The sequence below is a fragment of the Anopheles coustani genome, chromosome 3 (assembly GCF_943734705.1).
Source record: "Anopheles coustani chromosome 3, idAnoCousDA_361_x.2, whole genome shotgun sequence".
In the NCBI taxonomy this organism is placed as follows: domain Eukaryota; kingdom Metazoa; phylum Arthropoda; class Insecta; order Diptera; family Culicidae; genus Anopheles; species Anopheles coustani.
In genome coordinates this window covers 74,322,160-74,393,134 of record NC_071288.1, presented here as the reverse complement: position 1 = coordinate 74,393,134, position 70,975 = coordinate 74,322,160, and the positions used below count along the sequence as shown (strand labels likewise).

General features: G+C 43.1%; 5 protein-coding genes across 5 annotated transcripts; 1 reads left to right on the top strand and 4 right to left on the bottom strand.

Annotated features, from left to right (window-relative positions):
- Positions 1-28,597: 28,597 nt before the first annotated feature.
- On the bottom strand, positions 28,598-31,767 carry LOC131261455 (activator of 90 kDa heat shock protein ATPase homolog 1). The gene is made up of 3 exons (XM_058263494.1): positions 30,603-31,767; positions 30,401-30,536; positions 28,598-29,494 (listed from the first exon to the last, which is right to left on the bottom strand). The coding sequence occupies exons 1-3, from the start codon at positions 31,376-31,378 to the stop codon at positions 29,360-29,362; spliced, it is 1,047 nt and encodes a 348-aa protein (XP_058119477.1). The 5' UTR covers positions 31,379-31,767; the 3' UTR covers positions 28,598-29,359.
- Positions 31,768-32,008: 241 nt separating this feature from the next.
- On the bottom strand, positions 32,009-32,830 carry LOC131272836 (pre-mRNA-splicing factor Syf2). The gene has a single exon (XM_058274702.1). It carries the CDS (start codon positions 32,792-32,794, stop codon positions 32,099-32,101), a length of 696 nt encoding a protein of 231 aa, XP_058130685.1. The 5' UTR covers positions 32,795-32,830; the 3' UTR covers positions 32,009-32,098.
- Positions 32,831-38,861: 6,031 nt separating this feature from the next.
- On the top strand, positions 38,862-50,974 carry LOC131261420 (uncharacterized). The gene is made up of 2 exons (XM_058263449.1): positions 38,862-39,608; positions 48,360-50,974. The coding sequence occupies exons 1-2, from the start codon at positions 39,110-39,112 to the stop codon at positions 49,772-49,774; spliced, it is 1,914 nt and encodes a 637-aa protein (XP_058119432.1). The 5' UTR covers positions 38,862-39,109; the 3' UTR covers positions 49,775-50,974.
- Positions 50,975-51,042: 68 nt separating this feature from the next.
- On the bottom strand, positions 51,043-52,337 carry LOC131261421 (superoxide dismutase [Mn], mitochondrial). The gene is made up of 4 exons (XM_058263450.1): positions 52,196-52,337; positions 51,883-51,985; positions 51,408-51,783; positions 51,043-51,345 (listed from the first exon to the last, which is right to left on the bottom strand). The coding sequence occupies exons 1-4, from the start codon at positions 52,231-52,233 to the stop codon at positions 51,203-51,205; spliced, it is 660 nt and encodes a 219-aa protein (XP_058119433.1). The 5' UTR covers positions 52,234-52,337; the 3' UTR covers positions 51,043-51,202.
- A 195-nt stretch (positions 52,338-52,532) lies between these two features.
- Positions 52,533-56,130, bottom strand: LOC131272598 (protein Son). The gene is made up of 2 exons (XM_058274409.1): positions 56,076-56,130; positions 52,533-56,004 (listed from the first exon to the last, which is right to left on the bottom strand). The coding sequence occupies exon 2, from the start codon at positions 55,975-55,977 to the stop codon at positions 52,930-52,932; it is 3,048 nt and encodes a 1,015-aa protein (XP_058130392.1). The 5' UTR covers positions 55,978-56,004; positions 56,076-56,130; the 3' UTR covers positions 52,533-52,929.
- Between the last annotated feature and the right edge of the window lie 14,845 nt (positions 56,131-70,975).

Genomic DNA, 70,975 nt, shown 5'->3' with positions numbered 1-70,975 from the left:
TCACAGTCAACGTTCGGTCCAATATTCTTGCGGTTTGTGGGGTGGGGGGAGGCTGTGGTTTCCCATTTAAACGGATCATATTAGATTCCACCCTATTGACCCAAAGTTAAACCTATCGGCCCGCCCGACCACAGAGTCCAGGTCCCGAAACCTAATGCAGCGAGCAAAATAAACCCAAAGCGTCCCGACGCCGGATGACATGCGGCGATACGAGCGGCGGTCTCGGAAGGTAAGATTTAATAAATCCTTTTGGCAGGACGAATTCCAACCTGAAGAAAAATCCGCATCCTCAAACGGGCCGGTTGGCGCTTGAGGGACGAAGGGATGGGTTTTCGGAGAAGGCAAGGGGCATTGCGGCCGATTCCCGTACCCAAACAACGACCCGACCGTCGATGATGATTGACAGGGCTATCTAATTTTAACAACGTTAGCAATGGCATCGGCCTCCCTTTTTCGGAAATCCTTTCAACGGGTGACAGATCAAACAGGAGGTGGAGCGGGGGCGGGTGAAGCGGGCCGAACGACATTTTGTCAACGTTATTCCGAAATCAGACCAACAATAACGGTCCGTGATTCCGCAGCAGATCGGACGCCAGGTTGGGGCGTGTGTTAATTTGTGTGTGTGTATTTTTTCCCCAAACCCCGAAAACATCACCGAAAAACCTTCATCTTAAGCCCATCAAAGGCATGTTGGAATGATTCGCATTTCGTGGAAAATCGCCGAAAGAAATCCTTGGGCGGCAGCCATTTTGCACAACTCGTTGTTGAATGTTTGTCCACTCTTTCTGGCAATGCAAAAAAGAAAATGCGAAACAAAACATTGCGACGAAGAAATCCTATAAGCGACGGCCTCGGAAGAAGTAAAATAAATTTGACAAATGAAAGTCAAACAGGTGCGGTGGGAAAACACATTGGCAAAAACGGAAAAGAACATCAATACAAACAAAAGAATGGCAGCAGAAAAGCAATAACGGTGCCGTTCTTCCTCATCGAGCGATTTCCCAGCACTCAGAGAGAGAGCTCACAAGTGTGTAAGACGGGATGGGAAAAGTTTACGAAAGGTCGTTAAAATTCGCAACAAACCGAATGCCAGTTTCCCTAGCCACTTCTGGCCAGATCCTGCCAGCCAGCCGGGGCAACGAAAGCTTTTAGACACGGCTGAACAAGATGAACTTCGAGGGCCCTTCTTCTAGGGGACCTTGGAACTACTAGTAAAACATTGGGCACCTCGAACCCAACACGGGCCGGGGGTGTAGCGCGCCGTCGGAGTGCTGATGGGAGAAGCGGGAACCCAACACCCGGTCGGAGATAAAAACAACCCGACATCGTCAGGTCGCTCCAGTTTGTCTAGCATCTCGTTAAGGAGTCGGCTCAAGTACGGCAATAACGACGTTTGCCGTCGCCTCGGTGTGTGGCTGCTGTGTGCGTGTTTGCGTGCTCCCGTGCGGCCCTCTGTATGCAGATCCCGGGACCCGTTGTCGTTGCCACATGCAATGAAAATATTACATAATCCCCTTGGGCGTTTTTCCGTCCAGTGCGCTCGGACCAACAGAGCTCGTGCTGGCATCTTTGCAACTCGGCTGCATCAAAACTGCCCGCTGCGGAGCTTTTCATGATTCAAGTCATGCTTTGGTTGCGGAAGCTTCGGCTTCGGTAATGAGATTACTGATTTAATTCCAGCATCCTTTCGAAACGATAAATCATAAAACATATTTGGATGCAGAATGGGATCATTAGGATTTTTGGCTTAGCTTAACAATCCAGGCCAGTGACCAGTCAAAGTAATGTGCTTCCTTTGGCGAAGATTTAATAGCAATATTTACAATATTTATAAGAAAACGCTTCATTTCCCTTAATGAAAAGAATTAATAAATATTAAAAAATTTCGCAATCGTGCTTTAAAAGACGAAAACTTTTAGAGTGTGTCAGAAACAACAACAGCACTTCCCAGAAAGTCAAGCCAAAAAAATCTACATTCTTAATTTAGTAAAACCCGTAATTTTTGTGTGTTTTTATAAATTAATTTAAAATAAAAACAATTGCAACATAGACAACAAAATTACACTTATTTGACGTTTGCAATATTAACACCATTCCTGCATTATTTTACACTCGAAACTTTTTGGGGAAAGTGGGGCTAGATGACCCAGTGGGGTAAGATGCACGGACATAGTTGTTGCTGAGTTGTGTCATGTAAAAAAATAAAAGTAATAATTAACATCCCAAAAAGAAAACGAGAAAAAACTAATTGCCTCTGAATAATATAATATTTTATTTCTATTATTTAAGATGTTGCAATTGTTAAAATTGTATATTCCAACCAACTAGAAACGAATATTTATCAGATCATGAAACTTCAGGTATATGAAACTTTGGTAATTTTTCGGTGATGTCCAACTTTGAAAATTTTGAATCTGAAAATCATAGATCTACAGGATAACAAAACGTCAAACTTTGACTCGAACTGAAGTGCTACCTGCAAGATTGATGTAAATTTAAAGATTATGCTAATGCAATCTACAGATCAGTTAAAACATTCGGGATGTGTGTGTATTCTGCCCCACCGTTTAGGCCATCTTACTCCACAATTGTCAACGGATTAAAAACTAAAAGGTCCTTATTTAACCAAAATGGATAAACTTGAGGGTTTTTTTCATATTTTTCGTACATAAAAAAGTGTTTAGGAATCCAATATGAAAATTTGGAATGCTTTTAACGAATCTAGGGTAAGAGAAATATGTTTTTCGCTAAAGCGGGCATCTTGCCCCATATTACCTTACTTGATGTTCAGCCAAAAGCTGTCTTTGCGTGAAATAATGAACGTTGGCGTAAAGACGTTGCATTTCGACGATGGGAGAAATATTTTTTGTCGGCTGTGTATGCGAGTGTGAAAGTAAATTTGCTCCAAAATTGTTCGGTAAATATGTCGTAAATGGTCGCTAACAGGTTAAACCATTGAATAAAAGAGTTTGAAAAAATGAAAACATACACATAATCACATGCCACCAGCCATGATCGACTTGGCAGGTTTCTCAAGGGGACCGGTTCCACTCAACCAATGTTCATCTGTCCAACAGCGTGCCTGCTATATGCCGGAGATTATGCACCACGTATGAACGTACGACCCAGCAAAACATTGCCCACGGCAGACGTGACGAGTTCGAACGGTTCTGAGGCCGTTAAGCCGTGCTGCGACACAATTGGCCTATTTAGCTCAACAACAATGCATGCAAGCGACCCAAGCTTAGCTTTGTGAAGCCAAACAGATTGCCTTTCACCAGAAGCAGTGGTTTAAGCGGTCGAGCATGCACAGTTTCTTAACTCGGCTTTTGTCGCAGTCACCATTTTAAAATCCACCACAAAAAGTATCACCTTAGAACACTTCCTGCATGATAATACGTCAAACAAAATTTTAAATACACCCTACATAATTATAAGAACTTTTCCCGGTTTGTTACAATAGGGTGTATCAGTGTACGAAAGCTTTAACTAAAATGATTTTCTCAAACTCGTTTTCTCAGTAACGTTTTACGTTACAGTAGGTATTAAAACAATATTGATATTTTTTAAGTAAGGACGTTACTCTCTTGTGGAGAATACTTGTTTACTCATACTATTATAAGCTTTTGGCTCGTACATCCAGGTCGAAGCACAAACATAAAGAACAAACGCTTTCATCCTGTGAGTCTGTAGGACTAAGGATCAAACAACCCATACAGGCAAAAATACAGCGCACAGGATAACGTAACAAAATTCCTCCCCACGTACAACGTAAACCGTTCGTATAGCAATCCCCAGTGGGAGTTTACGCCATTCACCCGCACTCACTAACTCCTGTGTACCACCGTTACTGACACAAAAACACGAACCGGGAACCAGCAAGGGCAGTGTGCAGGATAAAAGCACACACACAACGTATCCAGGAAGGCATCGCAACAATTTGCAACGATTACATTCTTTTAATAAAAGAAAAATAACAGCTACGAAAACTGTGCCAGAAAAGCGACGCCGACACCGAAGGAAGGATGAAACGAGGGAAGTGAATAGAAAAAGTTCAGTTATGAAGCGTAGTAACAACCGGGAGAGAGAAAAAAAAAGCCGGGACTGAAAACCGTCAACATTCACCTTCAGAAAAGAAACACTGCCCGGTAAAGGAGCTACTTGTGCGAAATGTGCCACGCGATCGGGAAGGCGAACCATCCGCAACGACGTGCCGGCAGACGGAGCAATTCAGTGTTTCACATTTTTCGAAATCCTTACACACCACCACAGTTGTCAACGACTCCCGCGCGAAGGGAGGCGAAATCAAAAGGAAAAGCCTTGCGCCAAACGTGTAGCACCAGCAGCAACTTTGTTAACGCAGCGGTAATATCATAACATAAAACAAACCTCGTCCCATACGCCCGACGCACACGGTGGGATGCTGCAACAAGCTCGCACGTTTTAAATGTGGGACTTTTTCTGTTCCGCACCAACACGAACATGCCTGGCAAATGGGGTCGTGATGGGTTGATGGGGAGGGGCTATTTTTTCTTTATTTCTTTCCCCATTCGCTAAGCTCCGGAGCTCAACACCAGTGCAGGGCACGAGCTCTGTTCCGAGCGAAGGTGCGAACGAACATAACTCGATTAGAAGCTTTGAACCAAATGAAACCTTGCAACAGAATCGTCACAGAAATTTGTTACATTTCCATTTCGGCAGCAAACTAGGAAACACTAAAACCAACTCGTACAACATGAGCTTAAAATTAGTTTCAAAGGAAAGGAAGTGCGTTGGGGAAAATTAAAAAAAGTAAAAGAGTCTAAAAAGCCAAAGCAAACTCCCATTTGGGAAAGGAATATTACGAAGAAAATTCTGAATACGCATAGATAAAAGTAAATAAGAGCGCAGATGCAAGAGATAAAATTATAGAAAAAAGTGGATTATAATTTGCTATAAACTTTATCAAATACAATATCTATTAAGTAACACAACAATCAAACAATTTTACACAATATGGGAGGTAAATAAGTAAGAAAACTTTAAAAAAATAAGTAATAACAAAAGTAAGTATCAGTAAATTCGTGACTCAGAAGATAAAGTCGGACAAAATGAGCTTACTGGTCGCAAGCGAACAAAGTCCATTAACCATAGCACTCAGTGCGAAAGAAAGCAACAGCCCATCGTTTCTAATAGCACCAATTACGGAAAATTTTCAGCATTACTGAAGGCATGCCATCCCAGAATTACCGAGCACATTAGGCAGCATAGCACCACCGATAAAACGATGCTGCGGCGAGTGCAGCATCACCGTCGATTGATCATCACCATCATCATCATCATCATCGTCATCTTTGGTGCCGTTCGCCGAAAGCGGCGCACACTTCTTCGGATTATTGCATCAACCGCACACACCACCATTCTCCGGCGGGCCCTTTGCACCAATTAATCTTTCATGAGTTCGATTATTTTTCCCGCTCTTTTGCTTATTATTCTCCACCCACCCATCCGGTTCCGGCCAACCCTTGGCGCGTCCACCAGCGGCACTATTTCTGTCGTGGTCAGCGTCTGACGAAAAGAGCGCCCAAGGAAAACTGCCATGTGGGAGGGCAATAATTTTCCATTAATTTCCATTTCTTTTCGTTATTTAATTTCGATGATAATGAGCCTGTCCATCATGGTGCCCGCGGCCAGGAAGCTTACGCAGGCAGACGAGGCAGGAATAGCTCTTGCTAGCGGTGTGCAAGGACGTCCATTCGTGGTCCATTGTCAACGCTAGTCCACGTACGCATCGCATACACCTCGCACCGAGTATGCTAACGAACAGACGAGCGTCACAGGATCAAGGACGAAAACCGGTCGAGCAGCACGACCACGAAGGGTAACGGGAGGAAAGAATGTAACCAAGGCCAGCAGCCGGGTTTTACTTCAATGTGAATATGCATTAACACGATTGGCTTCCCTCTGTTCCATTGCTGCACTTTGGAAACACTTTCCAAAGAACGTTCAGGGCGCATTCCCGGAAGTGATCGTCCTTTGTGTAATGTTTCCCAGAAACTCATCCGAGTGTACCGTGTCAATAGCTCATGGAACTGAAGCCACATGATGCCACTGCTTGGATGTTGAAAGGTATTCTCTATTTTAAGAATTTGTTGATTATTTTTATATTTTGATTCATTAGTCCCATTTTCGAGAATAATTTTCAGAACTTATTTTTTATCCGAGTAAACAATTTTCTCGAGAAAACAATTTGTATGGTTTATGTTTGAAGGAACTGTACACTGGAAAAACCAACCTTTTTTTAATATGTGTCCTGATTCAGACACGGCACAGTAGTAAAAGAAATTTAAAATTTCATGTAACAGCTAAGTTTGATTGTTACATTCATATTTCAAAATATTTGCGGTCCGCGACATCCAAGCGGTAACACCTAATAAATAAATGATAAAAAAGTTATAAATTACATCATTGGCAATTATACCGGGAATAGTCATTTTGGCTGGTACTTCTAATCCTCCGAATGATATACAGAATCACATTCTACGTAATACCTTTATTAAAAAGGAGCTTGTTTATCACAAATAGACCAATGAAGAGGTAAATATTGTTGAAATTTTATTGAGTAAAAACTCTACCACATTTATTTATTGTAAACCGCAACCAATAGGATTTGAAACGTATCGAAGGTGCTGCTAATTCTTGAAATATTTCGTGTATTAGTGTGGAATATTCTATAAAATCTGACGCTAGGCAATGGCCACTCCTAGTGTTTCTTTTTAAACATTCTAGAATCTAGATGTTGCTGGTATAAATGCGTGGATATTATTCAACGAAACAACAGTAATTAATATTCCACGTTAGGGGGTCCGCGACAACCGAGCGGTAATGCCGGTTATAAAATCGGCCCATGAGCGCCGGGGCTCACCACCTCGACGGCGTGGGTTCGAATCCCAACCGAGACCGGACCCTCCCCTGTACGAGAGGACTGACTATCCACGTACACACAGGGTAAAAAGTCTCGTAAGCCCTTAACGGGTAGACATGACCAACAAGGTCGTTACGCCAAAAAGAAGAAGAATATTCCACGTAAAAGATTCTTGGTTCCTCTCGCAAAATAACTTACACAGGGACAAACATTGAAGATGGAGGAAAAGTGTGCAGTCTTAACATTTTTGAAAATAATTTTTGACCCAAACGATCAATTTCAAACAAGAAAACGGTGTCAGGTTAAATATTGCAACAATAATGCAACAACCCAAATTTGTTATGTGTGTAAAAACTGTGTATGTGAAAAATGCGGCATAAAGAAGAACAACATTTGTAAAAAAAATAGTGCGAATGAATGTATGTGAGTTTTTGTTAAGATTACTTGATACAAACTAAAAATGATATGAAATCATATAATTGAAATAGTTCAACGAAAGCATGAAGCATCAAATAAACACAAAGTTACAATGTGAAACTCAACACACTTCTTGTTTCTGTTGTTATTTCCTCAAAGAACTAAAAATAAAAATTTAAAACAAATTATTTTTTCACTGTGATCTAACGAACAATTTATGAAATGATCATCATTCAAAGCCTAAAGCATAAAACAAATATGAAAATTAAAATTATATTTTTTTAAATGTTGACTTAGTAACAACCATTCCATTTCGTAGATCTGGTGTCATCAGTGTTTTCCGGTAATAAAAGCTCCATTTTTCTTATCAAAATGAATCATCAGAGTGATAACATAACAGACAACTTACCTTATCATATAATTAGCGTCTTCAGAAGCTCTCCAGTAGGATTCCATCGCGAAAGCATTCTATCCATCGTGTTGCTGCTGCTGCTTCTTGAGCGGGGTGCAGTTGCACCGAACAACCGGTTTCACACCTTAAATAGGCCGATCCTAACACTCTCACACACACACGGGATGGAACGCACTAACAAAGAACCCTAAACTTAACCATCGTAACCCGTTCGGCACAATCTTTGATGACACTTTGTTCACCGTCAGCATTTTTGCCCGAGGCCACCATCGTTCCACTAAATACATACACACACACGCGAGCGAGAACACGCACCCACACTTACATGATGGTACGTGGAAAAATCTTTTTGGATACTTTGGATTTTTCCTAGTAGAGCATCACACACGATAGGAGAAAAACCACCAACCCGTCTGAAAGTTTCACAGCAAACACAACAGGTTGTTACTTCTTAGGCTAATTTTCTAACGCTCCCACGAACGTCTTGCCACTCTGCTTTTCAATGATTTGTTGAAGCAACTGATATCTTTGTCTCTGGTTGCTGAGATGAAACTTCTATCTCGCTGATTTTGACATACAATATTGCAAATTGTTCGCCGCCATGCTGCTGTTTGATTTAATCTTTCTACAAACTTCGTTTAATATTTTCACTGGATATTCCACTTTTTTTTCTGTGTCCGCCTTCGTGGTAATGGAATTTTGTTATTTGCAACCTTTCTACCGAAGTCTCCAGTCCAACTGTGAGCGATTTTCACGCTGTTGCTGTTTGAGAAAAAAAAAACGAGAACGAAAAACAGAACGTTAGATACACACCGGCAAACATTGGAAAAAAGGAAAAGTGAACGAAGTAACATTCGTCGTCGAGCAGATCACACGATACCGGGAAAACGCAAACGGCTTTTTCGGTAAATCGTGTTGTTTTTTTTTGTTTTGCGTTGGACCGGAAAAATTAATATATATTCTATTTGCTGATGAAGTATTTGCTCGCCCGGGATACGTGCCGCGAGTGCACGGGTTTTCATTTGGGGTTTTCCCCCGGGGGATGTTTAACATCCTCCTCCCCCCTCCACCTTCTCCCGGGTTCAACGGGAAGCTGGGAATGTTGGGAAGCAAAAGAAGAAGAAAAAAAACCACCGACCGAACCGATACATCCGGGGCATCCTTTTTTCCTATCAATACTCTTAAGAGCCGGGTTAATGCGCACCCTCTATCGATACCGTAGGTCAAAGCGAAGGTCAACGACACTCTGGGTGGATTTTGAAGGCCAACGGGAGAAAGCGACCAGATAACGCTTTCGCCCAGGCGAAGCGGCCGATCGGGAAAAGCAATCCAACGACGGAAAAAGAAATACTCAGCAAATAAAACACGGGAAAAACTTTGCGCTCCATGCGTGCGCTTGACGGTGGTGGGTCCGGGCGAGAGGGAAGGGGCCGGAGAAGAAAGTGATTTTCGTCGATATCCGAAAACGAACCGCTCAATTTATTTGTCCCTTCCCGGTGCGGTTCGGCATCGACACTCCAAGGGCCGACGGACGAGAGCCGCTTCGAGCTGCAGCACTGCGGACAGTTTGTTATTATTTATTTAGGATCCAAGTTTGTGAAGCTTCCTGCGGTTGGGAAGAATTTTAATTTTTGCAAAGCTACATGCTAGAATAACTTTGTAGCATGTTTCGGAGGAGTTAACAATTTTGCTCTTGTTTACACTTCGATGCTGGCTTTGTTTGAGGGCAAACATTGAAGAGAAGAAAACGTAAAACTCTCGAATCGCAAAGTGGAGCTGTTTTATATTAGATTAAGGTTGTCAAAATTTTTTTAACAATAATGTTTTTCCGATCCGTATGGATCGGTCATAAGCATAACAATTATTTAAATAAATGTAAAACATTCCAATAATACGATTATCATATAAAAGGACAAAATAACATATTGTTACTGCTACACGTTGTGAAGTTGCTATAAGAACACTAAAAGCAATCAGGTTTAAAAGGCATAAACCCAAACTAATGTGTGTACAATAGTTTTTACAGATCGATAAATGTAAATATCCTTTTCAATTGATTTAATGATCTGAATGGTATCGATGCGATTTGGAATACATTGATTGGAGATACCTACCTACCTTTTTTCCTTCATCTTTTGAATGGTTTGTTTGTTACCATGGTATAAACGAGTAGTTGGAACATAAGTTTTCTTTTAAAACTTCTTAAATTATGATAACAATGCGTTTTCCGTAGGTTTAACACATCAATATAATCTGTTATCTCAGATGATAAAATGGTCAGCTCGAGAATAAAAACTAAATAACAACAGCATACGTCATGCATGAATGCCACGCAATGCTTCAATAGGAAAATTAATTTTCTTTCCCAGGCCTCGACAATATCCAGTCAAACTAATAGGAATATCCCAGATAAGGGTTTTAAGCTGCAAAACAGAGATGTGAAGTGTTACATGTGAAAGTAGCATAGTTATTGCTAGCACAACTTACTGGTTGGCTTTACAATTTGGGTATAACAATTTGTTATACGTTTTTGTATCACTAGTATTATTTTTCACATCTTTATGTAATGACATTTGATTAACATTTGAGCGATCATTAGGTGAAAAAAATTCAAGCCTTGTTTTGCACATTTTTTTCAAAGTTTTTTAGAAAACCTATACTATTTAAATGAACTGAGAGTTGTTTCAAATATAAAACATTATTTTATAAAATACTTTTATAATTTTGACCAGTCCTTAAAGGGATCTTACAAAACAATTAAAGACGACTTGAAACACAATGCAACATAATTTATTTAAAACAATCAAAGACGAGATTATCTCTAACATTCCGAAATTTTCTTATAGTCTTATACTAACTGGACAATCAATGAATGGACTTTCAACGATTTATATTATTTTTAGCAAGCTATGATGCATTATCAATATTTGTATTTGTTAAGGCAAATTTAGCGGGGTTTTACAAAAAAAAATTGAGCCAACTTTCCAACATTTTCATTGGAAAACACAAAAAAACAAGATGGTCTTATAGCAACTGGAGTGTATATGAAACTACAAATTTGTCTGGCGATGTTCACTATAAGGAACATCTAAAACCCAGCCCAGTCGTCGGACAACGGACGGAGAATATTCCAACCAACCACTAATGCCACATTTCATTAGGTCGAACCAAATAGACGCACCAGAGCTCATTGACTCCGCATCAGGCGGATGGACGATCGTTAGGCTCGCCGGACCCATCGTGGGCGTCATCGTCGCCGTCATCTTCATCAGCAGCATCATCGCCATCATCATTATCATCCTTCGGGTGCGGGCACGATACGGCGCACGCACTTACCACCGGCTCCGGTTCCCGCAGAGCCCACGCCATCCGGACCGTACGCCGTCATTAGGCCAACAAGTAGACGATGAATATTTAAACTATGCACTGCGCTCATGAAAAATGTAGGCGCAACCGAAATGAGAAGCTGCCCGGGCCCGAGCCGCCCGGAACCCGGCGCACGGTTCCAACCAACCGCATCCACCGGAACCGGAACCGAAAGCGGTCCAGGTCGGGTCGGGAGGCTGATGATTTATCGAATTATTGAAATGAGCCGTCCGCTGCGTGCCTCCGTGCCGCCTCCGTGCCAAGCCGTGGCCGCTTCATCTCACGGAAAGCCTTCCGGACTTGTTCATTCCGCAGATCCCCCCCCCCCCCTCCCAATCCTCCCCAAGTGGACCGGGAGGTTGTTGTTGTTGTTGTGTTACCACCGAACGGCCGTCGGTACACGAATCCGTCGGTCGGTCTATTAGTCGAACTATCCCCGGCAAGCCCAACCCGGAGCGAAACGGTGGTGGATCCGAGATTTTGCAAGGAGCATCATGTCTGGAATAATTTACATGATGCTCTCACCGCAAACGGGGCCCGGTTCCCGACGGGGTTGGGGCTGGTTGGCTGGGGGTGAAAAATGGTCCCAGTCGGACAAGTGTGATGTAGGAGTTTCACTAGCCACGGGAACATCGGGTGCTCTACCTTTGTGCTCCGAGCAATCAGTCAAATGATGTGTGTGGAAACCAGACATAATTTCACTCTTTCTCTGCAAGTATGCGACTTAATAGGATTTTGGAAATAGCAAACGTACATAGATAGATGTAACAACGATAAATTTGTTCCAATTACTTCATAGTTAACTGCTATGAGGATGTATCACGTAAGTATTTCGTAGGATGTGCTTTTAATTTTGGGAATTATTTCTGAATTTATGTTTCGAAAAACATGTTTTCCAGTTTGTTACACCAAACATAACATGAAGAACTGTTTTGATAGAATCATCAAATAAACTTTACTGCCATAGTGGTAAACTATGACTTCTGAACAATTTATTATCGATTATAGCACAATAAATCTATTTTTGTGTAGACTAATGACTTAGGAGAGATCTAAGTATAGACAACTGAAATACGCATTTCTTATCTTATTATTTAACTTTTTTAATGTTTTCATTATAATATCCTCAATTTCTTGTTACATATCTGCTACTTTAGGAGTTTTGATAGCGATTTAAGTCCGTCTTGTGTGCTTAATTTTTGGCCACATCAGGAAAAGTATTTTTGATATTTTAGTCCATTCCCAAATTCCTCAAAATCTATTTAAGCCTTACTTCTTTTTTAAATGTTTGCTTCTTCGATCATGAAAAATATCTTTAGTGTCGTCAACGATACCAACAATTGTTGTGACCACCATAGGTATAGCATCATCATACGATCTGCTCGAAGTTTGGCTTTACACTTATAACTTCCATAGTCACAACATTTTATAGGCGCTTTTTTATAACTTTTCAATTCACTCACGCTTTAACACTAGATTACATTCCTTTGGAATCACGCGATAATGCTTTTTAGAGGACACTTGGGCAACTCTTTGTAAGACGCTATGATTTATCTTTTTTGAAAATTTATCTAATCCTTAAACAACTGCTTTTTAGTATATTTTGGTGTTTTTTAAAATTTTTTGGTGCACCTCTTCATACGTCTGCTTGATGACAAACAAATACACTAAAAGCAGCCATTAACAAATTTGAAAAATATTCAAAAATTAGAAAAAATGGTAGTGCTCCTCAAAACAGCGGTCAAAAAGCAATATAAAGGCGGACAACTTGGTTCTCGGAGCTATCGAAAAGAAAAATCTAAAATTTTTGTTTTAGATGTACCTTTGGATTTTAAGAAAGGCTTTTGTTTTGAAAAACTATTCCACCGTTTTTTAGTTATTATATTTGTTTATTGTGCTGCGGTCAAAATCACCGCTATTGGGATTTGAGTGGTAAGAATAGCACAGTTTTAGATTAACTGTAAACTTAAAGTCAACACTGTTCAAAAATGTTACAGTTTATTAAATTCCATATCATTAGCTAAACATTGTTAAATCGATCGTTCAATACATCATATTAAATACATGGTATTTTTTCCGTTTTTTTGGCTATTTAACATGCTCAGAAATATTGGAAATAAAATAAAACAAAAACAAACCCAAATAACTTGGTAGCTCGTTTCAAACTAAAACTTACAAATGATTATTTCAAACCACACGCAAACAACCGTATAATAGACCTTAAACATAAGTCAACACTATGCTGAGTCATGTGAAGTTGTTCAGCATTCAGCAGCGTGCTGTCGGTCGCGTACAATATCCCCCCGGCTCCGAACGGCCATGGCCGAGGCCCACTCCTTACGGTCACCAAACAGCGGGCAAAGGATGTAATGCTGAAAAGAAAGCGACCGACGAGAAGACGGTCTCCGGAATCTTCGCCTGGAATGCAGCTGCTGTCCGAATGCCGCCGGCGACTGACGCTAATGGAAAAATGCTCCCACACAATGCGCGGGACGACACTGGTCCGCTTTGGGGTGTTCCGTTGGAAAAGGAATTTCCCCACGGTGCCCGCGTGCCCCGATCGGCCGTTCCCGATAAGCCTTTCCCTCGCGTGGCTATATCCACCCGTTGTCTTCCGGAAAGGCCTTCGGAAAAGAACGTATGAAGACATTGAGAAAGGCTAACCAGGGGGGGTGGGGAGTGGGGGAAAAGGAAGGAAGCTGTCGATCTCTGCACAATGCTCTGGCCCAGCTAGCGAGCCACGGGAAAAGGATGTGTGGTCCTTTATTGCTACAATATTTCCATTTTGCAAGTCCTTTCCCGTTCCCAGCGCGAACCCTTCGTAAAAGGATGTGTCGAAAGGAGTGTGAGCCATGAATGCGTGCTGTTTGATAAGCCTTTACAGGCGAGACCCTCTCCAACATTGGCCCACACACACACACACAAACACACGAGCACGTAGGAAAACAGCCAGCGGAAAAATATTTCCCACTGGCCGCTTTGTTATGCAAAAGTCCTTCCTCGAAACTCGAATCATGCTCCTTATTCTTATGCTTTACGTTGCCCCGGCCACGACCGCCGACGGTAGCCAGCGCGCACCCGCGTTAATGCTGCCATTGTTGGTGGCCACCGCTCCCTGTTCCCTCCCCTCCGCGCTTACCCCACCCCGAAACCACCGGTTTCCGTTGTGTCAAACCTTAAAACTTCACTTAAAATCTTCTGCTTACTGTCCGAGGCGCTGGCGTTGGTATTGCCATTTTTTTCTCGTTTTTCTTCCTCCCCCCTCCCCCCAACCACACTCTCATGATGGAGGTCTCCCGCTGCGCGCCAAAATCCGACGATGGCGACGAGGGTAAACGGAGCAAAAAAATCGAAAAGCTACACCAATGAAATATGGGTACGAAATAAATTCATTTCAAGTTCGGTTCAACATTCGCTTTCCATTTTCGGCCAGTTTCTACCCCTCCCACCCTCCCCTTCCGCCCGTGAAAAGAAATGAGGCATTCCTTTTCGGTTTCCTCCCATTTCATTTTGCCATTTCGACATTCTTTTACCTTCTAGGTTTTTTCTTCCCTCAGGGAAAGTTTCTTTAAAATGTCCGTAACAAAAAGAAAATCACAAAATTCTGCACCCCCGACCCTCTCTCAAAAAAAAATCAGCCACGGCTGGTCATGGTCAGAGTTTTTCCTCCCCGGCGGCAACGTTTCGGGGGGGGGGTGTTTAACATGTTTCATTATTCTTCGCTCGTCCATCGCTTCATTATTGTAAGTCCATTTCTAAGTCACTTAGACAAACACAATCGAACGGGAGGAAAATGAAAAAGGTCTACGGCAAGGTGATTTTCAAACCATCGACCTTTTTCCGATATCCCGTCCCGGGACCGATACAATTCATTTACGTTTTTCCCCCAACGGATGTTTTGACGACGGCATGAAATGCAAATTTCGGGAGTGAATCAAAATTAAGCAAAAATGCCTTTCTTTGCACACGTTTGTGAGAAGTGGTGTGGGAGGGGTGTGGTCATTCTTGTAAATTAAGAGCATTTTGGACACAAACGCAAAAAAATTATAATACTTTTGTTCCATTTTGTTTTTATTTGGTGTCTTTTAAATAGAATGGTTTTGGGGTGGATTTTTAAAAATATTCATCACTCAACACTCTACCGGTTCATTTTTCACGAGACCGTTTCCGCACGCAACCGAAAATTCCGTGGAACATAAATCCTCACTTACTATCTTTTCCCCGGCATCGAACTAGCAAAAAAGGGCCCCGGTATTCGGGCCGTAAAGATTCGAGCCGTCATTAAGAGATGCAGGAAGTGGACCGTTGTCGAATGCAAAGGACGAACGATGGCCGTAAAGATGGCAATCAGTTAAGAGCTTCAAATTGGGATCGGCAAAGGTAAAGGACCTCGGTGGGGAAGTTGGTCGAGCAAGCGGAAAAACAAGCCCTACAAGCCTACTATGGGCGGGCCGGGGGGAAAGAAAATCAAATTGCGTATCGAGTGGGGTTTTGCGCCCCCCAAAAAGGGGTTCTGATAAATTAAGCTCAAACACCGTGAAAACCCTCGGCGTTGTAAAGCTAACGAGACCACCTTGGAAAGCTGGTCCTTGGAAAGCTGCCAGGGAGTTTTCGCTCGCTCGTGTGGGTGGGTTGTGCAGATTCCCTTTTTTTACCCCCCGGGCGTCGGTTTGTTTTGTTTTTCTCGTATCGGGCGTTACTTTACCGTAATCGGTGAACAGTTTTAGTCGAAGTGGTACCCCCAGGTGCCCACATGAAGGCGCACACAAATTACAACGCCTACAAACTCGGGTGCGGGAAACTTTTCGAAGCCCCAGCCCGAAGGACTTTTCCTTCGGTTTGCAGTTGCGCCGCGCACTCGGGAGCAATCAGGCGCGTGCAGAATCGGAAGCTTTCAGTTAAATTAAAATTCCTTCAACATTAGAAGTGGGATGCCTGGGGGATTCCCTGGGGAGGGGGAGGGTGCCACCGAAGCGATCGGGCCGGGCCGGGAAAGCGGACCGTTTTACGATAACATCACTTCAATCAGATTGTCCTTTGTTGTTGACGTGCCGGGTGACATGCCCCCCCGCATCCCGGGCATAGGAAAACACCCTCCGGACGGCTGGAGAAGCGAATGGAGGACACTCCAAAGGTCTCTCCAGCAGGACGCCGCCGGGGACGGCCGGAAGGATGAATAATCTCTTACCCGCACAGACGCACACATGTCGTACGAGGCCGAGAAATAAAGAAGGAAAAAGAAAGAAGTCTCACGCGCACAAGGAGGGGTTAGGAGAACGGGAGGGAAGAGAGATCCCCCGTACTGGAAAGGACACTGTCGGCGCCGAACAAAGGGACTGCCGACGGAAGCCCGGCGGCATGGGGAAGATTAAAAATCCCCTTGTCGTCACCATCCGGTTTCCGCGCGTCGTGAAAAGTTACCCCGGAAAATGGGGCTCTCCTTGGGTGGAGAGCAAAAAGCAGCAAAGGCACGGGAAAAAACACAACCAGGACAAGGACGTACGATGCTGAGCGACAAGGGACACACACGCACAGAGAAAGAAAAACACGAAAGTAGTAAAAGTGGAAACAATTCCTACCGAACCGGACCGAATAGAAAAGCGTTTCCAGCGCCGCTACCATCGAGTGGCCGTTGTATTTTTCCCTTACCCGACACAACATAACAATTTCCGTATGTCCTCTTCCCCCGTCCGCACCACCCCTTTCCTCATCATGCAACCGAAAAACGACCAAACGAGGTAAAATCGGCGCTCGGTTCCTTGGCATTATCTTCCGAAGTGGCAGCATCATCTGCGTGCGCGCCCGCCGAGGACTATAAAAAAGTAGTCATATTTTTCCACCGGCGGAAGCGAAGAAAATATGAACTGAAATGAAAGAAAAAAGAGAGCTCTCTAGGGAAAATGAAGAAAGAAAAAAAAACAATATCACCAACAAAATAGGGCTGAACTTAAAAAGAAACAAAACTGAACAACCAACAAACCATGCCCCACAAATGACCCCAAACAGTCCCTTTTAATAATGGTGCAGGGGAAGGGTGGGGGAGTGGAGGGTTCCAGAGTCCCAGTTTCGGTCTAATAAATAAGCGAGCCGACCTTAGCGAGCGGGAAAGGCAGAAAAAAAATGGATCGCCACAAACTTGGCGGAAGTGTTGAAAGGCGCATCGTGATCGAGGGAAAAAAGGGGAACGGGAAGGAAGAGATAAAAAATAGGAAAGCATCCAAATAACGAAACTTTCCTTCTTCGTTAAGTTTGCCCTCTCCCCCCCCCCCCCCCTCGTCCCCCGTCCTTCGTTCTGTTTCTTGCCAACACTTTTCCGACTCCTTTTGAGAGCCCTCTTCAGGAGCGTGGGAGCGGAAGGGTGGGCAAGTTTAAGGACTTCAGCCAGATTTTTTTCTTCTTACTTTTCTTCCATCGTTTTTTTAACTTTTCAAATCCATCAGCCACAATTCGAATCCTTTCCGCGCCAGCAGTGAAACAAAAAAGGGAAACTTCTGTCCACCGGTTTTCCAGAGCAAGAAAAACCATTTGGTCATCGTCGGAGGGTCGGCGGGGGATGCGGTTGAGGAGGCTGATGTTACCGAACGGGGCGGGGACCAGGACCAGGCAACAACAGCAACAACCGAAACTTCACCCACAGAGTTCATCCCACAAAGCTCCGCCATCCGGGAGAAAAGCCCATTCGTTCGATCCGTTCGATACGATCTCCGGCCGAGTGCGATAGCCTCCGAAATCCATTAGCAACTTCACCAACCAATTGGTGGATCTCTTCCTTCCTCCCCCACTGCCGGCCCAACCTTTTTTCGCCCGATCGCCCTTGCCCGGGATGTTAGAATTAAATCGAATCTCGTCGATTCGGTCGGCACGATAAATGACGGGCGAATGGAAAACCCTTTCGCTGTCTATTTGTTTCGATGACCTGAGGCAATGTTTCCTTTTTTTTTTTCAGCATCAATCTTTCCCCCAAATCAAGCCTATTGAATTGTGGGTAGGATGTTTTGCTACAGTTTAGTATGATTGTAGCTTAAATGTCCTTCGAAATAACATGTTCTTATCTATTTTAAACAATTGAAGCTAGAAAGTTTACCGAATACCAACGATGAAATAGTCATGTATAGATAAAATAAAAGTAGTTTTAATTTTTGTTCTCAATGCAGTTTATCTCATTCTACTCAAAAAAATATAATCCTTAAAGCTGATCGTCCTGATAAGTTTGAGCAGCGAACAATTTTAACTAAAACTGTTTCAGTTTATCCTCTCCTCTATGTGCCTCTCCTGTTACCATAAATGTATAATCTGAAGTACAATTTTAGTAATAAACTTTCCAATTGAACGCTTGATACCTATTCGTAAAATTTAATTTTATAACGAACATTTAGTAGAACTTTCTTCTTTACATAGATCCTTCACAGCTTTCCTATAGAGAAGGCCACAATACTGGGTACGAATAATAATAGAAAAAATGAAAATTACCAGGACTTCACCATGAGTACGTATTATAGAAATGTTATTGTGTTTTTTTGCATCTTTTCTTGTTTCTACTATTTTATAACAACTTGGGCGCAGTCATGTAACTAACAGTCATGTAACTAACAATATAATTGATAAATGTAAAAAACACAATATTTTACATATTCATACCAATTATGATCGGAACACTATTATTCTGCTGAAAAGCATCTTTTTTCACCAAACACCAAAAAATAATACATAAAAAAACAAGCATTTATTTCTCCTAGTCATTTGATCCTATAATGATTCCTAAAGTTGTAGTATCGTTTACCTTTATTTATTTTTGAAGCGTATTCATCATCATCATCATCATCATTTCAAGCAAAACGGACAAATTACTCATAGACCAGTGCATTGTCTTGGTCATAGACCAAAACGTTTTGCAGTGATTTATAGCCTTAAGGAAATTTTGACATGCTTGATAAATTCTTAAGGAATTCACCATATTTTGGATTTCAGCATTCCGTAGTAGATCAAAGAACAACAAAACAAAATTTTGTTGCTTTAAAAGGTGTGTAACCAAAACCTTTCGGTTGCAATTTGCAAACAGAAAACCTATAGCAACCAAAGCGGAAAACTCCCCGGATTAAAATTCAGTACAAATTTAACTAAAAAATGAATGAACGTCGCACGGAGGAAAACCGGAACAAAAGACATACGGCGCATCCCGGAAACAATGGCGATCGTGCCCCGAACTGTTGACATATCGGACAGCTTGTGGAGAGTCGCTTTGCGCGAGTGTGTGTGTGTGTTGTGTAGTAAATCAATCGCGACGCTGAAAAATAAAAGAAAACCCCAATGTGAGATTCGTTCCAGCTCAGCTGGCAGAAATTGGGTGTATCCGAAATGAAAACCCTGATCCGATCCACTCGTGTCACCATCCACCGGTGAGGGTGGAGGGGTGGCGGGCTGATTTATTGACTGTTGGAAAATGGCTCCGTCGAAGTGCGGTGTGGTGGCTCGAAGCCCGATACCGAGGAGTGCTTCCTGACAATTACGTCAAATGTCGAAGAAAAATGTTTTATCAAAACGGCTTTTTAAGTGACTTTCCTTTGGTGGAAAATGGGAGGGGGTGGGGGGAAAAGAAACTGGCTCATCCATTCCCATCCATCAGAGCCACTTACTCGGAACGCGTTCAGCTGGGCCTTAGCGGAGTGTGTGTGTGTGTGTGGTCGGTGGCCACATTAAACCGTCCATTTTCTGGTTCCGGAACGGGTCTACGCCACACGCACAAACACACGGCCACGCGGCTACTTATGGAACTACGGCTCCGGCACCAGCGCCGGGCAAACGAGCGAACGATGGAGATACAAATTGTTATGAGTTCATAGTAATCATTTCGTAACTTACGTCGGCAAACCGCCACCTCCGGGCCCCCCGAAAAGCACCCTACGCACACTTACGCACCAAAAAGGCAGGTGGAGGAGCTGCAGCGGAGTGTAGCCTAGGCAACCAGCCAGCCAGCCAGCGAGACCGGGACCAGCGATGGGAAAGCTCGGTGTTTTTGTAGTGAAACCGCCCGGAGAGAAGGAACGTGCGAGAGCGTCGTTCGATGTGGTTGTAGGTCGGTTGTAAATTTCGGGATTTGTAGAGCGAGCTCCTAACAGCTGAGAGCTGCCGAGCGGGAGAAAGCCGCGCGTGACAGTAGCGGAGTGTTGGCCCAGCAGCCCAACGCACATCCTTGGTGCGAGAGTAACCCACAAATTACTTTCCAATTGGGCACATCCAAAAATTGAACGCTCGGACGTTCCCTTTCTAGCCTCAGGCCAAAGCGACACACGATCCAGTCCACGCAAGGATCTTGGGAACTTTTAAGGGAGCTACTAGCTGCACAACACTGGCCTACTGCCACGAATTAGACATTCCACGATCATCGAAGCATTCGTAAGGATGCAAACAACAGCCAGGGTGAACAGCAGGGTTGGGGACACGCCTCTCGAAGGGAAAGTTATTGAACCACGAAATGAGAACACCAAGAGAAAGGTCAGGGAACATCTTCGGTATGGTGGTAACCCGGTTCACCAAAGGGCACGAACCTCGCACGGGCTGTCATCGCCGTTGGCCGAAACTCCGTTTGGGGTTAACCGAATCGAGGTCAAGGTAGCACAAGAAACCAGAAGCCTGACCACGAACCAACCCGTTCGGAAGTCAGGCGAATCGAAGAAAGTCAATTCCAGAATCACTTCTGGAATGGTCGAGGAGTGTCAAGAAACTTCAAACCCATATGTCATTACCTCCGAGCTGGGAAAACAGGCTGCTGTGGAGTCAGCTCCCCTTCCGAAATCCAACATTGACTGCTTGGATGCCTCACAAAACAACAAACTCCGTTTCCACACTCGCACACTTTGCCTCACACCACAAACTTTGTGTATGCGTGTGTTTGTATGTGTTTCACACAATCATTACAGCGAACTGGAAAACAAACTCCAACCAACCTTCGACTCCTTAGGGCACATGCGATGGATCAGCACACACTTTGTTTCTTTCGTTTTCTTCGCAAAGTAACACTCCTTCGGGTACCGAAACACAGTTGAACAAGTGCGAACCCCCTCAGAGGATGTCGACAGGTTGAACTCACTCACGACGCACAGATAACGTCCATCGCACACGCATCCCTCACGTAACTGTCAGCCTTCGAGGCTCGCGTAACATCTTTCCAGCACAGCTGGGTTCTGTGCTAAAATTTTCCACCAAACACAACCATCCAGCTAAACTCGTCCTGCCGTTTCGCCGTTAGGGTGTAGGTCACCGTTCGGGGTGCCTCCTGTTTTCGTTTACCACCACCCTGTCCACCGAAAATAGACAGGCAATTCCTGGAAGCTCCGGGTCTGCTCGCCCTCGAGCCGTTTTGCTGCGTTTGCTCCCGGATGGCTTCGTATTCGACCGTGGTTCCAGACCTCGCTGTTCCTGAGGACTCCACACACGAACCACCCGCTGTGGTTGGCCGCGGGGCAGGAAAGCGACGGAAAAAAACCAGAACAACACACACCACAAGAGCCGCTTCTGTAACCGATCGTACGGCGGGAGTTCACCGTTACAAGTCTCGTCCGGGACTGACGACGGGTCTGCCGTGTTGCGAACGGTGTTGTTCACGAATTCTCTCCACTTGGGGTTTGTAAAGTAAAAAAACAATATCTTCAACCAACACACTCACCAACTGAGGAGGACCTGGTGGACTTCCGGAGAACGAGCTCGTCTTCTCGGCGAGCGAAAAAGCTTCCATTACTCAAACCGACACTCCCAGCATCCACAGCATCCTTTGATGTTACTGTCCGTCAATGCGCTCTCGCTAGGGAAATACACACACAGACACATACTGTCTCTCTCTTATTAAACCTTCCATCCCTCTCGATCTCATCTGCAAGCCTTAGATTACCTTCTCGTTCCATCTCATCTCGCTCATCACAGTGTGGGTCTCATCGGGGCGCGTCACGCGTGCGCAGCTTCCCGAACTGCGAGATGTGGAGCAACTATGGGGGGAACAAATGGTGATGTTGTTGTTGTTGTTGTTGGTGGTGGTGAACGGTGATAGTAATCCTGGCTGGTTCGACGACAGATGATTCTCCTCTCAGTAACTACCGATCAGCAATCGATGCGCGGGACGGACGGTGGGGTGATTGATACTGTGAAGTTGACAGTAATCGAACGCATTTACCTAACCTGTTCCGGTAACAGGTGCTTCATATGCAATTAGTAGCTAGTCTAGGGCCTTTCAATGCCAAATAGGTTCCAATCATATGCTTTTTTAAAAACTAATATACTATTAACTTTTAAAACTACTTGTTAATTAAATTTCAAGATGAACAACTGATTTAAAAATGAACAAAATGAACAACTGATTTAAAAATGTACAAAATGAAAAACAACTGATTTACAGGGTTTCGACCGAAATAAACTGGTAAAGGGAATGTTTCATAGATATATAAAGTGTTTACAGACGCGTAGGGGAGCTCTGCAACCAAACAGGGGAATATGACAAAGAGCAAGGGAAATCGTGCTAACTCACCGGGGAACTTGGCAATCGGTTTGGGGAGCAATCTTCCAACTTCGCAAAACTCATCCGTTTTTATCAGTAAATGATGTTTCTATCGATAGTAAAACTTTTAAAGAGCGTTGTTTTCATGCAAGAAAGTTGTTTTCCACTTATATACTAAAACGTTCTCCTATTTTTCATTTTTTTTCGAGTTTTTTTGGTTCTGTCAAACAACAGTTCCGTCATGGTAACATGAAAACGAGGTTCTCTACGTTTACCGTATCGAATATATTGCTTAATAAGCAATAGTAAACTAGTGGATGTAAAAGTCGAAGATACAATTTACAATTAAATTGATGGACGAGTAAAAATACACAATAATTAGTTCGTTTTTCTTGCGCGAACGTAGTTGATACCGGCGTGGATCAAAACAAACAAACAAACAAACTACAACAAACGACGATTTTTAAAAAAATGTTTACTCCCCGTTTGGTAAGCACATTTCCCTTTGATGTCTGACACATTCTCCTATATGAATGCAATGTTCCCTCTATCGATTGAGTTTATCTCCTACGCATTTGCAATCTTCCCTCTACATATTAAAACATTCCACTATATAGATCGAAACCCTGTATATTGTGGGTTGGAAATTTGAAAATTTAAATTTTTGTTTCTTCTTCGTCCCATCCTCAACGATCACAAGAGCCACCATGGGACATGGTCCACAATAAAAGCTAAAATCTAAATAAAGAATCAAATTACTAAACCGTGTGACTATAAATCGTGCCTAATAGCAAAGAAATCTTTCACGTGGCATCAGGCGAGAAGATTATTCGAAAGCCTTTGGAAGCGTAACTTCCCCATTTGGCGTCGCATTCAAATGAGCCAACCGACTCCCAATGCGGTCCCATTAATTTTGCCCTTCGACATCCAAACGGCGTTCGGCTGGAATCGATGAGATATCCGCCGCAAATCTGTGGAAGTATTTTTACCGAAGATTGCAGGCCTATTCTCACCCCATCAAGCCTCAAGTCGTAAACTTACCACCGAAACTGGCACAGATGTATGTGTGTGTGAGTGTGTGTATGTGGTTTTCGTTTAGCTCGAGATTCCTTTTCCATCAGTCCGCCTCGGCTGGATCATCTGTGCAAACAGTCGCTCGGCAAGCGAAAAACGGCGGCGAAACATCCGAAGCCACCGAAGATGACAAATATGGATGAAACTTAATCCATCACCAGATGAAAGGCGATTCCGCGGGCGGCGACTCGCAGCCGGGGTTGCCCTTGGCCATGGCCATGTTTCATCTGCTCCGTGCTGCGGAGAGATCGAATTCAAAGCTCTGATTTACGATGCAGGACTTCTCCCGAAACCCCGGCCTGCAATACCCAGGAGGATGATCCTAGGGATTTGCCGCCGGTCGCGTGAAGCCATCGGTAAGATGGTACGAAATGGGCCAAGGTTTGGCCCCCGAGGTGGGTTGAGGAAGCGCAGTACTGGGATCGTGCGGGACTTCCGAACACCGTGTGACATTAAGTGTCTTATTTAACAACATATTGCGTTTGGATGTGGATTCCGTCGACCCTCTGATGGAGGCGCCTGGTGGCTTGTAAAATACTTCGCTTTTATTGCTATTTTTCCTACTATATGTTCAAAACTGGGTAAAATAGGGTTGTTCAAAACAGTCTAGCTATTAACTATCAACTGATCAAAACACCAATTGATTTTTATCCAATTTTATAGCGAACATGTCTATCCAAAAACGAAGCCGCCTGGTATCCTGTAGCTTGTTTTCAACATTTAATTCTTACACAGCTTTAACCGAGCCTAACACGGATAATTTGCTTTTGTCCCATGTTTTGTTTCGACTGTCGTTGTTCGGCGTTTATTTAAAGTGAATCTGCTTCGAAAACATGTTGTTGTGAGTTTGTAAATTGTTATTAAATTATTTGACACTAATCGATGTAATTGAACCAAATGTTTGCTTACTATTGCCAAACTAGTGCTAATCACAGTTGGAAAAGAAAACACATGTGATAGTTTAAAAGTTTTTGCATAGTTGCTAGCAAACTGACCATCATTAAATAAAAAAAAACTCAAAATTTATAGGATGTTTAGGAAAATATAATTTTTAAGTTGGTTTTAACTGAACCAACTGAGCTGTTACAATTTCTCACGATTCTACTACTTTTTTTAAAAGATTGTGATCAAATTGGAATTATTTCCGTAAATGTTTTGATCATTTCCTCCATTTTAAATATTTTCCTCCATTTTAAATATTTCCACATCGTACAGAGCTGCTTCTACTTATTGGTTGTGTTGTGGTATTTTTAAATTATTTGGGATTTATTTGAAATAGTTTTCAAAATACTTAAAACTTTAAAAAATATTACAATATTATTTCAAATATGTTGATTGTCAAAGCTATGAAATGGTCAAGATAATAAGCTAATGCTTAATAAATTTTGTGAATCAGAAACAAATTTTTATTATAATTTAAAAATTACTGTTTCGTTAAGGAAGTAAAGAGATTGTTTTTGTTTTTTTTTCTACTTTGAATGTACATACTACAATACTTTAATCAAACGACTAGAACCAACACGAAATATGTAAAATGCTTCATGACCTTAAATTTCATTTTGAATAAATTGATAGCCGAGAGTGACCAAAACATGGAAAGAACAAATTATTCCCCTTTTCTATAAAATAAGAAAAGGTTTCAGTATTAGCTACGAATGGACACTTTTATTATACGATGAGTAATATTTGAATGCCATAATTTGCTCCTTTTATTTTGAAAAGAATTTTACTTTTGAAGTTTTTATTGAACAAAATAGGCCACTCTTTAGTTCACATGTATAAATGGTATGGGCTAAATGTAATGCCGTTTTTAAACATCACGTGTTTTTGGGATTTCACTGTTAATTCTTGGAATATTGCTGCGCATAAATTTATTTAATTCAACGCCCATTCCATCATCATCCGAGGGGTTTACCATGTCCCCCGATTCCACGACGATGGTGGAGGCGCCTGGTGCCGCACGAGCCGGTTCTAAACCGCTTACCGTCTAGAAGGTCCCCTAATGCTAATCGCACTGTAACATGCCGTGCAGAAAGCCCCCCCCCCCCCTCCTCTGCGTTGGTGTTGGATTGGAAAAACAAAACAAAAGTGCACGCTATCGCCCACCATCGGCATGGCAAATGTTAATGATCGCCAGCCGCACCGAGGTGGAACCGCGCCGGCAATAACGATAATAACGTCGTTTCCAGTGGTAATGATGGTGCCACCGTAGGTGTATGTGTGTGTGTGTGTGTGTGTTTGTCTTTTGCCATAGTTCCAAAAATTATGTCCACACCCCCCCGTGTTCTTGTGTCCCCTCTTGTCACGAGTTTACGCGCAAAACTAACCACACAAAGCCGCCACCCCGGTGAGTGATAATTATAGAGAGTTCTTACAAAGTTTAATTAACGTTTAATGCATTAGCCCCTCTTTTCGTCGCTCGTCAGCCAGCAAACGAGCAAACACCGGCCAAACGCCTCCGAGCCGAGAGCTCGTGTGCTCTGCGTCCCTAACCGCAAGCCGGGCGTAAGACCTACCAGCCAGCCAGCCAGCTCAGCCCAGCCCGCGGAACCGCAAAACTATTGCGCGCAACCGAAAACCAGCGATCGGCAAAAACCCTTTTCCCCGAAGCCGAAAAGGGGGGGGCGATCCAAGGAAAAACGCCTCCGTCTCTGTTGCTCGTGCAGGTCCTCCGAAAACCGCCAACTATTTCCCTTCCACCGGGTACACACAAACACACACTCTCAAGGGGTTGCAGTGTATCGCCCCATAAGTTTCATGCCGCTTAATTTCGCCATGGTCATAATCTTAGGCCAACCAACCCCAACCCCAACCCCCTCTCCACCCGACCGAAAATGGGACCGCAAAATCGCTACGCTTCGGCACCGGCTTCCAAAACAGGGCAGGGATTCGTAAAACTTTCGCATCCCGGAAAGCTCTTTTTAACTGCCATTTTCTTCTCGTCTTTATGTGTATGAGTGTGTGTGTGTGTGTGGGTGTGTGGGAGGGTTTTCAACGACGCCTCGAATAAAGTGATTAAAACTCCGCTAAAGGTTGTGTAAAGTGTACGGCAAAGGGTAAGCAGACGTAATGTTAAGGTGTTTGTCTTTTCGGTGCTTTTAAGCACCTTCCTCCCATCACCGCCCCCGCCACCTGCTAAGATTCCATTCTTCCTCCCCCCCCCCCCCCCCCCCCCCAACACCCACTGCCATTCTCAAATAAAGTGGAAAGTGGAAGTGGAAACAAATTAATTAATAACCGACCGTGCCGGTTCTCGGTCGGTTGTGGGGCATGCAAGTGAACGAAGATAGTTTTTTATTGCAGTTTTTTTCGGCGAAAAGTAAAGCCGTAAAAAAGCGGAAACTTGTTGATGCATGGGCTCGTATCGTTCGGTTGCCAGGGGGGAAAATAATTTCGATCGCAGCTAAGCTACTTTAAGTGGGATTAATGGATAATTAATGCAAACCTCTGATGTGCTAATATCGAAGCAATAAATCAACAACCGCTTACTGACAAAAGCATAACCAAATTGAACGTGTTTATCGGTATCTCAATTCGAAGGAATATAAATTTACTGGCAATTGTTCATGACAGTAGATTATTCTTGCTATTCTCTACTGTTTTCATCTACCGCTAAAATATGTTTTTATGTTTCGTTACCACTTATTTTGTTCGCCTTAAAGGTCATGTGTAACAAAGGTAAGGCAGGTATCATACAGAATGGGGTAGCCGGGAAAAAAAGCGTTTAATGAAAGAAATGACGATCTCACATTAAGTTCAACAACCAAATCATAAGCAGCTATGTTTATAATTTTTATATCCAATACTTAGAAGTCGTGTCAGAGGACTATCAAATGTTAAACCCATTTGAGCTTATTACTGAAATAGGTATTTATGAAGCATTTCTGTAAGGTATTATAAGCATACATATAATATGCATCTAATTGAACTGACCAAATTTTTTAACTTTAAAATTTAGGTATGCTTGGGTATACTAGGTTTAGTAAAAAAAGCATTTCTATTTTTCCAAATTTTCAATAGATTTGAATGAAGGAAAATTCCGATTAATACCTTTAACTGTCACATTTAACATTCAACCAAAGTTATAGTTGATTCCGTGTACAAACAGTTTTCATATTGATTGAACATGCTCCTATGATAACTTCCAGATAACAAACACTTAACTGAGTTGAGCTCGCAAGACTGAAACATCTCTGCCCTGTTGAATATGCAATGGGAAATATATGATACTTAAGTGGCCAAAGTTTTACGATCCTCTTCGCAGAATCCAGATTTCATGATGTGAAATAATTTACTCTTGCTCACGCGCTCCGATAAGCACTGGCGGTTTATTTTTATTCGTGTGTTAGTATAAAGCTATAAAATTACACTTGTACGCAGCAGCATCTTCCCTTCGTTCTTTTCCTCTACCGAACGATTGAGTGAGTTTTTTTTACCGAACTCTTAACAATGGAGTGGTATAGATCCCAAAAAAAGGTTTATTTTTATTATTTGGAAAACTACAATTCCCTGCTACTGGCTCGTTCGAAGTTGGGAATTCCGAGCACTCTCCCAGAACCAACAGTGGACAAAGTTATGACATCCGTTTGTCTAGAAACTTAACCGATTCCGGCTATCGCGTGAGATAGCCATGTCCTTCCAGAGTACTACCCATGAGACTGGTCGGTAGATAGTCATCAAAACGGCATAAAAACGATAGAAACAGAAAGCCATAACTTGACGGTTCCTTCGTACGCGATTGCTTTTGACGAGGTTTCGTCTCGGATCAATGTGTGGTGTGACCGCTGCATCGATGTCTTCTTTAGAATTCATTTGCCCATTTTCATCAAGCAAATGGAGTTCTTTCATGGGGAGCCAGTGTTGTGCATTAACTTAAAGTGATTTTATTTCTTTAAGAATACATTTCTCAATCCGGAAGAAAGGTGCAAAAACTACACAGTGTTAGAACTATTCAATTTTCGTTTATTGTACCGAAAGTAAAACTCTCCGCAGACTGAGCTTATTCCAATCGTTTTCATCACAATGCCAAGCACCCCAGGCTTAAGCCGGACGATTACTTTCAAGCGCTTGTATTGCCAAAATGTCAGCATGATATACAATGGTTTGGGTGTATGGGTTTAGTTTGTTTTATATCGATGTGGTTTTCATAAATTAAAGCAATGAGTAAACGGCTGCGGAACCAACTCTCCGAAAAGAACGCCCGAAAAAAAATGTGCTTCAACGTGGGGCGTTCACTTTCTTTCGGTTATGACTATTGGAAAGGTTTTTGCAAATACATTTCCTATGCTAACTACTCTCTTTTGGGAACGGCCACCGAATTGATCGTTGGTTATGCTTCCGAAAGAACGGACTTACACCTTCCCTCAACCACCTCCGCAGCCATTTTCTTCGATTCGTGGATGAGGTCGAACGAAGAATAGAGCCTACCTTGCAAAAACCCTATCGCCGTTTGGTGTGCATGTAAAGGTTAAGAACGATTCTACTGCTATTGCGACGTGAATTTCTTCGGCGTCAGCGAACACTTTGCCGTTGGACATTGGCTTGCACGGGAACCTATCGATCTGCTACGACCTCCAGTACTACCCTCCTCCAGTGATGCGGCTGCAGAAACTGTATCTGTCCGCCAGTTTCCGCGAGACAGATCGGAAAGAACGTCTTGGTGAGAGAATTGCAGGCGGGCCGGCACCGTCCCGGGTTTTCTTTAGTAGAGAAAACTTCCGAATCCGAACGCTGACCGAATACTATCCCAGTAGTAGCGCTGCCAGTTCTGTCTGGTCATTTCGTACTCCGCCGCCGGAATCATGGTTTGGGTCAGTTTAAGCTCCGTGTGATCTTCCTGCGAAAACAGTAAATAATATTTTGATTTGTTCAAGGGACTATTCTGTCTGACTGAATTTAAAATTAGTATTTAAATTTAAGTTTACAATCTTCAAGAAAAAACAAAAATCACAAACTGAACACAATTTCCTTTCATTAACGACGTCGCTAGACGTCCATCTTAATAGTATGGCGTTTTTTAAACTTATCGTGGTAACATTTAAATCATGGTGGACGCTACTTTAAACATTTGGTACATTGAGATAATCGGTGCATTACTCGCATATGCCGTACTTGTATGTGGAACTCTAAAATATCATCACATTAATTTGATAATTTAGCCTTGATAAATAAATCAATTTAAAAAATAGTTGATGGGTACAAATACCCTATTTTTCCATAATTTTTGCATACAATATACATCTGCTTGTAAGCGATGGAAAACTCGTCTCCATAATACAATGCAGCGTTGGGCAATATCCGGTGGTTTTATCCAGCCCGTAGAAAAATTTTAGTGCTTCATACAAAGAAACCCATCTCACAAAACCCCAATCTTTAATAGAATTTGGTCATGATGTTGGGTCCCAAAAAATAAAGATTAAAATTGTTAAACGAGGTGTTTCATTTATATGTTAAAAAAAACAATCAAAATTCAACGAACATAAGTATGAAAATGTCTAAAACAGTTTAACGATAAAATTTCAAATATTTCATCTTTTACCACTTTTTATGTAACGTTACTGATAAGAAAGTTGATACTCCATTAAAAGGGCACAACTTTGAAAACATTAAAGCATCGCATAAGGTGTCTTGCCCGCGCTTACGGTTTCCTTTTCACCATCTGGTCCTTTTTAGGATAAGTATACCGACCCCTGATACCTTGGATTGGCCGACATTGTGTGGCAATAGTTCAAGCTATGCTTACCTTCTCGTCCAGTTCAATCGTAACGGTGGAATAATGTCCCGAAGGCCACTGCTTATATCGCCAGGTCTGTACGAGCTTCTGGTTTGGTACAATATCTTCGAACTTCCCAGATATGTTTCCACCAAAGTAAACGAAGCTAGAAAGATAATTACCGTTTAGTTTTTCCCGAGCTTACGGTCATAGCTGCAATTGATTAACTTACTCTCCACCCTTGAACAGCTCCTGCTTTACGTAGCCTCGCGTGAACGCGGTCACCATGTCCTCCCGGGTAAGGGCATCGAACAGTTCGTTTGCCCGGCACTGGAACTTTTCGGTCGTTTTCAGCGTTTTCACGTCCAACTTGACGCCTCCGATCGGCTTCGTCGTGTCGCTGGTGACGGTTTCGAGATCGACCTTCTTCTTATTGAACCCACTCGCGTACACCGTTTCCTTGTCCTTTTTCACCGGAACCGTCTCGCCGCCGTTCAGCTCATCCTTTTTCGGGAGAATCAGCCCCTTGGCAAAGTCAGCCTTCAGTTGGCGAATGTACGTGTCCAGCTGTTTCCTTAGCTTCTCCCGGCCAATGTTGTACATGAATAGTTTCAGTTTTTCCGAAGCTGGGTTCGAGCTGTCCACCGACACCGTCAGCTCCACCTCGTCCACGTCGTTCTCCTCGGAAAGGTTGGGGATGCTCACCTTGCCCGTAACCTCCTCGTCGTTGCATCGGCCCGTCCACAGCAACACTATGTTCCACTCGTAGAAGAATATGAGCTTCCCTTTCCGGTTGTTGGCCGTCGCCTCGCCGTCGAGCTTGTCGATCTTTGTTACCGTACATTCCAGGCCGGCCTCGGAAATCACGAAACCGTCCAGCAGCGCCTTTAGCTTATCCTTCGACCACGGTGTGGCGTTTTTCTCTGTCCAGTGCCAATTGTTGACGTTTGTCGCGTCGGGCCGCTCCTCCACAATCCAGCGTGGGTCGCCTTCGCCCCATTTAGCCATCTTTCTATTGGTTTTGTGTACTTCGAGGCGGAAGAACGCTGCTAGACCGAGTGGTCCTTATTGAGGACGATTTTGTGTTCGATTCTGGTGAAGACTAAGACTGGCCAGAAATCACCAAAGTACTTTAGTCAGTAAAACTGTTTGAGGTTACACCGGTTGTTCTATTCGGTAATCCTTCGCTATTCGACGTGCAAACGGGAATCAGCAGTAACTGTGGGCGCTTCGATGAGTTGTGTTTTAAGTTACGGTAAATATCCGTAATCACACAGTAAGGCAGTAGGTTACAGACACTTTATCCGGTGTTTTCTGCTACAAGACTATTTAGTTAATGCACTAAACACTGCGGTCCAGCGTGAGAGAATTATTCACGATTTTTCTAGATTTTTCGTCTGAAAGATCGAATCGAACAGCAGAGTTCTGTCAAAGCACGCAGCCTAGCTGTCAAACGTTTCAGATAACCCTGTGAAAAAGCTTGACATAATGGTCTACCTAGTGCCTAATGGTTAGAAATGGAAAAAAGTACACTATTTTATGAATGTTTGTAAAATGTTTTATGTACTTTAATAAATACCTTCAATACAGAACAAACCCATGTTGTCATCGAGTCACCGTTACTTTACTGCGTAGCAATATGCATTCAATTCTTTAATTATAAATATACCCTTTATTTATTGATCTTAAATTAGTAAAAAAATCGAATGATGAAGCATTATGTACACTCTAGATAGCCGTTCCGCGCTCCAAGTTCTGCTTGATCTCGGCCGTATGCTCACCGTAGAATCGTTCCAGTTTCTTGTTGAATCGAGCATTCTTCTCGTTAATGTAATCGATGTCGGCATCGTCGTTATGCGTGCGACGCCGAGAGAACTTCTTACGCTTGGCAATTTGTCCCTCCAGATCCTTCACCATGTTGTCGATGGCCTTCGGGGTGTCCTTGTGCAGCCCCTGCAGGATAACGTTCGGTCCACCGTAGAACGCATCACCGTACTTTTCCTTCTGCTCTTCGTACTTTGCCAAATCCCTGGGCGCCATGGTTTTCACCAGGCGATTGTACTGCCGTGCTGTTTGTGCTTCGTAGTCGGAAAAGCCCGGATCCGCGTTCCGCTTCTTCGCCTTCAGTTTATCGATACGATCCGCTTCGGCAGCGGACACGTGCAGCATTTTTACCCGGTTGTAGTCAAGTCCCTTCGTTTCAGCATCCGTTCGTGCGCTCACATCAGCCATCAGCCACTCGGCCTGCCGTTTTCTAGCTTCCCAGTTGGTTGGTAGTTTCTTTCGCTCGTCCTCCGCGATCACCTCTTGATGGTTCGAGGTGCGGGCTTCATTGCGTTGTGTGTGCAGCTTCTTCAGGCGTTCCATACGTTCCCGTTGCTTTTCGGCGAACGATTTCGAGGATTCGGCAACCGTGTCCGCCATTTCCTAGCTTTGTTCAACTAATTTAACTGCAATGAAATAAACTTCTTCTTCTTCTTCTTCTTCTTCGTCGAGGATTTACACCAGTAGGGCTATTGAATCCAGCTTCCTGGGCGTTCGCAAGCTAATCTGGTGACATAGACCTCTATTAATGTTAAAGGACCGGCTGCTAAGGCCATATATCCTTTTTTCTGTGTGGTAACTTATTGTGTTTGTGCTCATCTATAGAATGTCACTTGTGGCTTATCATTTTGTTAACTTCACCTTCTAATTTATACACCTTGATATTCATCACTGTTTGTGTTTTCTGTTTATACTATCTGTCTGTAGGGTCGACTACCTTTTCTGTTGGTTGTTGGCTTACCAGCTTTTTCATTCTGGTAACTGGGTTTATCACCCAACCTTATACCGGGTTTTCTCGGTGGTTGATTGTAGTTTTCTGAAAAGGTTGTCTGTTTCCTGTGCCTATTCTGTTGTTATTTTAGAAAATCATCCTGTTATCTGCCACAAATTTACATACGTTTTTCATATACCGTGTGTCCTTCTTCTTAAAACTTGCTTCAAATTTATCTTCACTTATGCCATGTTTTTGTCGGTCAATTTTAAATTTTTTGCAATGAAATACCATATGTCGAGCTGTCTTTGGAGTTTCACATATATCACAGTTTCCGTCTTCCACTATTTTCATAACGTTGAGCCAAAAGTTGCTATGTTCATGGCCTGCTAATAGTCTATTTAAAACTCTGATCTCGCTTGCTTTTAGGAATGTGTTATGGTGCCACATTTTCTTTTCTAGTACTTGTTGAAATCTATAAAATTTTTGGCCCTTTGTTTGGCATGTCGTAGTGTACCATTCGTTTGCTTCATTCCACATTTTCTTGCTCATTATCGCTAGCATGTCCTTCAGTCTAATATTATTATCTATGGTTTGTTGACTATTTTCTTCTGTTCCTGCCCTTGCGAGATCATCTGCTTTTTCATTTCCGGGGATACCCACATGACTGGGAATCCACTGAATCGTCGCCTCTAGGTATATGCAGTTGTCAATTATTCTGTTCAGTATTTCGTCTATGTATAGTTCCTTGCTAGCGTTTTCAATGGTCCAGCATGCTACCATGCTGTCCGTATATATTATTGGGTATTTCCAACCTTCCAGAACCGCTAATTCTAGGGCTTTGTCAATTGCGGTAAGTTCGACCGATCCAATCGGGGTCTTGTTTTTTAGTTTATATGAGAATTCTTTGTGTTCCAATTCTATTTTATCCCATACATATATCCCTATTCCGCATCCCTCCTCTTTAACACTACCATCAGTATAGATGGATATGGCTGCAGGGTTTTCATTTATCATTTTCATGCAAGGCTGCAGGATAGTTTGCTTATTTGCTTCTGTTTTCTTAACTACTAGATCAGGTACTTGTTTTTTGATTTTAATGTCACAGTCCTTATTATCATTTACGCATTTTTTATTTAGGTTTTCTAGTAGTTGCTTGTTTTTCAGGAAGGCTTTTTCTTGGGCTGTCATTTTTTTTGTCTTCCTATATTTATCATACTTTTTCAGAAGGTCGTAGTTTAGGGGTGAGTATGCCACCATTTTAGCTACTTCTTTAGCCACCAAGAACTCACTTCTAATGTTGAAAGGGACTTCTGCCGCCAGTGCCATCAATGTGCTTATTGGGGTTGTTTTTGTGCAACCAGTGGCCCTGCGGAGGGACTGATTTATCGTAGTGTTTATAGGGTTAACTACCTTTTTGTTCGCATTTAGGCTCATAGTGAGTCCGTACTCCATGTTTCCTCTTATTAATGCCCTATGGATCTGAATGGCCTTTTCAGGGCTTAGACGATTGTTTTGATTACATAACGCTTTCATTACATTCATTTTTTCCATCGCCTTTGATCTTTGGTTTCTTACGTGGTTGTGGAATTTCAGCTTATGGTCTATCAATATTCCTAAAAATTTATGTTCTTTGGCTTGTTCAATTTGGTCGGTCCCTATTTTTATATTAAACTTATTATCACATTTCGGAAACGTTACCATTTTGGTTTTACTCGGGTTCATTTGTAACCCCAGTGGTTTCATGGATTGCTCTAACCAATCAATGTCCTCTTGGAGTTTTATCTCTAATTTCTTAAGATCTTTGGACGAATCTATCACAGCGAAATCATCTGCATATTGGATGAGTTTGATTTTCTTAGAATTTATGTCGTGACATGCAGCTGTGTACAGGTTGAAAAGAGTAGGGGATAATACATCTCCCTGTGGAAGCCCATTTGATATCTTTCGTCTAATTGTTCCCGCGATTGTACCCAATTCTATCCACCTATTTGTGAGAAATTCTTCTATCCATCTGATATCCTCAGGGGATATTAGATAGGACTCTAAAATTTTTATGAGTTCCTTTGTGTTCACACTGTTGTACGCACTTTTAATGTCTATAAAAATCACTCCAGTGTGCCTCTTTTTCCTGTTGTTCTCCGTCACAATGTTGGTTAATAAGTTAATGGCCATTGTTGGGGCTTTATGTTTCCGAAAGCCAAAAGTTGTGTCCGGTAAGATATGTGATTTCTCAATGTGGTAGGTAATTTGGTCTAACACTGCCGAGTTTGCAATTTTTGTTAGTGTAGGAAGAAGCGAAATTGGGCGGTATGATTCCACCTTAGTTCGGTCTTTACCAGGTTTTTTAACCGCTACTACAGTTATCGTTTTAAGGTTTTTTGTCAGTTTGCCTTTTCGATACATGTCATTTATCTCCTCTATGATTTTTTGTGAGCTTTCTTCGTTTAGGCTTCTCAGTATAGCGTATGAGATTTTATCCTTGCCTGGTGCCGTGTTCTTCTTTGCTCCTAAAATCCTTCTCCATTTTTCTTTATCTAATATCTCTTTATCTTCACAAACTTGGTTCCGCCATACTTTTCCTACGTTTTTCTTCGTTTTGAAGTTATCGTTCAAAAATTGTTTTGCTTTTGATATGTCATTGTTTATAACATTTTCCGCTACCTCTGTTGTTTGACACCCCTTGTACCTCGCTACCATTTTCCACAGTTGTGTGGTAGATGTTTGTGTATTAATATTGTCTATTGCTCTCCCAAAGTTACTATCCTTTTCTCTTTTTTTAAGGAATCTGAATCGGGCTAGGTCTTTTTTAAACATTATTTCGTTTTCTATCGTTTTCTGCCTATTATACTCTGACCTTGATTGATTCTTTTTTTTCCCAGGCCCCATTTATCTCCTCGTTCCACCATGACTTTGGGGTTCTATTAGTGGTTTTGGTGTTTTCTTTTCTTATTCTATTTACTTCTTTGGTTAGCTTACTAATACAATTATTTCCAGTTAAATTTATCTCTTTGGCCAATTTTTCTATTTTTTTGTTGTTTATCACTATGGTTTTTTGGCTCATTTTTGGGCTGTTCACTCGAATAATTATGGCTTTATGGCCGCTGCCTCCAATATGCAAGTCCGTTACAACTCGACTCACTTTATGGGCTATTCTTGTTGGGACTAAAGTGATATCAATGGCTGTGTCCCTTTTTTCCGCATTAGGACTTATGAATGTTTTTTCCTTATTGTGAACTATGATGATATCTTCCTCTATTACCTCTTCTAGTAGGGATCTTCCTTTGGCGTCTGAATATGGATTTCCCCATACCGTATGATGCGCATTGAAATCCCCTACTATTAGCGCTAGTTTGTATTTTTTTTCTTTGGCTTCTTTTATCACAGATTTTATATATTTTCTAAAGATACCCATTGCTGCGGTGGGTTTTACGTATATAGACATCACTAACATGTTTTGTTGAATTAGTCTTACAGCCGCAACTTGTATATGTTGGCTCTTTGGTAATTGTATTATTTCTATTTTATAGCCGTTTTTTATGGCAATGGCACTACCTCCATAGCCATCTTCTCTGTTGTCAGTTATCAGTGTGTACCCTTTAAATTTAAGTTTGTCTTCTGGTTTTATCCACGTTTCCTGTAAGCATAGTATATCACAATGTTCTTTGGTTGCTAGATTTAGGATCTCATCCCTGTTTTGTCTTAGTCCTTGGATATTTGCTTGTAGGATCTTGAGTCTATCATCCTCTTTTGGTATTTGACTATTCTTCCCGGTCATTTTGTCCATGGTTTTTTTTTTTTTTTTTTTTGGATCCGGTTTTTTTTTCTTTTTTTTTTTTTTTTTTTTTTTACTGGTTTAGCTCGTCTATGATGTTCTGTACCGCCGTTGTTGTCTCATCATCCATGATAACCTCTTCGATTATCATCTTCGAATGTGTTTCATAAACTAGTCTTTCTTCGTTTGGTAGCATTACATTATTGTATGTTCTGATTTCGTTTTCTTTTAGTTCTTCGTTTTCTGATTCTAAGTATTCTACTGTAATGTCACTTATTTGTTCAATATTGTCGTAATTCATGTTCTTGTTCAAGTTGATTTCATTCCTGTTGTTGATATTGGAGTCTTTTTTCTGTTTTAATATTATTCTTTCTGTTAAGTTTTGTTTATCCTTGTTCTTCGTGTTTCGCCCTGTTTGCTGTGCGTAAGTGCTGTCGCTGAATGTGTATATACGTGGGATTATGGGACATTCCTCCCGCCTTAGTCTCTTTGCTGTGTTGTATGGTACTTTTTTTTTCTGTTCGGATCCTTTGGATTTCGCACTCATCTTTGTACACTGGGCAATTTTTGTCCAACGTATGATGTTCCCCTGCACAAGATACACATTTCGTTTGAGTGCACTGATTAGCGTGATCTAACTCTCCACAGTTTGCGCATTTTTTTTCGCCTCTACACCATTTTCTCGTGTGGCCGAGTCCCATGCAGTTTAGGCAACGCATCGGTCTTGGCACATATAATTCAACTTTCAGTGGGTACCATCCGAAATCGATCTTTCTTGGGATCTTCGCTGCCTTGAAAGTAAGGATGGCCATCTTTGTGTTTATGAGACCACCATCTTTATCCTTTCTTTTAACGATTGTGACCTCTGTCACTTTCTGGTCCTTTAGTCCCTCTAGGATTTCTTGCTCTGTCAGTGTTAGTATGTCGTATGATCTTATCATGCCCTTCACTACATTAAGCGTTGGGTGATCCGACACTTTTACACTCATAACGCCACTGCCATGTTGTATTCTGGTGAGTTTTTTAATTTTAGGGCCTGTTTTACCGACTTAACCTTGATCAGTAGTTTTCCGTCCCTTAGGCGTCTAGCTTCTAGAGGTTTGTCCCCTAGTGCACTTTCAAACGCTTTTTGCACAAGAAAAGGGTTTAATTTGTCGCAACTTTCCCCTGCTCCGGTTGCTTCCATTAAAAGAAATTGTTCATCTTCATAGCTTGTGCTGGCACTGTACAGGTCCACGTGTTGTTTCGAGGCTTTCTTCCTTTTGGCACTCCCTGCTTCGGCTAGTAGTCCGAAAGGGTTATTTGCCAAGAGCCCTCCTCCAGGGTCCTGGACCCCCATCTTGCCCTCCGTCTCCCACAAAAAATTTTCTTTTACTATCACTCTTTGAAATTTTTTTTTTTTTTTTCCTTCTTTTTCTCACTCTCCTTTAGTCCTTTTTCTCACTCTCCACTCCTGCACTCTTTAGTAATTATTTAAACGATCTCTGTTTTTGGAATCTCAACCGCTTCGCTTTTCAAAAATAGAACCGTTCTCTATCGCGTCTGACTTGCTACTGTGAAATAAACTTTGAGAACTGTGTTGTTTTGCTCAATTTTCCAAACAAAACATGTCAATTTGACATTGTCATTGTCATTAAACGTGTCTTTAAAACGAAGGTTATCGTATTTTCCTATTTCAATAAATCATCGGTTTTTTCAATATTGTTGGTTATTACCTTTTACTGAAGGTGACAAAAATTTAAAACACTGTTTGAATACTCTTTCTTCCTCAAAAAGTAGACGCACACAACAAAAATTCCCGATTTCATAAATAAAAGGAACCTGTGCATATTGTTGCCGCCGTGACATGCGAAGGCAAACGTCAAAATAATCGCTTTCGATCTGCCTTCGACGACTGCTATAAATTCCAGTACTGATCCGACAAAGCTACCGAAGAGGTTGCGTTGCGCGAGCTGCGCGTCTTTTGGTGCGCGTGGGTTAAGAAAGTGATAAACTTTTGCTAATTCAGTGTTGTATTGTTTTGCTATTTCCCCCAAACTAACTGCGTCGCAGTGTTGTGCTGATTCGAGTTTTTGTGTGTATGCTCATCGGAAAGAAACCGACGGAAAAAATATAACTAAACGGATGGCAGTACAGTGAAAATAGGTTTGCGAGTCAAAAAAATAACAACCCCGTTCGCGTATTCGATGCTGCCCGTCGTCCGGGACAGATGGCCGCAACCGCACCGATGGCTTTAAACACTCCAAAGCGCCTCAAGACGGCGGTCTCGTCTTGTAGCAATTATCTTAGCTCGCCACCACCATCGGTGACCACCATCGGATCACCGACGGATGCGCAAGTAGGATCCGCTGCGAACGTTGGCCATGGCTTGACAGCCCCTGTCACCACGGCACACCAACAGCAACAGCATTGGAATTGGTTTACCGAAGCTACCAGCCCCTCGTCGAGCTGCGGCTCACCGGACGGTCAGCACAATCGCAGCTTCAGTGGCCACAACTCATCGGGCACACCGAAAACCTGGAACTCCTCCTCCGCTGGCGGCGGGTCGGCGGAAAAGTCGGAAAACAAACGGGGCCGCCCGCGATCCGAAGCGCTCACGTCGCTGATGGTCGAGGGTTCGATTTCGCCGTCCGCAATTAAATGCCGCTACTGCCATCGAGTCTTTCCGAGGGAGAAATCGCTCCAGGCACATCTACGAACGCACACAGGTAAGCGCCTCCGGTGGCCACCGCAGGAGGGCACCGCACAACGATACGACTTTTAAACCGACCACCACCGGAACGCGATGCTCACCGGAACCTTCGCCGCCCATCGCCGGTGGTTATTGCGTGCACTGAACATTCTCGGTCGGAAGGAACCACCAACCCAACCTTCATTTCAAATGCTAATCGAACGCAAGTGCTAACCCCGGGGGTGCAAAACTCCGGCATCGATTCGCCGGTTGCGCTTCTATTTCTCGGGGATGTTTTATCGTCCGGTTTTTTTTCGCATTTCTTCAAGAACTTCAAGCGAGGATTGTTTTTTTTCTCGCCACGATTTTTTATGCTCGGCCCAGTGAAGATCATGGGAAGGAAGCGACAATAAGCACACCTGCTTTCATTTATCGCATTCTTCATTTCATGGCTCACATTCTTCCCCTAGGGGTCAGCCGAATGTGCGTGCAATCGGTCGGCGTGAGGATCGACGATTTTTACTGCCCTGATCGGTAAACCCGAAAGCGCATGTTTTTATCCGGAAAGGGTTTAACCCTTCGCTGGTATTTTACCGACTACGTGGGGTGTCTTTACTGGGAAATATTGGGTAATTGTGTCTCTCAATTCGGTTTCCTGGAAGGGCATGTGTATTTTTTTTTTAAGATTTTCATATGTTTGATAACACTGATTTTTATTTGTAAAGATTGTTGGAAACATTGTTTCTACTTAAAAAAACACAGCCAAACACAGTGTCTTTTTTAAATATGAATGAAAACATTTTAATTTAAATAAACTAATTTTGAAGATCTTATCAAATCTCTCAAAGGGTTATGATGGAAGAAAGCCCGGTGCAGTAGTAAAAAAAACTCTGAATCTCCCCACGAAAAATGCCACCTGATCTGGGTCTGCACCAGCTGGCCGCGGTGACGTTCCTTTGGAAGGAGTGTCGTTCCATCATCAGGACCAGCGGTTAATGCCAGGTGGATTTTTGGAAACAGTTGCTTCCAACATGTCCAATGAAGTGAAGGAAAAAAAACTGATGGAAAAACACGAAACACCTTCCACTAACAAAGAGTTGCCCCACAATGGGAGGAAAAGTGTTGGAGCGCACACCGTTGTCCGGGCTGGGAGGAATCGACGGTGGTAATAACGAATGATAATAATGTATGAAATAATTTCCTTTCTTTTCCGAAGCCACTGGCTCATCATTATCATCATCGTCATCGTTACACGATCATCGGCGTGTGGCGCACGTTTTGCTTTGGTTGGTTGGTGGTTTGCCCTTAGTGTATCCCTTTCGCATCGGCAATATACTGCCGGTTCGATCGATCCAGAGGAGAAGAACGGCAGACACAAGACAAACGTGATAGGGACGGGAAGTAAATTCAGAAGTGTTAGCAATTTAAAAGCTTCCACCGGGCGATGGGAAACACATATTTGCGCAAGGTAACCGCGCACCGGCGTTTTTAAACCGCGATCCAGCGGTGTTGTCGTTGGCGATGGGCCCAATTGCCGGCGTATGTGTGTGTGTGTATGGCGACACATCCCGCGGATCCGCGGTCGGATGTTTTTTTTTGTGGCCGCATGGTCACTACAACCGCTGGACCAGATAAATTTCCACTACACCATGTTATTGCATAGCCACATTTTGCTTGTGTTGTGCGTTCCGTTCCAAGTAGCGGAACGTGGGGTAGTAAATATCATCGTACATAATAATAAAAGTAACTCCAATTCAATTTTATTGAAACTAATAGTGGCTAGTCAACAATCGGATAAGAAGATCAGATCTGCTTTTGATTCACATTCACATAAATCTTTAACCTAAGATTCATTCAGATTGATTAATACATCTTTTGGGATTTGTATCTTCAAGCATTGATGAATATTTCGAAACATTAATGAATCTTCATGAATATTCCATGAATCTTTCACGAATCTTCATGATTCTTGCATTGGCGTGGACCAAAAATTAGGTGTCTCCCCATTTTTTGAGTTTTAATTTTCTGTTCTTTTAATATTAACGAATCTTTGGAATTCATTAATATCGAAAACGATGCAAAAAATCATTCAGATTCGTGAATCTGAATTGCACAACTCTAACTTCGAGCACATTAAAAGGATCATATACAATTGGCAAGTTTAGCTGAGTTTTTTTTAAATTGTTAGTTGTTGTTTATAAATTACTGATTTTTGTTGGACTAATCAAGAGGGTTTTTTGAAGAGGAAATTAAAGTTAACTTAACTATTAGTATTAATGAGGGCACGGTAAATGAAGCGTCATCGCTGGTTTCTCGTTTATCGTCGATATTCGGGAAAAGCGTTATCTGTGCTTTGTTTATGTTTTGCAATTTGGTAAAAGTTCCTGCAGGGTTTGAAGCTACAGCTTTTATTTTGATATTGATAGTTTAAAATACCAAAACTACGCTGCTACGCTTCGATGAATACACATTTAAAGCGCGATCCAATAAATTATTGGTTCGCTTGTTTACGTTTTGACAAGATTACACATGCGATTATAGGGTATGAATGCCAAAATTATTTTTAACAGATTGAGCAGCGGAATTACACGATTACGCTTCGTTTCCCGTACCCTTTACAGCTAATTTCCTATCGCGTACAAGCTATACATTTGATAACGATTACCAAATTGAAATTTTATGTCATTGGTCTTGACTAAAACGTAAAACTATTACCTTGATCAACATTATATTTCTCCATTTTATCAACTGCTGGTAACATCTTTGCTTCCGAGACATTTTTTCAGAAAAGATGTTCCATTGCTGTTAAACCCCAGCTTCCCCTTCATGTCAACGCAAGGTGCCGCAGAAAAGCAGGCGTTGAAAATGAAGCCCAAGAAGCGTTTTGCAATGGCTATGTATGGGAAACGCTGCTTGCTCACAGGTAGTTGCGTTTTCTTTTCGCCGGTCGCGGTTTTCCTCTGCCAGCTTCACCGTTTCCTTCATTCGCCACATCTGATTGTTCGCTGTTTCCCTTCGAACGCATTCCAACGTGCGCGATCGGCGACGATGCTCTCTACCGATCGCGCGCGGTTACGATCGCGAACCAACACTGCAGCATACTGCATGCTGCACTCACACGAACGCGCATTTAAACCTGTGCCCACACCACACACTTATCCCATGTGTGTGGCTTCATTAAATGGCTTAAATAGCAGCACGACGGCTGGCCAGTGTGCTGTAGCTGGCTTCTTCTCCACCTTCTTCTCAGCTTCCCAGCATCGTTTTCCTTTTGCCTCGTTCGCCCCGTTTATCTTTCCGTTCATTTCCTTCTGTTTTTACTGATTTTTAGTTCTCCCATGTTCCTCTTATCCCAAATTGTGCCGCAGTTGTTTCCGAGCTTCCACTTGTGCCCATATTCGTTCCATCTGATCTGCCCTTCTGTTGCAACCTGCTTCTGGCCTCCAGGGAATCCTTTTTGGCGTACACAGGATCCTTGAGGTGCTTGCTACGGCCTCCGGGATTCACTGCGCAAGGAAAAGGAAATGCACTTGTTGCCAAGGAGAACTACCACCGTCTGTTTCCTCGTCTTGGGTATTTTCTCTTCGATTCTCTTCGTTGCAGGAGTTAATGTGTTTAGGGAATTTAAAAAACGGTTGGACATTTTTAAATCTTTCGCTAAAGTAGCTACAGCGTAAAGACAGAATGTGTGAGGAAAACAATGAAACTTGTTCGTTCAGAGAAAAAGGCGAATAAAATTCACGAACGTAGGTTGTTGTTGATCTTCATCATCCCAACTAAGGATAATTGACCCAATGGAATGAAGTATATTTTTCGGTAGATAATAAAGATAGTTCATAAAACAGGTTAGTTGTGCCAAACGGGAGCGTCCTAAATTTTAGTTCACGGAGGATGTAATATTCGATTTTTTTTCCTCCCCCTGTAACACTGTCGATAATTCACACGAATGCGGGAAAACACGAAACCAGAGACCGGAAAAGTAGCCCCAGCTGAGCGGCGCGATTCTGCGCGCATAATGATTGTGGTAATTACTGTTGATGGTGTGATGTTGTTGGAAAGGAACAGAAGAAAATTTAACCTCCAAAGATCATTTCCTTCTTTTGAGTGAGGTAAAAGATCCAACCCTGCTCGGTTTCGCCACGGTGCCAAGCCCATCAATTGGTACCTTTTGCCCGTATGAGTTGTCTTTTTTGCAGCTTTTGCTTGTCGATCGATCGTCATTAGAAGAGAGCCCGGCTAGGAAAAATAAGAAGCCAGCTTTTTCCATCCATATTTGCCGGCCACTTTTTTGCACGAAAAGTCTTTCGAGAAATCGAAGGCGCGTTACCAGTTCCACAAATCGCCCTACGGTTTTCTTTTTCGTGGTGCGAATTATGCAAGCTCCAAATTTATTACTTGCTCGGCTTGCGGAAAACCGTCCGGCCGATATGCATATGGGAGAAAAGTTGTTATGTTTTCTTTTTAAAGGCTTACTTCCGTACCGTCGATCGATATTGAGCTTCTCCCGAACATCTCGCATGGTTCGCCTTTCTGCCCTGGATTGTTAGCTTGGTTGAAAGATTACGTTCTTTGCTTGTTCCGTAAAATAGAAAAATAGAACTGATTCGCACTGAATCGGTGCACTGTTTTTGGGAGGAAATTTTCCATTTTCCCCACTAGGTTTCGCCCATCGGTCGAGAAAAAAAAGGTGCCCATTTGATGATGATGGAAAATGGTGGAAAGGAAACGTGGCTTTAACAATCCGGCCCGCAAATGTGGTTAAATGTATGGAGCCGCCCCGGACCAGCACCATAAGAAGGTCAGGCAGGTGAAGCTCGATCGAGAAGAAAAGAAGGAAGGTGCGCCGAAGCGCGTGGTCATTCACATCCGCGCAATCCGGTCGGAATTATTCGGCATTTTTCTTCTTGCCATACTCTTGCCCGGTTTTTCTTTCCAGCTCGGTTTGCGAAAATGAAGCTCTCCCCAACGAAAGGGGGGCATGGGAAGAGATTTTTAAATTGGGTGGTTTAAATTGATTTTGATTAGATTCGAGCAGAGAAAGAGCCATATTGGCATTGGTTGGAGGGATTTTTCTACCCCTAGGCAGTAGAAGAAAAAGTAGGAAAAAGGTTTGCAATACCGCGACACACAGAAGAAGAAGAAGAAATGATCGAGGTTCTCGTATTTTTCCTCTTCCTCCTTGTTTCGTTGTTGTGTACTCAATACTAAGTCTCTTTCTACAACGCGAGATTGCTTTCTTCGGTTTAAACGTCCTCCTGTTTGCTTGCCTATTGCTTCGCGGTTCATAGTTTTAGCTTTTAAAACGGTTGTGTCGATCTTTTCGCTCGTTGATTTTATGACTGCGTTTTTTAATCTGTTAGCTTCTCTCGTGCGCCGTATCATTTAATCATTAAATGCGTACCGGGGCGAGTCACCTCGGTATGGCTGGACGTTGAATGAATTACATTTTATTCCGTCTTTCCCCATTTCCGATATGCTTGACATCCTTCAGCCCAAGCGCTCCATCTCTCGCACGATGGTGTAACGTTGTGTCGGACTTAATTATATCATCCACGATCACTTGGCCACTACGAGCTCCGATTTTCGTCTTTGTCTGATTGTGGTTTATGATTGTTGGTGTCTTTTTTATAGAGTTGTCACAGTTGACAACTCTAAACACAAACTGTTCTTATCCCTCTATGGAGTGTTGTTTATTGTTTTTAAATGTTTCGAAATTTGAATTCAGTATTTAATAGTTCGTAACATTGTGCATAATGTCTTACAGGAATTTTCAGATGATATCATAACTGCAACACATGACATTCCAACAGCATCGGATTTTATAACGCGATCATGTTTATTATAACTTTGTCAGTTGAAACTAGAATTGTGTCACTTGATATTATAATCCTGGTTCAGCAGCTTGAGCGAAGCACGCAACTAGCGGAAGCTAAAGTCGATTAGTTCAACATGTTTCGGATTAAATTCGGTTGAATCCAGTAGAATCCAGATTTAACCTGTTGAATCCAGGTTGAATCCAGTTGAATCCGGTTGAATCCGGCTGAATCCGGATGAATCCGGGTGCTTCTATCGATTATGGTATCAATGAATGCTTCCGAGCAACACTATTGAATACAGAACACGAACGATGCATCGAGCAAAGCTGAAGGATAGTGAATCAAAACGGAACTTGTAATATCAACTGCTTCGGTCCGGATTTCAACTGACAAAGTTATAATAAACATGATCGCGTTATAAAATTAACTGATGATGTTGGAATGTAACGTGCTGCAGTTAGAAATTATGTTGTTGCTGTTATGATATCATCTGAAAATCTCTCCATTAACATTTATCAGATCATTCCTTGATTCAATGTTAAAATTGTTATAGCTATTTCGTAATTAAATATTTCATAAACTGATCGTAGGAGAGTTAAAAAAATTTCGTAAAGCAAAAACTCCACAAATCAAGCACAAACAGGGCAACAATCGGAATCGCTACTGGCTTGTATTTTCCCCTTATCCAAGGTATTTCCTTGCGATACGGCATCTTGCAGCAGTTCTAGAAAAAGGGGTGGTTAGGTGTGCGCATTTTCTACGTAAACGATTTCCCATCCCCGTTCTGCGTCTTTTCCGAGAGAAAGGACGCCTGTAAGACGACGCGCAACGCAAGCAGATCGCTTGACGTCCCTTTGTGTTTTGGTGGACTTCCTGTCGTGTATGTTCATCCCTGCCATGCAGGCAGCATCGGAAATGCGTGTGTGCCCACGGGAAATGCACGTGTTCGATCCAGCGTGCTCTCACCCCGCGAAGTTAAATTGAAATCGAACGAAGCCATCTTCTCACTGCGACCCTCGGCTGGCGACGAGGCATTTGGGGTCCGTTTTCCTTCCGATAACCCTCCGTTAGAACGAGTTGGAAAATTTATTTATCGGTTTAAATAAAAAAGCCAGTTGCCAAGGAGGGTTGGCATCCTTAAGACGACGCACAATCGTAGTCCGCTTGCTAGTTGTCCCTTTCACTCCCCAGTGGCGAATATTTTGAACCCTCTTTAACCACCAAGCTCACATCCGACTGACAAAAAAGTGAATTTTTGCAGGTAGGCCATGAGAAAAAAAAGCGAAATCTCAGAACAACAGTCTATTCCTTCTAGGGCCAAAGGAAGAAGGATATCCTTACGGGGTAGGTACTTGGGTTGACCAGGATGATGCACACCGGGACAAAGTAAAGGGACTCTTTTCTACGTTCCTTTTTTCCCTTTCCACGAAACAAAACAATGCATGGCGAGATTAGCAATGAGCATTAAAAAAAACTTATGCGAACAGGAGGTTCAATTATTGTTTTGTTTCGTGCGCGCAGTGCGTTTACATTGCGCTAAGCTGCTTGCGCGCACCTTGTGGAAAATGTCCAGCGGGAAATGGCAAGAAGAGAGTAGAAAAAAGCAAGGCCCTAGGGGAACGGATGATCCAGGCATTTGTTTAAAATTATTTAAACCGGTATCCGACGTTTGGGTGTGTTTAGGCACGGGATGGGAGAAAACACGAAGAAACGATAGATGCCGGATCCTTTCGCGGAGAAGTTTTATTCTAATGGTGTTCCCTACTGGTGGACTCCGCAAAAAAGCCGGTTTTTCGGGACAACATAAAAAAAAACGAACTCCCATGTTTTGATGCGCGAATTTCAAACGATGTTGTTGTGCTGTGTGTGAGTTGGGAAACGGGACAACCCGTTTTGGAATGCTGCTGACTTGCTCGAAACGGGTTCGAACGTGATTTCTCGTGCACGGTGTATCGATGCCTCATGTTGGTTTGTTCGTAGATTTTCTTCCTCTTCTTGTTGACCAGTGTTGCTTTATTTTTTTTTAAATTCTACGGCCGCAAAACGTGTTTCTCTCCGCCAATAATATCGTTCGTGAAACTATTGCTAAAAAGGTTCTTTTTTTTCTTTTTCCCTGTTTTTTGTCTTCAAACAAACTCCCTCCTCGGGTGGGAGATTTAAACTCTCGCATTCCGCTAGAGGCCATGCAGCAAAACGTGTCCCATCGTGTGATCATACACACAAACACACACACACATAAACCAAGGGGAGAGGAAAGGACAGGGCAGCATAACATAACACAGCACGGCTGGGTAAACACATTTAAAGACCCGATCGCCCAGCGTCAATCTTTGTCCCGAAGAGGAGTGATTCATTTGTTTTCATTTGTCCAAGTTTGTTTGGTTGTTTAAATATGGAGAACACAGTTGTGTCTCGAATTACGGAAAACATTTAGAAAAAAACAAATGATTTAATGTCCATTGCAAAACATGATAATAGGCGACCAAACGAAACTTCGGGATCGCTTTGGGTGGATATTTTTATTTGTCGTGTGTTATCAAAAAGTTGAATAATATTTGGCTACAAACGGGGGAAATATGTTCCGTATTAGAAATAGCGTTTTTTTTTCAAAAAGTTTAAAATTTCAAGTAACAGATATGCTTCTGCAACTTTAATCTTTTTGTAATCTACTTTATTAATAGCTTAATTTTAAATAAAAATAGGTTCATTCGTAATATATTATATCATAAAATGGGTGGCGATAAAACATCAAATATTTCTTTTTATTGGTTGATTATTTATCAACGTTCCAATGTGTCACTTCACGCACTTTCTTTTAAATCCACCTCCTCTAGTGATGCAATTTTATTTAGTTTTCTGTTGTTTGTAAAATATATTAAAAGGCATGGGAAAAGGGAAAGATCGCTAGTGTTTTTTTTTGTGTTGCTACCTTTTATATGCCCGTTCTAATGATTTGTTCTACTCTTCAACAGGTGAACGGCCATACCACTGCGACTATCCGGGATGTACCCGTGCGTTCACGCAAAGTGGACAGCTGAAGACACACCAGCGGCTGCACACCGGGGAACGACCCTTCATCTGCTCGGCCGCCCACTGTCAGATGCGGTTCACCCACGCCAACCGCCATTGCCCGGACCATCCCTACGACACGCTGAGGCGCTGCGACGACTTTGTCATACAGACGGTACCGGAGCAGAACGACGAGGTTCTGCGATGGTTGGAGAAGTATCGCGCCGAGCGCGAAGACCGAACACCAACACGGAAGACACCTAAGCGAAGTAACGGATCGAACGGTGGCTCGGCCGCTGGCAACGCTACAACGGACAACGGTTTTGGTATCGAAAGTCCCGGCAGTACGGACTTGCTGAACGAAAACGAAAACCAACGGCCGGCGACGACGGTAACACAGCGCAACGCGAACGATGAGAACAACCCGACGATCGGTAACGGATTGCAGGGAGTCACCGGGGGTGGAGGTGCCGTTGGCGGTGGTGGCAATGCTAGAAATTTGCTCCTCTCCCCGGTCACACCGAACAACAACTACAAATCGAGCCGGAAGGGACTGATGTGCGAGCTGGACATGAACGCGGGCCTGGGCAGTCCGTTAACGTCGAAGACAAAAAATGCTCTACCGAAGCTGATTCAGTGGCAGGAACCAACCGACCACGAGGCGGTAGAGCAGGAGGCTGACGACTCCGGTGACGAGTTGTGCCCATCCAGCCCGGCCAAGTCGACGTTCAACCCGAAGAAGAAGTGGCTACGCGATGCCTGGCAGGACGATCTTGCCAAACCGCTCGAGCCGAACGTGATCTCGCAGAAGGTGTTCTCTTCCACTACCTCCACGATGGCGCTCAAGCAGCAGCTGCACCAGCAACCGGAAGTCCCCGTCAGCACCTACTCGTCCTCGCCGGTGAAAAGACAAGCGCTTGCCCCGGTGGGCCACCATAACAAACCCCTACCGCGGGTGGATAGCTACAGCAATGGCGCACCGCACACGATGTTGAACACGATCGATCCAAATCAAATGCGTCCGACCGTGCTGATGGTGGCCAGCAAGGATAGTGCGCGCCCACTTTCCGATCAACCGGCGGCGGCGTTGCACCTAACGAATGGCGCGGGGCGTCCCAGGCCGGAGGAAAACAATCGGAAGCTTCAGGGTGCACTTGCGTTGATGCAACTCGCGGCCAAGGATGCATACGGGTTGGCAACTGCCCATGACGATAGTCTCCCGTCTGCCACGGAATCCATCGGCTACGGATACGACGATGTTTCTCCGGCAAGCAGTGTTCCGCCTGACTCCTCGGACGCATCGTCGCCGGAAGGGCACATTCTACCGCGAACACCGTTCGTCGACGGCGCACCGAATGGGCTGGGAAGCTACCTGTAGGATGTAGGAGGAAGCAACGCCCCTCCCGAGGCATGACTGATGGAATGGAAACGCCAACACTCTTGCCCGCCAAGTGATTCTTCCGTCATACAGGGGCACGTGCGCCGTACTCGGTGCAACTGCGGAAGATGCTTCGCTGGCGAAAAATTTCCAAAGAAAAATAATGATGGCTACCGACGACGATGACGATAGGTGGAGGGCGGGGAAAAAGCGTTAACCGCGCTTATCGAAGACTTTAAAGCCCGTTTCATCGACAGGCTCATGTTGGTGGCATGCTTTAAAGTGTGTACAGTTTGAGTTAACCTGACCCTGATGAAAACGACGGTCGGTTATGGAACAGTCAGCCTAATCGAGAGCAAATCTAAGAAGATTTATAGTATAAAGCTAGTATATTACGGATGTTACTAACAGAATGTTAGTATTTTTTTTTCTTTTTTTTCACTGTGATTATTTTGTAAAAGCTATAGAAGCTCGAAAAATCATGAACTTTCTATCAGAATCAGAGTACCGACAGATTACGGTTTTTGCTAATTTCGTTTCACAGTTTCTCCATTTTTTACCAGTTTTATTAAATTTTGTTTAAAATTACAATCTTATTTCCTTTTAAAGAATTCCTATCCAGTGAGCCTGGACGTTATCGGGCATTTTTGTTTTGCTGTAAAACATCATTTCGAGTGAAACGAAGAAAAGTAATCGATATTTAGAAAGTACACATGTTACTTCCACTAATTCATACGTATTTGTTTAGCAGAAGGAAACACATTTGCTTTGCAAATCCTTTTAATTTATACCATTTAACGATAGTTTTGTACGCGCGCTGCTTTGAATGAATCCTAACGAAGCGAGTGAAGAATTTAATTAAAGAGTTATTTATTTTTTTTCCTTCTATATTTTCATATATTACTCGACTTCGACAAGCAAATAGCTCGGGAGCTATTGATAAAACAGAACCACGTTTTTTTTTAGTGTACAGTATAGACAGAGATGATTCTCCTTCAGAACCGAACGAAACACCAGTGGCGCAATGTAAGCATTAGTAGTCATCGGACTGGAGGGACGCTTGAAGAACGGTTCTTTCACGTATATTTTTACTCATTACGAATCGAATAATGAACTCCATGAATGGATAACGAATTTCCAGTTTGCGAGCGAAATAAAATACTGATCAAAATAATGAAATATCATAAGACAGTGTTGTGCAGTAGCTATTTATAATTGCAGAACATTCCAAATAGAAAGAAAATAATACTACTGTGAAGCGATCAGAATTTCCAAAGGCATGATAATTATTCTGTTTTATTGAAAACAGTTGCTAGCTCGAAATAGCATATTATTTTTGGTTACATTTTTAGACAGCGTACGCACCACTTCTACAAAATAGCAGCTTGAATTCTGTTTTAAAACGCAATGCGTTGATGTGCGATGCATTTACTGTGCTTTTGCCAATCGCTCAGAAACATCCTTCCAGTTCACCACATCGAAGATGGCATCGACGTAGTTGGGTCGCAGGTTTTTGTACTGCAGATAGTAGGCGTGCTCCCAAACATCGATACCCAAAAGTGGTACGAGTCCTAGAAAATGGAACATGGTTGTATTTCTCTACTTGAATCAATCAACAGGATTTCACACATACCGGTCGTGGCTTCCAGTGGGTCCTGGTTCGGGCAGGCCACAACCTGAAGCAGCTTTGATTTTTTGTTGTAGCCCAACCAGGCCCATCCGGAACCCTGCACGGCGACGGCGGCCGCCTTCATTTCCTTTTTGAAGTTTTCCATGCTCTGGAAATCGCGGTTCAGTGCCTTCTGCAATTCCGCCGACGGATCGGTGCGATCGGGTGAGAGATTCTTCCAGAAGATGGAATGATTTATGTGGCCACCGCCATTGAACTTAATCGCGCTGCCCAGCTGAATGATCTTCGAAACATCGTTCTTCGCTACCGCGTCCTTCAGCTGTTCCTCCGCGGCGTTCAAGTTCGTGACGTACGCGTTGTGATGTTTCTGGTGGTGAAGCTATCAGAACCGAAAGAATGTTTATTCAAAAACAAAAATGAAGTAAATCAATCACCCAGCTCCATTTTGTGCCGTCAATTTTTTTTTTCTTTTGCCTACCTCCATGATTTCACGGCAAATGACCGGCTCGAGAGCGCCGAAATCGTACGGCAAATCTGGCAGCGTGTGCTTGCTGCGGCATCCCAGCACGGCGCTGCAGTTCCTGCGGGTAAGTAGAAGTGCATATGCTGTTTATAAATACACGCATTTCATTATCAATGCTTCGGCTAAAATTAACAACAACAGATCGTAATGCAATCTTTTACATAACACACAACAAAATGACGGCACCAACGCAGCAGGCCCCGGGTTCGCCGGGAGCAAAGCACCGGTCGGAAACGAATTACCAACTTGGAAACGCAGTCGAACTTACTTCGCAGTGGAAAACAGTGCTCCTCGAATGGCCAGCATTTTCAGGATGTGAAGATTTCGTGGACAAATACAACAGGTAAGACGATTAATCCGCCGGTAAAACGATGTTGTCGACGCAGAACCAATTTGTCTACTGAACTGAATTCGTTGAGTTTGACAGAAGAGCTCCAATTGAGGTTTGGGGTACAGTGCAAGACAATCGTAGCTCAGCACTTCACAGGTTCAAAAATTAACATTTTAAATTACGAAATAATCCGAATGTACTTCCAGTGTGTACAAATTTTGGTGTAAAAGAAGTTAATGTCATCATTGAAAAATGAAAACTTTTCCAATTTTCGATAGCAGGGAAATTACAGCAATTTCCAAGTTTCATACGTTTAATAGGCATTTGCATTTCAATAAGATTAATAGCAGAACACCCTCGGCTGATTTTAATAATTGCTACTGAATCTTGTTTGATACTCGTTCGTAATTAGTTTCTATGTAGAAGAAAGCATTATGTATCGACAATATAATTTAAAGTAACGCGTTCGTACTTTTTGGACCTATATAAAGCGATGGCTATGTTGAGGATCAACCGATCGATTGCATTTGATTCAGTAGGCTTGCCAGCCACGCATGCCAGCCTCGGTCGGACTCTACGGCTACGTAAAAGAGTCAGTTTATTACAATCTCCCTTGACGGTGCAGCTTATGGTAATCGTTGCGGCCAAGTTCGATAAATCCTGCATTCGCCTTAGGTTATCATCACACCGAGTTGCTGCAGGCAAAATTTGGCCGCCGTAGCTTTCGCCTCCTTCTTGGTGTTGTTCGAGATGGCCGGCTGATACTCCAGCCCGTTTACCAGCACCTTGAAGATGAAATTTTTCGCATGACCCGGCCCACTCTCGTGCACCAGCTCGTAACGTGGGACGTTCCACTTGCGTTTCGTCGCGTACTCGCCAAGTATCGAAACGGGGTGCTTCCCGTCCGTGTTTACCTTAACGTTCATGAACCGTTGTCGATCGTGGCCCGGTGGTGGCCGTTGCGCGTTGTCCCTCCGGGTGAAAAGTTGCCCCGGGAACTGATGGGGGCGGGCTTTGTTCTGTTCCTCGCCCAGGCCACGCTTGTCCAGTTTCACGTCCAGCAGGAGCGGTTGTAGCGATCCGTTTTTCTCCTTACCCAACCCTTCGCCCGGTTGCCAGCCCATTTTCTGTAGCAGGTGCATGCCCATGCCGCCGGTGACCGGGGCCGATTGTTTCATCATGTCCCGCGTGGCCCACGGTTGGTAGCCTTCGGCTAGTTCCCGCTGGCTGAGACAGTTTACACCCGTTGAACCGACGAACTGCCCGGGCATCACCTTCGAGGAGGCCCAAGTCGACATGTCCTTCTGCGTGGTGTAGAGCAACTGGCGCGCCTCCGGATCGGCCGGATTTTCCTGCAACCTTCGCATCGCGTTTAACCGTTGGCTAACGATTTGCGAAACGTCGAGCATGGGAGCGTCCGGTTGAGTTTGAAATACATTATTCGGCCCAGGACCCGGGTCATTGACGGGGCCATGGCCCGGCCCGAGCCCATGCCCCTGATTATTGCCAATACCGTGGCCGTTGCCGTGACCATGCTCGTGTCCATTACCAGGCCCATGACTGTGACCATGCATGGGACCAGCTCCTGGTTCGAATGGTGGGCCGTTTCCGTGTCCATGCCCAAACCCTGGCCCATGTCCGTGCCCATTTCCGGGTCGATGCCCAGGAGAGCCAGAATGTACCGGAGGAAAATGTGGTCGTTGTTGATGGTGTTGCATCTCCGGATGAGGAACTGACAACATGGGGTTCAACAACGGTGGAGGAACAGTCGTGTCGACCGGGACTGGCAGAGGCTGCGGTTCTGATCCAGGCATACCGTTGAAGGGCGTTTGTGCTACCGGAGGTTGGTGGGGAACTATTGGTGGCACATGCAGGGCATGATACGGTTGTGAAATGTCGTTCGTCGGAAAAGCAGCTGGTCCAATGGGTGGCCCCGCCGAAGGATGGCTAATGGTGGGTTGGCTGACATGGGGAACGGGTGCATTCGGTGCAGGTACTAGACTCGGACCCGGCTGTGGGACGTGTTGTGATGGAAAATTCGACGACTGTGGCACAAAAGTGGACGATGGTGGCAGGATGGTTTTCAGTTTAGATTTGCCAACAGCACCGGTTTCGGATGCCGCTGGTTTTGCTGGCGCTGTCGCTGGTGCCGGCTTTTTCGGTTCGACCGGAACCCATTCCGTTTCGGTGCTCCGATGGTGAGCTCCGGACGATACGGGGAATTGCATTAAGAGCGCCTTTTTCTCCTCGGCTGACTTCGGTTGGATGGTGGTGGCATTACGGATGTTCATTACGATCGGAGCCGGTTCCTTGAGCTGAAAGGGATGGTGGAACACCTTCGTTGCCCCGTCCGCATCGTGATCACTTTCGTCGGACGATACGCTGGAGAGATCGTTGAAATTATCCTTGTTCGAAATCTTTTTGCAAAACTCCGTCAGCTCTTCAATGGTCTTACCACTCGCACGCATCTTTGAGATTAGCTTCGTTTTCGATTCTCCGTCCAAATTTTGCGCACCCGGGAGCGTACCTTTCTTCAGCATGCTAATTGCATTCTTTCTTGCGATCTCCAGCAGCTTCTGTTTATCGAACTGCTCTGGAGAATGGGAACGGGAACGGGAACGCGATCCGGATCCTGAACGACGACGCCGTTCCCGGTCACGGTCTGAGCTGCGTCTGCGTCGTTTCTTCTCGTGTCGCTCCCGTTCGTCCTCACCCCGCTCGTAGCTTGCGTAGAAAGAATTGTACTTTTTCTGATAAAAATCGTAGTACCTGCCCTTCCCAGGATCCTCTCCATCGGAAATAGAAAAGTCCGAACCGGAACATTTTCGTTTCCGCAGCTCACTGCTGGACGATTTCAATCCTATTGATTTGTCGCGATCGTAATGCTTATCGTGGTCACGTTCCTTCGTGTGTGACGAGCCTGTCGCCAGTTCTTTGAAAATGGCGCTATCTTTGAGACTTTTAATTTGTATCTTTCCCTTCAAGGGTTGCTTGGAGTCTTCCCCGCGGGACTCCTTCAGTTTATTGTGATCTTTCTGCTTTGTCTCGTCGTGCTTGACAATGCTATGCTCTTTGCTGGATTCCTTCTGGTGCACTTCGTCGTATTTGGATTTCTTTTCGTCCTTATCCAGTGGTTCCTGCTTAACCGTAACCAACAACGTCTCGCCCCTGTGCTTCCGCTTGTGCTTCTCGTGCTTCTCGTGCTTTTCATGTTTCCGGTCACGATCTTTCTCTTTCTTGATTTTCTTCTTTTTCACACGTATCTCACCGTCCTCGCCCGGGTTCTCGGACAGCTCCCCGTCCGTTTCACTTTCGGTGCCTTTCTTCTTTTTGCTCTTCTTTCTGTGTTTATGTTTCTTCTTTTTCTTTTCTTTAACTTCGGACGCCTCGTTTGAATCATCCTCGATTATCTCCGGCGGAGCAGCGTTAAACACCCGGAACAGCTCGGTCAGGATTTCGTTCGATGACTTCAGTGGCTCGATGGAGGGTTTAACGTCCGCCGCGTCCGCATCCTTTTCGGCCCCTGCGCTGCTGCTGGTGATGGTGGTCGAGAAAATGTTGGTAAGATTCACATCAATCGATAGCTTGTCCACCGTTTCCGATTTGCTCGAATCTTCATAGCTGGTAGTTTTTTCTTGTTTGATTTTTATGTTCAGCGGGAACACCTCCGTCACTTTGTCATCGCTACGGTTGCTTTGCTTCTCGACCGTCACATTCATTTTGGTCGATGAGTTTTTCAAACGCTCCTAAAATGGGCACCGAATGTTACAACTTACACGTTGAAATGATAAAAAGAGCGTTTCAGAATTAGAAAAACCTCTTTCCCTAATGATTAAAGGGCACCAGTTTTCGATGCACGGTGTTGTTTTCGATTTATTTGGCATTTGACACAAAGAATTTTCTCGCATGCTCCCGTTTATAACTACAGGCCCAGAAGTGTCGTACAAGTTACAGCCGCGTGGATGACAAAGTTTTCTATTTTCTAAAAGCATTTATTTTTATGTTTTGAAATAATTAACACATTTTAAAACAAAGGTTGACCAATGATATTTTTTTGTATTGATTTAATCAAATTTTAAAAGTCTTTATTATTAAAAATGGTTCAAAAATATTGACTGACGAGTTGTTTTGATGGATGGGACGGACCCATCGGGTTAGCTTTGTGATCGGGATGTCGTTTTCTAGTTGTATTATGTATGGCTGAAATTGTGTGTAGAGTTTAAACAACCCCTATAAGCTAGCATGTATTGAAAAGTGCAGTATATTGCTTGAAGTGTAAACGTGCAATATTATTGTTTTTCATCTTCCTCCACCCTCGTCTTCTTGCAGGTGGTTGTTTTTCCTTGCACAGGGGCAACTTTAGCTGCCGTGTACTTGCACCAGAGTGTGGGCCACGGGAAAACGCAAATACCCTAGCCGTGAGGGTCGAAGGAAAAATCGAAGTTTTCCCTCGCCTACTGTCGTCACACCTACCGTGCTGGAAAAGTCAAACAAAGTGTTTTCTCCGCATACCGTCAGTGTTAGTCAGTGGTACAGTGCGTTGGTGCTGTTTAGTGAACGGTGAATCATTTTCAGGATTTGCTGAGGAAGTGTGTTTTTCCAAAGCGGAAGGATTTGCAGCTGCTTCCAGCGGTTATTGGGATACCAACTCAAGTAAGTGGTCTTTGTGTTAATCCGTTTAGGGGAGACTATAGCCGAATGTTGGTGGCGGAGGCTGATTTTTGCTGAGACGAGACCTTGAAAGATGAATCGATAGCGAGCAATTGCACCTGCACCATAATTATCAGAACCAACCTTTCTACCGTTGGTGGTGAAATCCTTAATGAACTACCTACTTTTCCTTTTATCGTTTGATCATGTTGTATTTTACTAGTTTTCATAGAGCATACCATCTTATGGCATGGTGCATTGTTAGCAGGAAAACCCAAGCACCTGCTAGGATACAGGATGCACTTCTGTGCGAGAAAATTGATCCCAAATCATTCTCATTGCGCAAGGACCTCCCGAAACTGTACCATGTTATATAACAAATAGCGAGTGATCGGTAATTTACGGCCCACGGGAAGGATAATTGTGGCGACCGCGCTGAAGGATGTGGCTCTATGTGGGAAAAGTGGGAAACATAGAATGAAATGCGCGCATAGACATAAAAAGTGCTTCGCATGTGCATCGGAAAGCTGTACGTGGATCGATATTTTGCGTACATTCGAAATGGTCAGAGTTTTATTTACCAAAATGGCCTTGATATGATATTGCAATGATCTGAACTTTTCGGTTAAAAGCTCTCTGCAACAATTTCTGATTATCCTGGATGGTATGTCCTGGCGAAATTATTTTTTTTAAACCGCGGTCCAATAAACCTCAATATGTTATCTTAAAAAAAAAACCGTGTTGAAGAAAAGCATTATGTATAGTCGATTTATTGAAATTTTTAATCATTTCAATGAGTTTAACTGTGCTTTAAGTAAAATAACACGCAATATTATTTTTGAAATCATTGCACGACGATTTTTTTTTTATTATACACCACAACAGACTATCATTTGGTGTTGTGCATGCTAAATAAAACTCAACTCTTTTATAGTTTGTAAATAAATTTGCAAAAAATGTTTGTATTGGGATGTACAAAAAACGACTGAACCAAAGCCATGGTCAACACAATTATGATGAGAACTTATTCGTCTGGTATAAAAAGCACGACCGAAGAAAATTTGAATGCGAGACAAGTTTTGGACTCTCTTTTACAGCCTTTTTCTTTTGAAAGTTGTACTTCTATCCAAACCAATTTGGAACGTGTTTCGGGCGAAAGAATTGTTTCATCAAATAAAAGTTGATTGGATAAAAAGGAACATGAAATTGTGTGGAAATAAAACTTTCACAGACATATTATTTTTGTTTAATCTTTTCCCCTCAATTTAATCATATGAAATGTGTATAATTTAAATACAATAATGGAATTGTGCTAAAGGCATTTAAGTTAAGTATCATACATTTTTGACTTTTTGCCGTGATATTTGCAATTTAAGATTTTTATTCTGTAATTTTACTTAAAGCTTCTAGTTATGTTATTCTACTTACATTCAATGAATTGTGATACTTGGTTTGATTGTCAAAAAAAGGCATCAAAGAGTGGAAAATAGTAATGCAACATTCAGTGAAGACCACAGAAATTCAGCAGCTGATAGGATTGGTCGGTTTTAAATTCCTACTAAACCGTTAGTTCCGTCTTACGATGCAGCGCTCGGATCAAACCGGATGCAGTATATTTCCTTGCTGTCCGACCGGCTAGACACCGTGGTTTGGAACGAACCAGCTGAAGCACTTTTTACGATTGCAGTTTAGTGCCGTGCACCATATTCTCGACGAAATGTCCCTACGTGGAATGTTTAAAAAAGATGATTATTTTTTCAAGTTGTTTCACAAACGCTGATATTCAGCGTTTATCGGTCGGGTTGTAAATTTTTTAAGAGTATTTTTTGGTAATTCTCTTACATTTGATTGTGAATGTAGTATATGTAATGCGTATTAGTGTATCGGAAATATTAACCCGCCCTTACACTTAAGTTATGCAAATTGAGTTGTCCTTGGAAGGGTGCTAGATGTTGTAAGAGTGTCGTTTCTTTCTCCCAAGATCCCTATTTTAACTCTTTCCTCCCCGGGGAAAGGCGACCAGACGGGTACACGTTGCTATAAAATCTCATTATTTTCAAATGATAAATATTCATGGCGCAGGCCTGCAAATACCGCCTCCAACCAAAAACCAATATGTATTCGTCATCTGTTTGGGTGAAACGGATTTACCAAACCGTTGCGAATGGTTGTGTACTTCCTGTGGGCTCCGTTGCGGTTTAGGGTTTCGAGCACTTGATTATTACGTATTCCGTACGGCCCTGGGAGAGGTCGTTCGACTGTCGGATGGTCGGATTACGAGAACGGCCAGGTTTGGTTTGCGGGTTTTAATGGATTTGTACGGCTGCGGATTGCGTACGGCCGGTGTTTCCGATTGCCTTTACGATCGGCTTCGAACGCAGTGGTGGAACGAAGAAAATCGAAGGATAGAGAGAACTTTCATCGGCAGCAAGGATATGCGAGGGACGAATGTGTTTTTTTCCTTCCCCAAAGCCTAGTTCAATGTAAGAGTTTACGCTCAAGGTGGAGCTGTATAAAGGGTTTGCTAGTGCCATTTCTACTTTGAGTAGATTTATTTCCATTTTTCCATAATCCCAAACAGTGGTGAGGCGGCATCCGTACGATAGTTTTCCTATTCTGATCGATTGCATTCCGGCATGAACTGTTCATTTGCCTCTACCTTTTCTCCTCTACGATTTCCCCCGATTCTCCTCTACGTTTATCCACATGGGAAACCACAAACCCAATCGTTCGGGATTGTCTCACTGTTGCGGTTACACTTGATTATTTCAATGTTATCGAAGGTGATAGCGGTATATAATCGTTCTATGTCGAAATGCATATGGTGTGACATATCCCCATTTATAAGTATAACTTACATTATTTTATTACATCTTTTAGCTTATCTAAGTATATGTTCTACAACTTCAAATGTGATTATGAATTATCAATGTTACAATTACAAACAATGAACATTAAATTATTGTAAATGATAGTAACGTTTGGATTCAAAAAATAGACAAATTTTAATGACTTGCAAAAAAGGAAAACGCTAGCAACTTTATGTTAAAATCAAATTAAAGAGTAACATTTCTTTTAAATTTAAAACAATTTTGACAACTGAATCATTTAAATTGAATCCACCGTGGCCAAAACATTAAACCATAAACGTTTGATTGTATGTTAAAGCATCCTGCTTTATCGCGGAACAAAGATTATTTAAAGCCAGACGGCGACAAGTGGTATAAAACTCTAGTTGCTTATGTTGCTTTTGAAGTTTGCTACAGTATATTTAAAATGTTTTGGGGTCCCTTAAATCCCATAGAATCGTGGCTGAAAATCAGCGAGAAAGCTATGCACAAAGTCGTAGTTCTTCCGGCATATGGAAAAGTGTATGTAGTGCCTTCCGGCATTCCCGAAGATCATCCTTGGAGTTAATCCGGTCAAATATAACTAATGTACCCAGGACTACTAACCCTCCGTATGTCTCTCAACTACAACCAATCGAAAAAACATTTACAACACTACAACACAGAAAAGACCTATTCCAACATTTTAAAGTCTAAACGGAGTAGTATTTGGTAATGAATGCCTCACAATAACTGAAAATCTTTACATGACTGGTTTTGTCGTCTTTGGCTAAAGTTTCGGCCAAAGACCGTAAGGCCGGCTTACTTGCCGTCGGAATAGTTTTTGAAAGTTCTTAAAACATGTAACTTTGCAATAAAGTTTACTTTCAGCATTAGCTTGGTTATCTTTTCTCTTATCATCGATGAAAATTTGACTTTTTTTCATAATGCAAACGTTACCTCATCAAGATCAATTGACACATCGTTGTTTGAGATTTCCTAGATGTAAAATCAAAGTTCAACGAGATAGTAACTATCATGTCTATGTAGTTTAATTTCTCTTCTCTTTTTGCCATAATTTTCCAAACGAGTGCAAATTTTGTTATAAAAGATATTCATCTAAATTATCTTAATCAATCTCACCGTTATTCAAATAACATTCAAAATTACCGCCGTTATTTAAATAACATTATTTTGAAATAATTGTATTCATTATGCATTTGGGAAAACAAGGTATTTACTTGTTTCACTTTATGGCAAGTTGTTAAACTGTTGTATGTGATATGCATCTACAAACATTTTCTTTCACCATTTGCTTGCTGTTGTGGATGAAAAGCCTTTGTCTCGTCTCCTCAACTGGTCAAACATTTATCTACATCATATCAAAGTGGGTTTCAAAGATTACCTTTTTTCCGGTCTACCCTTACCACCCGAGTGAGCGCTAACAAACGGTACGATCAATCCACTTATGGTACAAAATGCTAGCAAGCTCACACGGACCAACGGAGGGTAACATCTTCCCAGCGCTCATCTTCGGACAACTCTTTCGGGAGATGGATCCATCCTTCCGTTGTGTGCGCACGGCCGCGAAGTTGTTGCTATTCTTTCCCCGGCGCTTCCGGTTCGGGCAGTAGAAACGGATACTCCATCCCGCCCGGGGGACACATCGCGTGCCGATGGCCGCACGCCCGATTGGTGGTTTTTCCCCGTTTCATATTTGCTACGGCAAGCGTTTTCCGCTGGTGGAAAATGAAAAACGTTCCGAGCAAGTAGCGAGTCGGTTCTTTGCCTTTTATTTTCCACTGTTTGTTCCTTCATTTCGCCTTGTTGGTTGGTGCATGATGATGAAGAACTGTGTGGGTTTGTTTTCTTGTTTAAGTTTCTTTCTGCACATCGTGCTTGATTTGGCTTCCGTTTGTCGTTTTTCTTTAGTTTTCATTTGGCTTTTTATTCATTTTTCCACCATGGTTGATGTGAAGCGCGCGTGTGCTGACTCGTTGCCGTCAGATCCACATCCATGGCATTCCCCCTCCCGTGCACCGTCCTCCCGCTGGCAATAAGCATTGGGTCACGGGTGGAACGATGGGTTCACCCATTGTTCGATGCCACGGTTTTGTGGAAAACTGTTTGAAGCATTCGCCTGCCGATGGAAACCTTTGGAAGCAGCACGTGTCGGTAGGTCGACCGTGCCGTGCATTCGAACATACACTCCCATGTGGGTTTGGCAGGTGGTGGGAGTTGTAATGTACACCTCCAGTTTTCCCATCCACCCAGCACCTGTGCTCCACCTGTGAGTGGCAGTTTTCCCCCTGGATGCGCCAAACATTTCTCGTTATTTTGTTACCCCCGTTGTGTGTGGGTGGCGTTCACATGAGTCTACGGATTTTATCCACTGCCAGGCTGGTACTGTGCCATCGCCAGCCCGGTTTCGGACGGAAACTTTTATGCCCATTTTGTTATCGAGATAACCGATCCACCATTCACGGGCTACAGGACCAAAGGCTCGCACGAGAACTTGGATATTCCGGTGGGAAATATCTCGCTCCGGAGCAGGCCAAAGAAAAAAGTTATATCAGATTTTTTCCCCGGTTTTCGATTTTTGTTACAACAAACCGGGATGGGTAGGGAAACGGAGCCCCTTCCGGTAAAAATAAACCCATTCGCGAATTCGTTTTGCTGGCCAGCCTCGTTTTCTTCCGTGGCACTGAGATTTGTAAAACAAACTGGCAATAAGAACAGCTAAGGACGCGCGACGGTCGGGCAGATGGCCGATTGGAAATCGAATTTTCCGCCTTTTGGGAATGTGTTGTATATACATTCTCCATGTGCGGAGGGGGGAGAGGTTTTACGGTGCACGGGAATCGAATATTATCCTCCGAATAGATACCGAATTGGTGAAATGGGGAAAAGTGAGGTTAAAAGGTTTAATCAGAGCGGAGGAACGGAACCGGAAAGAAAAGCGCAGCCAACCAATCCCATTGCACCCCTTAACGAACCGTGCACGGTTTTTCTTTTGTTTTTCTGCTTTTGGGAAATTTATTTGAAACCTCGTCCCTTTACGGCGCCGCCTTGTTGTGCGCGGGTCAACCGTCAAACTCGGCGTAACTCGGTTCGGTCGCCAAAGTTACTGTAAACAGCTTTGGTAACCTGCTAAACGGTGATCCGGAGGAAAAAATCCGATTCAAACGATCGTGTGGGGAGTTAACGAAGCATGTGTTTTTGTTTTTCCCCCTTGTAGCGAAAAAGTTCGCTAATGACCAAAAGGTTCCCGTTTGCGTTCGGTTGGTTGAACCATCGAAACCGTCGCAATAAAGGACGAAAGAAAGGATGTGTTATTTCGTGTGACAAAAACAAAGCCCAAGTGAAGGTTGAAATTTACAACAAGCCTGTAGCGAATCTGTTTATCTTTTGTGTTGATTTATGGAACAATCAAGTTGTACTTTAAATATACAAAAAAGATATCGATCAATAAACACAAATAAATCATCCGATGAGTTAAGTATTTCGGTATGAAACTAGATAAATTTCAATATGTGATGGATGAGAGCGAACGATGGAACGGGGTTTTCCCTTTTTCCTATCAACAATCTCTCTTAAACACGTTGCGAATAATGAATAGACTCCATAGAACATTTTGTGGGAAATATTTCCCTCGTCCCTTTTTTGTGCGTCTTATTTTGGAAAATAGAAAGAAAAACTCCCAATTTGTGCTACAAACCACGAGCCTCGTTAACCTTGAGCTCTTGCGAGCCATTAACCGACATTGTGCGGTGGGAATGTTGGGCAACATTGGGAAAATGATGTCCTCTCTTGTCGGTCCGTTTTTGTTGCCCTCTTTCGATTGGCACCCATTTCGGCAAAAGCAATTGAAGCTCGGTGCCTTCGCTGGGAGGGCATGCTTACAGACGGGCTCGTCAAACTTTGCCCCGCTCGGTCCCATAAATTAAAGCGGTAAAACCCCCCTTGGAATGCATATTAAGCGCCTCCGACCGGGGAGCGAACGATGATTAATGAAGCCGTCGTTTACGGATGGGCTGCAAATCATTTGACATCGGCGAGAACACGGCGGGGTGGACGTGAATCCAACGTGATGGAAAATGTCTTTTTCATCGTCGGCTTCACCGTGCCGGGATTCTGTCCATCCCCCCCCCCCCCCCCCCCCCCACTCGCTGGAAGGATGGAAATTTTTCGGATAATTTCTTATCCACAATTAACACGGCGAAACGTGAGTGAAATTACCTTGAGAGAGTCACCTGCCGGGGGCATCCTAGACACGAGGCACGTTTTCCGGCGACGAGCCTTGCGTGGGTGGAGAGCCAACGGTGGAGGGTGGCGCTGGCAAAGCTGGCAGATGCTTAAACATCTTCATATTACGGTAAATTAACGGCCACGGTACTTTTCTCGGTAATGCTCCCCGCGGAGCCCGGTTTAAGGTTTCAATTTGCTGTAGGCTTCCTTAGTTTATTTTCTTTACCTTTCGTTTTTGAGAAGCTCCCGCGGGAGCTCGCTTCGCCCAGGTTCTTCACACTTACTCACCCACACACACACACACGCGCGCGGACGCGCTGGCAACGACGAGGTCATGGAGTGTAGATGGCGCAAGATGATGGGGACAATATTACCTGCTACAATATTTACACGCAGCTCATGCGACACAAGCCTCCCTAAGTGTTGTTCTCCTCGCCCTCCCCACCTCCCCCACGTCAGTTCCACCAAGTCCGGGCGACTTCCGGGCGCACCGTATCAACCTTTTGCACCGTGGCGCGCCCCGAAAATGGAGAGTGTGAGTGGAGGAAAAGGTGTATAAATAAAGATTATATTTTATTCAGGAAGGCCACCGTTGGCTTTTCTCGTGTCGTTTGCAATGCGAGATGGTGCTGTAAAAACCCAGCGCTCTTTTACAGGGCCGTAGGATCGTGGGTTGTGTGCGCTGGCCAACTGTAACTGATCGAGCCGGTAGCGCCGGGAAGTGATGGCTGCCCGCTGTGCTGCTGCTGCGACACGCTCGCTTGAGCAGAAGGTTCGTTTCCAGGGGTTCGTTTTTCTTTAATTTTTGCGTTTGTTTTTAAAATGAAAAAATCCGACAAATTTCCCTTTATTCTTAGAACACAGCAGGTTGAGTTCTTCAGGGGTCAGTAAACAATTGAAGTTAATCGTCGAACGGCAGTGCAGTTTTTTAAACAATAATTATGGCGCAACTGTCAACGGGTAGTTTTGCTTTACTTTTAAAATACCGGTTGCATTACGATACGTAACAATATGCTAAAAACTTCGATGACTTCTACGGAAGGCAATAAATATACAATCGGACGACAATTCCGGGACCGGATTAAACAGAGGGTGGATTTTCCGTCGGTCCCAAACGGACAGTTTAAAAACCGTGTTATACTTTTTTAACCGAATTCCAGATGGGTAGAACATATTTTCAGAGCAACTTTGAATCCAAATAAGTTTTTTTTAACAAATTCTATCGTTTCGTATTGGTTAGAATCAAATTATTTCATTTTTATCTATTAAACATAGGTAAAAAGCATGTTTTGTTGTTGATTTTCCATCGCAATACAACTCTTGCACCATAAACATATATGACATGTACAGTTGCTCCCAAAAGTTAAAGTACAGTGTCTATCGGTCGTTTGGTTATATTATATTGGTCAATTCTCATCGTAGCCGTAAAATAAGCATAAAATAGAGGAACTTGTAACGCTAAAAATATGCCTCTAAGGAACGACCGTCCTTGCGATGTTTATATAACACGTTAATTCATGACTTATCAATTTTATTACAGATTTAAAAGGTTTCTTTCGTGCTATCCTCTCATTTTTTCTTAATACTCTTCAGACAGTTTCATCCAAAATTGACCATGAAATAGTGTCCGATATCTCTTCAGCTAATTTTGGAGCACTGGCGGTTGGTTCTTGTCGTACTTTTCGGACTATAATTCTTTCATAATTTGCTAATAGTATTCTTTTTCTCTCAGTTCGTGGACTATTCTTCACTCTTTCTTCGTATGGCCGTCTGCCGATGATATGCTGGACTGTAGAATGTGTCCAACTATGTCATCAACTTTGCGCATTAAAAATCCTTTCCAATACAGTGAATTAATTCGTTTCCTCAATTCAACGCCAGTTTCCTTTCTCGACTCCTCCACTTCGCAAATATCCAAGGAAGTTACGTGTGAAAGAAGTTTGCAAGCTGTCCTGAACCCTGTATGTTATAATCACCTAACCCTACTTTTTTTTTTATGTGGCACGACATCCCCTAGCGGGACAAAGCCTCTCTCCGAAAAGAGTTTGTGTGACCGAAAGACGGTATATTATAGATCGGTGGTCAGCCGTTCGTAATATCGGAGGGTGCCTGACTCGAGATTCGATCCCACACCTGTGGTGTGGTGTTTCCTCGCGCTACCGCTGCGCCATGGGCACCCCCAAACCCTACTTGACCAGTTTTAAAAATTCCCAGTGAAACTAAACGGTTTAACATGACATTTGAGAGTTCTCAATATGGTGTTTTATCAGGTAATGGTTTAAAACTAAGGCAAATTTGGCATATACAATCTCGTTAGAGGGTTATTTGGAGCGTTGCTGTACCTTCACTGTTGGGAGCAACTGTACATTTATATGAAGGATCGAATATCTGCCATCCTGTTGCGTGTGACACAATTCCTAACTGAGCAAAGCTATTTGCAAATGTTTAAACAAAGCATTTTATAATCCACTAAAAATAGTTTTAAATCATCTATCCTGGATGGATAACATGTTGGTGCTCAGTTAAAGATATCCAATACAGCGACGGTATAATTTTATCCCGCGGCAAACCGGTAACCGGCATTCGTTAGAAACATTTATTTGCAAAGCTTAACGCAACGTCTCTCAAAAGGACACGTTAATCCGTTTACTGCCATTATCAATACAGAGTTCCGTTTCTCTGCACTTCGCACCGGAACAACCGAGATTGCGCACCTGCTTTATCGCACCCCCGCAAGATCCGGGGGCTGGCGCTACCGATTGGGATTGAAATAAATAATTCAGTTTTAATTAAAACGTACATCAAGGCCGGGGAGCGTACGCAATCGTGGGCGTCCTCCGAGAAACCCAACAGCGAAAGCAGCACTCGAGAAGCTGGCTGTTAAGCAGTGAGAAGATATTCATGGTGCCAGAACGCGTTCGGAAATCTTTGCTGGATAGCCTTTCTTGGAGAAGGCTTTCTGGCCTTGAGCGAACGCAGAGGATGTTGCTGGATGGTTTCGTTCCGGGGAAAATAAAGGCGTCTAAAACGTGCCTCGTTTGGTGAAACTGAATCCTTGGATGAATATAAACTTCAAGCGAAGCGGCGGATGTGGAAAATCTATTTCTTGGGTAATATTTTAAATGAGTGCACTGAAGAGGAATTTTGACGACAACCCACGTGCGATCTGCTTTTGTAAGCCATGTCACTGAGTTGACTATGCTATCGTTTTTCGCCGGGAGAATCTTGTAGCCCGTTGTGCAAGGAAGTGGTTGCCGTCATTTCGCAAGTATTTTTGGATTACGCCTTGTCCGGTGTAGTATGACCCAATATGATCCGAGCCATAGAGAGGATAGGACCATCGAGAAGCACACACAATCACCATAGTGAAGTCTCTAGTGTAGCACCTTAACGGCTATGAAAGTAGATTTTCTCCAACACTTGCTCCACTCGACGGCGTCACTGAACCCCTGGACAAGTGTGGACATCCATTGTCCTCCAACCGTTTGCACTTCCTTAGTGCCTCCCGTGCATTCTTGGACCGGACAGGATACAAATAGCGACAAAGTGCTCCACAGACGAGGACAACTATCTAGGGACAGAAGCGGAAGGATGGCACGCGAAAACAGAACAGAAGCGGAAGGAGGGAAGTGAAAATGCAGTGCAGAAAAATAAAGCGAAATCCACTTGTGTGGCAAAAATGGCCGGCGGCGGCAAAAAGCGTCAGCACAATTTTCCCGGGAACATTCGGGCCGCTCGATGCCGACGGAGGCACTCCGTTTCGGCGCAAATTGAAGCCCATAAATTTTAGTTATCTGTCAGGACTTTCGCCCGCTCGTTCGCCATTCGCTGGCGCTCGGGTTTCACCTTGTCTTCGGTTCCTTTCTGCGAGATAATGTGGTCCCAGTGTTCGATTTTTCCATTGTATTGGACGCGCGTCATTAGTCGGTATTTGTACGTTCCGTTCGATCGGTTGTATCGCCTCGAGGTTGGGACGAGGTGAACATATTTTCAAGTTATAAACCACTCGTTCTACTCCGTTTGGCGAGGTCGGAAGGTCGGTCGTAGATGCACGTGTGCCTAAATGCATTATCCTGCTCGGAGCTATTATTTATTTTCGTCCTCTTTTGCGTCCTCTTCATTGCTCTGAAGTGTCTTCTAGATTGCTTGTGAACGGTATCTGTTTTTATAGCAACATCTTTCGAAGCTTTTTAAAATTAAATTTTGCACCTATAATTTATTTGAAAGCAATATAACCAATACGAGAAATTATGAAAGGTAAAAGCAGACACGATCCCTTTCGTGGTAGTTCGCCTTTGAAAATTTATTGATGGAAATGGTCTTGCATAGCTTTTCATCGTTTTCAGGCGAGTTTCGCAAAACTGGTTTTATTTTACTTCTGCTGCTTTCTAATCGTTCTTATTCGGTTTTAAAGGGTGATGCAGATGGTAAATAATTGTTTGTTTTAAACGTACAAATGTCGCGAGAGAAATCATTTTCGTGTGTAAGAAATGTAGGGTAAGTGCGGGAGTTTTGGCCAATGCTTGTAACTGGAAAGGAGATCAACTGTCACACTGATTTCAAATAATACTGCGCCCTCACCTGTTTATAGTTTTAATTTCGATTTATTCTAGTTAAATGTCAATTTTAGAAGTGATTGTAGCAGTATTTTTCGAGAAAGTTATTAAAATCTACGAAGCTGTCACTTTTTCAACCCATAATGCTGTAAACGGTTAGTTCGCCCACATTGAAATATAAGCAACAACTGCGTAGAAAATTAGAAATTCTTAAATTTAGAGTGTTTTGAAAAAGTATCAAAACGTTACTTGAATTAATTTAGCTCGAAAAGTATTTTATTTTTCGGTGTAAAAATGGGAAAATATACAAGATGTAAGAAAATCTGGCTTGGACTGAAAAGAAAATGTTATGCCTTCTAGCACTAACAGCTAGAACAGTTAGATTGTCAGATAGTTTCAAGACGAAAATGCGATCATCGTGCAAACAAAAATGGATATTAAATTATCAAATTAAGCACCTAATCTCAGTTGTTAAACAATGGTAAAGGTAAATAGTAATTTCTAAATTATTTTAATAAAAAAAAAAACATAAAATAAAAAAAACTGCTTTTAAATGGACTAAAACTGGTACATAGGTGGGCTAAAATGGAAACAAAGTGGGTTGGTTGCGGAAATTGATGATTGTTCAGTGAAAACATCAAATAAACTACATTAACATACCAAGTTTATCGTTATATAGTCGATACGATGAGTGTAACGATTTCTTTCGTGGTGACTCTCCACTAAGTGGGCCAAAACTGGATGTCCTTCCCTACATTCAATTCTAGAACAAAAAGTAATACAAATCTTATGGTAACGCTGGTTTTCCACGAAAACGTGTACTTTTAATTTTTTGAAAAGAGATGTAAATTGCCTTCTCTTATCTTCAACTCTGTGTAATAATCTAGTCTATTAGAGGCATACAAATGTGAACTCGTTAGCAAAATGTGAATTAGTTAGTCAAAGACCTTTCACTACCATCCGTAACTTTTATTTGCGTTGTCAATTTGTTGTAGAAGCAAGCGAGGAAAAAGTTCCTTTTCGTAGTTTTATTTTCCATATGTCAAGCGTGAGGACACGATAATGAACAGTCATTACGCGGCGCTCGTAGAATGTATCTGGCTGCTAATTAAACCAAGTGGCCTGCTCGTGGTGCTTCAATTTATAAAACTCCTCTTTTGCATGTGACCTTTTGCGCAGCTCCAGTGCTATTTTTTCCTACTTTCTGCCGTTTTTTTGTACAGCATACGGGGTCCTTACAATGGCCGCACGAATATACACAGTGGTAATTTAAATATAATTGGCTTGCGAATAACTAAACCGGGGGGACATGACATGACTGGCAGCATCATCGCATAGAGTGGACGGATCCTCGCCATACGCATTTGAGACGGTTTGCTCGTGCGGAAATTTGTGGACACTTCATTTGTGGATGCCAGCCCGGGTTCGAACGGAGCCGATGGCACGTGTACCAGGACACACCACATCATCTTTCCCGTGAAACATCGGTTTGTCTGAGATGATCGTCGGTGCAAGCAATCGTTCGTCCTTCTCATCGTTTAAACCCTACGCTATCTTTTTCCCTCCTCAGCTAGTTTTAGGTGAATCTTCTGCGAGCTTTTCGACGACGAAATGCAACTCGCATGAGCGTGGGTGTCCCCGAAGGGGCGGTGCAATGGCAGGGAAAAATCGATACCCATTCCAGTTACGTCAGCTGGTGACGCAGTTCCGTACGAACGAGGAACGCATCGGTTTTTGCGGCTTTTGGTTTCCACATTCGCCAGGGTTCGGGCGGTTGGTGAAATTATTTGATATTACCATTTTTGATTGCCTTCTGCCTAACTGCGAAGATATTTTGCCTTTCATCTCACCGCAATATGGCATCTAAATTTCTGTTCGATTGCAGCAAAACCGTCGTTGCGACATTTGCGAAGCCCGGTGTGGACGCGATGAGGATCCAAGTCATCCATTTTCACTCCAGCCAGCGTCGACGTCCGGTTGGTCCTGGAATGTTGAAAATGGCACTATAAATAGAAACAACGCACTAGAAACACACTTCGGCACAGTCACTCGCACACAGCACCGGATCGGATTATCTCGCGCGCTCTTTCGTCCTGAAAGGAGACGCAATCTTGCGACCTAACGGTGGTCGCTTTGTTCGCTTCATCCCGACGGTGTTTGCTTACGTCTCGTTGTTTGTGATAATACCATATTTAGAGAGCCGCCCACACTCGGCCGGGAACGACTTGAAAGCGACAGACAGCAACATAACTCTATATTAAACACGCACACACTAGCAGACGTTGGTGAGACAAAAGACCCTTTCAAGGCTAAGAAAAAGACAATTGGGTGCTTAATTCTCCTTGTCGAACTATCTCGAAGAAAAGTCTTGGAATTGTTCGATGTTCGATGATTTTTAAAAGCAGTTTAATTTTAGATTGTTTGCCCTTTTCTCG

What these genes read in the sequence shown, in the direction of transcription:
- LOC131261455 (XM_058263494.1), bottom strand. Translation starts at nt 31,378, where the DNA reads ATGGCTAAATGGGGCGAAGGCGACCCACGCTGGATTGTGGAGGAGCGG. An exon ending in GAGCTGTTCAAGGGTGGAGA is followed by an intron (nt 30,537 to 30,602) that starts GTAAGTTAATCA and finishes TTATCTTTCTAG; the next exon opens with CTTCGTTTACTTTGGTGGAA. An exon ending in CGATTGAACTGGACGAGAAG is followed by an intron (nt 29,495 to 30,400) that starts GTAAGCATAGCT and finishes CTGTTTTCGCAG; the next exon opens with GAAGATCACACGGAGCTTAA.
- LOC131272836 (XM_058274702.1), bottom strand. Translation starts at nt 32,794, where the DNA reads ATGGCGGACACGGTTGCCGAATCCTCGAAATCGTTCGCCGAAAAGCAA.
- LOC131261420 (XM_058263449.1), top strand. Translation starts at nt 39,110, where the DNA reads ATGGCCGCAACCGCACCGATGGCTTTAAACACTCCAAAGCGCCTCAAG. An exon ending in ACATCTACGAACGCACACAG is followed by an intron (nt 39,609 to 48,359) that starts GTAAGCGCCTCC and finishes ACTCTTCAACAG; the next exon opens with GTGAACGGCCATACCACTGC.
- LOC131261421 (XM_058263450.1), bottom strand. Translation starts at nt 52,233, where the DNA reads ATGCTGGCCATTCGAGGAGCACTGTTTTCCACTGCGAA. An exon ending in GCACTGTTTTCCACTGCGAA is followed by an intron (nt 51,986 to 52,195) that starts GTAAGTTCGACT and finishes ACTTACCCGCAG; the next exon opens with GAACTGCAGCGCCGTGCTGG. An exon ending in TTTGCCGTGAAATCATGGAG is followed by an intron (nt 51,784 to 51,882) that starts GTAGGCAAAAGA and finishes CGGTTCTGATAG; the next exon opens with CTTCACCACCAGAAACATCA.
- LOC131272598 (XM_058274409.1), bottom strand. Translation starts at nt 55,977, where the DNA reads ATGAATGTGACGGTCGAGAAGCAAAGCAACCGTAGCGATGACAAAGTG.